The sequence below is a fragment of the Panicum hallii genome, chromosome 4 (genome assembly GCF_002211085.1).
Source record: "Panicum hallii strain FIL2 chromosome 4, PHallii_v3.1, whole genome shotgun sequence".
NCBI classification, from domain to species: Eukaryota; Viridiplantae; Streptophyta; class Magnoliopsida; order Poales; family Poaceae; genus Panicum; species Panicum hallii.
Window position 1 is genome coordinate 27,216,011 of NC_038045.1, and position 72,089 is coordinate 27,288,099.

The window sequence follows — 72,089 nt, forward strand, 5'->3', positions numbered from 1 at the left end:
ATTAATTACATAAACATCACTTTTTTTTTCCATAACATTGCATACATAAAACACACATTTGCCATACTTTGGACATAAAAGTATTCCAAAACTCTAGGGTGTGACTAAGCTAATTACCTGAGTGTCACAGCCTGGAGGCGACATCAATTGTCAATTAGGTTGTCCACGGGTAAGGATCAATTTAAGTGGGGTAGAATTTCTAGCAGACTTGGTAGTACTTAAGCCTGGGGGAATAGACGTGATCCTTGAAATGGACTGGTTAAGCCGACATAATGGTCTCATAGGCTGTACCGACAAAGTGGTACACCTAACAAACCCCGAAGGAGTACAAGTGATCTGCCATACCCGGGATAGTAAGTTTGACCAGATGGTGTTTAGCGTGGAAGCCAAGCCCTTAGAAGGAGTTCCAGTAGTAAACGAATACCCAGATATCTTCCCCGAAGAACTTCCCGGTATGCCACCGGACAGGGATATAGAGTTCGTCATTGACATTATCCCTGGAACCTCCCCTATAGCCAAGAGACCCTATAGGATGGCGGCCTCTGAATTGACAGAATTAAAGAAACAACTAGAAGAATTGCAACGAATTGGCTTCATCAGACCAAGCTCGTCGCCATGGGGAGCCCCAGTTCTATTTGTCAAGAAGAAAGATGGGAGTATGAGGTTGTGTGTAGATTACCGAGCACTGAACGAGGTCACCATTAAGAATAAGTACCCCCTCCCCAGGATTGATGACCTTTTCGATCAGCTAAAAGGAGCCAAGTACTTTTCCAAGATCGATCTAAGGTCAGGATATTTTCAGCTCAAGATTAGAGAAAGTGACATCCCTAAGACAGCTTTTGTCACCCGCTATGGGCAGTTTGAGTTCACCGTAATGTCCTTCGGACTAACCAATGCCCCTGCCTATTTTATGAACCTCATGAACAAAGTATTTATGGACGAGCTGGATAAGTTTGTCGTAGTCTTTATCGACGACATACTTATCTACTCCAAGAGTATTCAGGAACATGAGCAACATCTGCGGGTAGTATTGGAAAAGTTGAGGACACATAGGCTATATGCCAAGTTTAGCAAGTGCGAATTCTGGCTGGAGAGAGTAGCCTTCCTTGGTCACATTCTCACCGCGGAAGGCGTAGCAGTGGACCCAAAAAAGGTCGAAACAGTTACCAACTGGCAGCGACCGACTAATGTTAGTGAAATCAGAAGTTTTCTTGGATTAGCCGGGTACTATCGGAGATTTATTGAGGGATTCTCTAAGATAGCCCGACCCATGATGGAACTTCTTAAGAAGGAGAAGAAGTTTGCCTGGAGAGAATCTTGTGAAAGAAGTTTTCAAGAATTAAAGCAGAGGCTGACAACCTCCCCGGTGCTGACCCTACCGGACATTCATCGGAATTTTGTCATTTATTGTGACGCATCCCGACAAGGATTAGAGTGTGTTCTGATGCAAGACGGGAAAGTCGTTGCATATGCTTCCCGCCAACTCAGGACTCATGAGCAGAATTATCCAACCCATGATTTGGAATTGGCAGCCGTAGTGCACGCCCTTAAGATTTGGAGACATTACCTGATTGGAAATAAGTGTGAGGTTTACACCGACCATAAGAGTCTGAAGTATATTTTTACCCAGCCGGATTTAAACTTAAGGCAAAGAAGATGGTTGGAGTTGGTCAAGGACTACAATTTGGAAATTCACTATCACCCCGGGAAAGCAAACGTAGTAGCTGATGCCTTAAGTCGGAAATCCTATGGGCCCAAAGATGATCATCTGCGCGAGGAGATGGCACGATTAAATGTGCACATTGTCCTGCGAGGTTCCAGCCAGGTGCTAAACGTCCAATCGACAATAGAGGATAGGATTAGAGAGTCCCAAAGCTCGGATCAGGAATTAATGAAGATCTGCAAACAAACTGGAGAAAACAAAGCACCGGGCTTCAGAGTAGACGATAAGGGAACGTTATGGTACGAGGATAGGATTTGTATACCCCAGAATGGAGACTTCCGGCAGATAATCATGGACGAAGCCCATAACTCAGCCTACTCCATCCACCCAGGATCCACCAAAATGTATATGGACATAAAGCAAAAATATTGGTGGAATGGAATGAAGGCGGATATTGCACGATTTGTGGCTCATTGTGATACCTGCCAAAGGATCAAGGCCGAACATCAAAGGCCGGCCGGATTAGTGCAACCCTTGCCTATCCCGGTCTGGAAATGAGATGAGATAGGAATGGACTTTGTAGTGGGTCTACCCCGAACATAGAAGGGACACGATTCCATATGGGTAATAGTGGACCGACTCACTAAATCGGCTCATTTCATACCCGTACGAACTAATTACGGTGGAGAAAAGTTGGCAAAGCTTTATGTGGAAAACATAGTAAGGTTACACGGAGTGCCTAGCAGAATTGTCTCAGATAGAGGAACCCAATTTACCTCTAGGTTTTGGAGAAGCCTGCATAAAGCCATGGGCACTAAGTTAGATTTCAGCTCCGCATATCACCCGCAGACGAATGGTCAAACCGAGAGGGTAAATCAGATTATGGAAGATATGCTGAGAGCATGTGTCCTGACCTACGGAAAGGACTGGGAGCAGAGTCTACCTTATGCAGAATTCTCGTACAACAATAGTTACCAAGCCAGTTTGGGTATGTCACCGTTCGAAGCCCTCTACGGAAGAAAGTGCAAAACTCCCCTAATGTGGTCGGAAGTTGGGAAACGTACCCTAGTTGGACCCGCACTCATAAAAGAAGCAGAAGAAAAAGTAGTGGAAATCCGCGAGAAGTTGAAAGCAGCTCAGTCTCGACAAAAGAGCTACGCAGACAGAAAGAGGTGGGAAGTAAGTTTCAACCCAGGAGATTTTGCTTACCTTAAAGTCTCACCTATTCGAGGGACCCGAAGGTTTCAAGTACAAGGAAAATTGGCCCCTCGATACGTTGGATCGTATCGGGTTCTGAAGAGAGTCGGAGCAGTAGCATACCGACTGGAGTTACCAGAAGAAATATCGGATATACATCCAGTGTTTCATGTCTCGCAATTAAGGAGATGTTTGAGAGTACCCGAGGGTGAACACGTGCCGGTGGAAACAATAGACCTGCAACCGGATCTGCGATACCAGGAAGTGCCGGTCAAAATTCTAGACACTGTCACTAGAAGGACAAGAAACTCCGAAGTACGGATATGCAGGGTTCAATGGAGCAGACACGGAGTAGAGGAAGCAACCTGGGAACGCGAGGAGGCTCTAAAGAAGGAATTTCCCCATCTGTTTAGAAGCCAGTCAAATCTCGAGGACGAGATTCATTTAAGTGGGGTAGGTTTGTGACGCCTTGAAAATTTACCGAATTGAATCACACGCTAGAGTGCTTCGTTTAAAAACTGTTAGTCATCAAAACCCTAGCCCGACCCCTTTTCCAATGTCTGTACCCTCTTTTTCTTCGCCGCTGTCCCATCCCGCACCGCTCGGCGGTCCGACGACCGCGCGCGACCGCTTTCCGCAATCAGCGCCGGCGCAATCCCTTTCCCCTCGCGTAGCGCACGAATGTCGCGCGCGTGGCCGACCGGCCGCGGTCGCCGCCGCGATCGACGCCGACGCGATCTCTCTCTCTCCCTCTTCTTTTTCCCTTTTCCTCCCTCTTCTATTTCTTCCCTTTTTTTCCCTTTTCTTTTCCTCTCCTTCTTTCCTTTCTTCCTTCTCTTTCTTCCTTTCCACTTTTCCCTCCTGCTTGGCTTCCGAGCCACGGCCACCTCTTTCCCCTCGCGCGCACGCACGGCCCACGCACGCACGCCCAGCGCGTGCATCGCGTGACCACGCCGCCCGCCGTGTCGCCCGTCGCTCGCCACGCCATCCGGCCTCCGGCCCCAGCCACGTCGCCCCGTTCCCCGGCCGCGCACGCCGCCGTACGCGCGCGCACCGCCGAGTCGCGCACGCGCACGCGTCCGGCCCACGCGCACGCGCACGGCCATACCGCGGCGCGCACGCGCTGCACGGCTCGCCGCCCCGCCGCCGCTGGCGCCCCGCCTCACCGCTCGCGCCGTCGCCCTGTGCCGCACAGCACCCAGCCCCCTCCCCCACGTGCTCGACGCCGCCCTCGGCGCTTGCGCCTTGCCGCACGCCGAGCGCCATTAATGGCCGCCCCGGAGCCGCCCCGCCGGCCACCAGCCGCCCGCCCGCTCCTCCACCACGGCCGCCTATAAATAGGCCCCCCCCCGCACCCCGGCACCCCCACAACCCGCGCCGCCGCCCCCCCAGCTCCCTTCCCAGGCCCCCCTCACCGCCCGCCGGCCCGCACTGCCCGCCGCCGCCCGCCAGTCGGCCGGCTGCCTCGCGCCACCCCCGCCCGAAGTAAGGCCCGGAATGGGACCCCCTCCTCCCCCTCTCCCTTTCCCCCCAACCCCGAGCCGCTATCGGGCCCCGGGCCGCCGAGATTGGCCGGCGCCGGACCTCCCCCTCCCCTCCTCTGTTTCCTGCTAGCAAGAGGAGGAAGAAAGGGGCAATTTTGCCCTTAAGCCCCTCCCATTTCCCCCTATCCGGTTAAGGGCCCCCACCCTTTGTACACTTTTGCAGGAAGGCCCCCCTCTTTACTATTTTTCCAAACAAGACCCTTCCACTATGTAGGTTTATTTTCAAAGAGACCCCTCATACTTTCTGTTGTACCCCCAATGTTTCTAGGATTCACAAACAAGCCCCTCTCTTTTCAGAAAACTTACAAATGAGCCCCTGGGCCCCTGTTTAACCCCTGAACCCCTCTTTACCTCGTCATTTTATGTGCGAAACGATCTCCGATCGACCCGAAACTTTACCACGCCCTTTCTAGTATAGTTCTAGCCATGCCATTAAGAAACCACCCAAAAATATTACCCCTAACTCCGTAACTAAATTATTTCCGATTCAAGCTCAACGATGAAAGCTTTAAGTTCTTTCGCTTGATTGTGTGTCTGTTTGTTTGCGCCTTAGGACACGGAGTGAACGAGGAAGGTCCTGACTGTGACCAGGCGAACGAGGACTAGTTCTGCGATCCCGAGCCCGAGGGACAATGCTTCGATCAGGACCTTCCGCAGGGGTTTGATGATGCAAGTTCAATCCCGCCCTTTGATGCATGTTTCTGTCCTAGTTTTTATAAACGCAACCCAGTGGCCTGTTTTCTAAAATTGCATGGCTTTGCTTGCTGAAAACATGGTAGGATAGCCACCCTATTTGTGATAACCATACCTTGATCACCTGGTTTCATAAGGAAAGTGTGTGTGTGTGTGGGAAGGGATAAAATGTGGTTTGAAAGACGAGTCAGATGGGATGGATGGCATTTCTGTGTGAATTGCCGAGGGTGTGCTCGTACCTGTGTGGTAGAGCGAGGAAGGGAGTTATCCATCTTGTCACCCCTAAGGACCGAGTTGATGTGTCATCTCACCTAGCTTCCTGTCGTGCAAACCACTTGACCGTTGTATGGGCAACGGCTTAGCCCAAATCCCACTAGTTGGTCTGATAGCCATCAGGAGAGCTGAGAGCAGCGGGTGATCAAGGAGAAGGGATAAGCTCTGTGTGACTTATGCCCCGGTTAAACCTCGGAGATAGGTCGAATGACCCCTTGACAGATCCCGTGGTGGCTAGTCAGGTCTAGCTAGGATGGGTAATGGCTTTGATGGGATCTGCACCGGCACTAAGGTGTTCGTGCTGTGGTACCCCACCTGTGGGTAAAGTTGCACACCTCTGCAGAGTTAAAATCTATTCGAATAGCCGTGCCCACGGCATTGGGCAAGTTATGGTGTGGTCACATAAACTAGTGTTTCTCTCTGGGAATGGTTGGGCTAGTATGGGATGTTTGGGGAACGTCCGGCAGTTGTGCCGTGCGCTACGGCGGATGGGGAGTCCGGTAGCAGCTTTGAACTTGGATCTTGTGTGTACCAACACTAAGTGCTCCTTGATACTTAAAAGCTTGTTTTGAAAATTGTTTTAAACGAACCTTTGCATATAACTGCATTTTCTGTAAATAAACCCTAACCCTATCCTTGAACTGTCCTGTGCATTGATTTCTGAAATACCCCTCCGTGGGTGTGGTTGTACTTGCTGAGTACGTTTGTACTCACCCCATTCTTACTTCTTACAACAGAAGATCCGACTACATCCCCGAAGACGTTGATTAGGGTTTCGTCCTGCACCCAGTCTTGCCTATGGTTAGGGCCACCGCTGGAGTTCCGCATGGCACAAGACTCGGATGACCCTCTTTTCGTAGCCAGTGTAGTAGTGTGGGTTTTAGTTGTAATTCTCGCGATAGTGGCGCTTCACTGCCCATTACCGCGTAGAGTTGTACGGTGATGTACCATCTGATGTAATAAAAGTGTTATCAGCCTCCTGGGACTGATAAAGTAACACTTTTAGTCTTCCCTGATGGGGGGACGCTTCACACCGCCTGTGGCTCGTCCCCCGCTCCACGGAGGTGAAGATGACCGAGCTTGTCGGCCACAAACTCCAGGCTTCCGAAGCAGATGATCTGGTCAGGGATGAAGTGGGGGCGTACCTTTGCTCACCGGCGCCGCCGACGGCGAACTCCAGGCTCCCGAAGCGGACGGAGCCTCCGATGGCTCTGGCCACCATGTTGATGTCGAGGGCCGCCATTGAGCCATCACGTGGCGGTGAGAGTGCGCGATTTCCCCTACCTGGCGCGCCAACTGTCGGTGTTTCGTTCACCGGCTAGTAAATTTAGCATCGCGCTTCTCCATGGCTCGGTGGCTAACAATCGAAGGCAAAGATTTAGACTGGTTCGGGCAATCGCCCTACGTCCAGTATGTGGTGGCCTTCTTCGTATTCCTTACGTTCGAATGCTGGGTACTTACAACGGGGCGCTCGCAAGCGGTGTGCATGTGTGTTCTTGCATGTCGTCCCCTGGAGAGAAGGCCCAGCTCCGTCTTATATACGTGGTGGGCTGGGCTACATTGTGTGAGAGAGAGGGGTCCTGAGCCCCAGGGTCGACACCCTCGGAGTGAGGTCGGCTGATCTACACGTGATCCGCGAGAAGGGAATGACTGTTTTGTGGTAGAATGTGTTGCACTGCTAGATAGAATGTGCAAGAAATTGCGGTTACCAGCTCAATCTAGCCTATCCACTAGATATATGTTAGATTTTCTTTCTCAACCTCAAAGCCCTAGACTAAGGATGACAATTGGACATATGAGAAGGGTACCTACAGGTTCTGTCTTCAATGGACGTGGGTTTAGCTACAAATTTCTACCTGCAGATACGGTTGGCTTGGTACCGGTATAGGTATAAGTCGGGTCAGAGATGGGTAAAAAACTTCACCCATGGGTAAAAAATTAGCTTAGCTAATGTAAGGATCGGGCTAAAAAGGACCGGATTAATATTTTTTAAGTTTTGAGCTAACAATATTTAAAGGCTAAATTGAATTATGAAGTTAGCATTAGGATCGAATTGTGAAGTGAGCATTAGATCTGATCCATCACTACTCTTACCATAGGTAACCGTTGGTTACTCAAAATATAATCCAGCCTCCTCTACACAAACACAACGCAGTAAGCCCACAGCCCCACATGAGACCCAGCTCAAACCTAGACACGCGCGGCCCCTCTGTTCGTTGTTCTTTCCCATCGGCCTCTCGCGACCTCGCGCGGCCTCTCGTCCGACCTCCGCACCCAGGCCCAATCTAGCCCATTTGCTAGAGAGAGATTTTTCCTCAACCCCAAAGCCCGCCCACCCAACTGCGCTCCGCCTGACCGCGCTCCTCGGTCCTCATCAGCCTTCCTTTCGGACCACTTCGCAATCCACTTCCACCTCGGCCCCTAAAACCCTAGCTAAACCACCGCCGAAACCAATGGCTCTCCTCGCCTGAGCCCCCCCCCCCCCCCCCGCGCCACGCCGGCCGCCCCGCTGGCCATGGCGCTCCAGCTCCGCCGCCTCCTCCCGCACGGCTACGCCCAGCGCCACCGCGCCGTCACCCACGCTCTCTTGCCGCCGCCGCTCCCCACAATGGTAAGCGACTCCCACCCCGCCGATAATAATTCATTAAAAGCGCAAGTTTATGTGGCGCGTAGTGCTGTGGCGTTGGGGGGGAGGTCTGAACGCCACCTGTTCGTTGTATTGCCCGTCAGGCACAGGCGAGGCTTTCTCATTTTTCCCCCTTTTATTATGGGGTAGCTCTGTCAAGCTGCAGAAATCTGCAGGGAACTAGTCACTGTGCACACTTTTTTTTTAATCCTGTGTGTACAGATAGACATCTCTGTTGTACAGCCAAACGTGCAAAATCCTGACAGGCAAGAAATAGAGATGCGGCGCAATTTTTTCAGTCACCGATTTTTCTTTTGCTTGCATCAATTCATCGTTGCGGGATTAACTCAACCAAGAACATGGCCGAAGATGGGAGGGAATGATATCTCAATAGCTCTACAGTGTTATACTTTGTTTCTAGTGTTTAATATGGACTTTGCTTGCTTAAAAAAATGACACATTGCTTCAAAAAATATTTGGGCTTTGCTTGTTCCTTATGTGTTGTCCATTTGTTGCCTTTACAGCTTCAGTTCGGGACATTTCAGAGATATTCTTCCACCCCTTGGGCCTTTTTGCCTTTCCATCCTTGTGAAATGTGCGGGGTTGCATTCAGATGCAATTCAGCAAGGCAAATATCTTCAAGAAAAAGTTCTGGGGTTGCCCTACGGCCCAAAAGTAGTGCCTTTTTTACTACTGGGCTTCTTGGCAAGCATAGTCCCATATGTTTCAAAGCCACAGACAACTGTGGAATTGCTTTAAAGGCTAATAATATTGGTAATTCACGACCATTCTCAACTGCATGCAGTAAAAAGCTAAGGTTCCTCTCTAAAAATAATTGTTCGTTCGGAAACCTAAATATGAGAAGGGAAGATGGAAGTGCTGCACATGGTTTGTTTCACAGATCTGAGAAACGACAAAGCACATTAGCTGCATGTAGTACTGTTGCTGACGAGGCTTCAGCATCTACTAGTAATAGCAGCAAGAGTGTTACCAGTGCTAAGACTGGCACTGCCAAGAGGAAGAGTTCTAGAGGAAGCAAAAAGGAAGTTGATGGAGATATGAATGAAAAGAAAGTACCTACCAAGAAAAAGAGGATATTTAGTAGAACCCGTAAAGCTGCAACAAAAACGACCGGGAGTATTAGTGAGAACCAAGAAGACAAGAAGGCTGATAATTCTAAATCCAAAAAGGGTGCTGATAGTTCTAAAGAGAACAAAGTGAATAATAGGTCAAAATCAAAAGCAAAGGTTTCTGCTGCTTCTACTGTGCCTGATGAAGCTGAGATTTGCATGAAAACCTCTAATGGTGGTTCTCATAGTGAGACAAAGCCACTTGTGCCACTGTATCCTCCCACAGCCAAATCAGTTGTGGTTGTGGAATCAGCCACGAAAGCAAAAGTTATCCAGAATTATCTTGGGGACATGTATGAAGTGCTACCAAGCTATGGTCACGTGAGAGATTTAGCAGGTAGGTCAAAATCCGTCCGCCCTGATGATGACTTCAGCATGGTCTGGGAGGTGCCTGCTGCTGCCTGGACACACCTTAAGAGCATTAAAGTAGCACTGAAAGGGTATGTTTCTTAAAGTGTGTAGTATGGATCTATGGATGCATTTTTCACATGTTTTCTGTTTACATATACATAAAACATAAATCCTCTTTGGTTATTAGATATTCACTCCATCTCTCTAACACTGCCACATTTTTTTTTCTCAAAGCTTTATACACATTAGTTGCTGTGTTTCCAATTATAGAGAGTTAAGAGACAAAAACAAAATCACATAGGCCTTTCATAGAAGTTTTCTGTAGTGCTTGATAGGTTCTGGTTCGCATGGATGTTTGTCTCCAAAATCATTTATTGTATTTGACGCCTCATTGACTCCAATGTCCAATCCTCGTATTTCTGCAAGTTCAATTGACTGACAAAGAATAACCTTTGGCATTGTGTAGTTCTTAACTTATTGAATTAAAGTTACTGTTTTTTAAAAGTATTATTTATAACACTGTCGGCCTAGACCCTGCAGGACATTATTTTACCTTTGAGCATCAACTAGATTTGCAAATTACAAATGCCGTATATATTTTTGTGGACAAACAGTTAATTTTTAGTAAATCTCCTGCTTTTTATGCTGCATCCAAACTTTTGGACTTTTCGATGGCAGCTGCTAGAAAATATTAAAACTATCAGTAGTTTGTTCATTTGGAGCTTCTATAGCTAAGCAGTCCCTGCAAATAGTTTGTGTTCATGTTCTTATTTTTATGTTCTTATATGTAAGTATCACTATAGCCAGTTGTGTATGCTGACATTATTCTTGTTATTGGAGTATCACTATCATCAGTTGTGTATGTTGATGGAATATACTTGAGTATTACTTGTTGGTTTGATTTTTTTGTAACTTTGGTACATGTCGTGAAAGTAAATCACATTCTAATTGCTTTAATAACGATCTGTTGTTGCCCATATGTAAAAATTTTCTGTGATGGTGGTTCATCTAGTTGTGTTTGTTTAAATATTTTACTTATATTTTTCATTAAGATGGTAAAAATTGGCTATGTAATTTGACCCTTTTCCTTAATTGGACTTCTGCTTATACTAATGATAGGTTATTAATTTGAATTCAACTATGTTAGTAGTATAAAAGCTAAATATTTCTGCACACATATTGTTGATTTGATTTTACCCCTTGGGTTGTGAGTCAATAATTCCTAACTGTTTTTTTTTTACCGATGCCCTTCTCTTTTCTTCAGAGCAGAAAATTTAATTCTTGCATCTGATCCTGATCGTGAAGGTGAAGCTATTGCTTGGCACATCAAAGAAATGCTTGAACAGCAAGGCGCATTGGCCTGTGATGTGACTGTTGCAAGAGTTGCTTTCCATGAAATAACTGAGTATGCAATAAAAAAGGCTTTAACCTCCCCGAGATATATTGACATGGACTTAGTTAATGCTTATCTTGCACGACGTTCTCTTGATTATCTGATTGGGTTTGGCATATCGCCACTTCTGTGGAGGAAGTTGCCTGGTTGCCAGTCAGCTGGACGGGTCCAATCTGCAGCTTTGGCCCTTGTATGTGATCGGGAAGCTGAAATAGAACAGTTTAAGCCACAAGAATATTGGACAGTACAGACAGACTTCAAAACCCAATTTGCAGATCCATCGAATCACACATTCATTTCATCCCGTATAAAGCTTCTGAATTCAAAAAAGTTGGATCAACTTTCCATATGTTCTCAAGAAGAAGCGCAAGCTATAGAAAAGAGGATTCATTCTTCTCAGTTTGAAGTTATAGGTGTCAAAAGAAGTAAAATTCAAAAGAATCCTCCGATGCCATATATTACATCCAGTCTTCAGCAGGATGCAGCAAACAAACTACATTTTACTGCAGGGCATACCATGAAGGTTGTTTCTGCTAGACTCATTATATAGTGCATTTATTATGTTGTAATCTGTTGGCTCACGCAACTCATTATATGACTGCAGGTTGCCCAAAAGCTTTATGAGGGTATGAACCTTTCATCGGAAGAGGCGACTGGGTTGATAACATATATGAGAACTGATGGGTTCCATGTAAGTAACACCCAACATTTTCATGACTCAAGTAGTTTTACCTTGTTTGTTGGTGTGTGTGTGTGTGTATGGTCCACAGGTCTTTGTTCCCTCTGCTTTATTTCTATTTGAAAATTTCAAATTGATCATGTACTTTGGGTCGTAGTCTAAAGTTGGTGCAGTTACTTTAAATTGTTTAAAATTATGCTGCAGCATTCGGGTGCATGCATAAGCCTTCTGATGGCAGTAGGAACTTTAAATGATGCATTCAATTGAGCAAAACTGCACTTCTTTTGCATGATTACTGCATAACCACACATTTGTTAGCACTTTGTTGAGGTGTTATTAATAGGTTTCAAATAGTTTAAGCCTGCAAAGTAGATGGTTTAGGAGTTCATAGTCAAAGCTAGACTGCTTAAAGAGTTCATGTTACTAGTATGCACCTTTTCTAATATATACTGGTCAAATTTATGTTATGGAGATTGGAGAACATGTAGATTTCTAAAATGCCACTTATCTGTGACTGGAGGGAGTAAAAGATGATAACTGCACTGAAACTTTAATTCACTAAAGTTCTTTTTATGAAACATTTAATGACTGGCATGCGAAATTAACTGAAGTTAGATAACTAAAGTCTAAATGTATGATGCAATGATAAATGATGGATGCTTCTGGATATCCTTTGATGTGAGAATTTCCAGAAATTTGTCAATAAGATATTATTGAGGATCCAATATATTTGATGTTTACTTGTTTGACTAGCGTGTTGACTTATTTGTTCTCCTTTTACCCCTTGAAGATTTCTGATGGAGCTGCAGAAGACATCCGTTCATTAGTCAAAGAAAGGTACACAATTCTCTCTAAAGTAGCTGCTAAGTCTCTTTCTGATTTTATAATGGTGCTAATTTCTCTTGTTCCATTTTAACTTGTAATCAGTGCTTAGTCCAATAATTTAGTTTAGTTAGTTCCTATGGGGTTTAGTTATATACTAGTGGAAATTTGACATCCACTCGTAGTTATTCAAAACTTATTAGATGAACCTACAACTGTAAGACACATTATTCAAAATATAACTGAGTAATGTAAAATTAAACTGGTCTGAACTCTGAAGATACTTTGACGACATGGTAAGAGGGTTCAAGTTGTTGATCGATTCATCTCAAGTTGTTGATTGATGGTATTGCATTCTAGTTTGATATGCACTTGATGTAATGACGTGTATCTGGGTATGGTTTCTGGCCAGCATTTCTTCTTGTTAATTAGAATTTTCTTCAGATATGGTGAGGAGTATGCTGCAGAGGACATCAGGAAGTATTTAAAGAAGGTGAAAAATGCTCAAGAAGCCCATGAAGCCATTAGGCCCACCAGTATAAGGAGGCTGCCATGTAATGAGTTACCCTGTGTTTTTGTTGATTTATTGCATTTTCTCAATTACAGCTGCTAACCCTCTCCTAGCAAATGATTTTGAGTAAGCTTTAGTACATGCATATTGTCCCCATGGAGGTTATAATTCTATTATTCATATTCAAGAATCATCACCAAAATGTTGCTAGTATTGTACAGGATATGCTATGGATTGGTTAGTTTCTTGAGATCCACATTTCATACTGAGCAAAATGTTGTACAATTCATGCCTCGTGATTCTGCCCCATACACTGCTTTATTATTTTGCAGAGATTCGAGCAACACTTCTATGAATACTGCACTTAGGAATGTGTTTGCATTATTGACGATACTGTGTTTTGCAATCTGTAGTGAACATGCTCTATAGATGACCATTTCTACTTGATAATGACAATATCTGTGATCCAATCAGCATCTTCTATTGGATTGCATGAGCACCTTATATATGTGTAGTTTTTTTAATTTATTTCTATAGACATTGATGAAGATGTTAGACATAGAATTTTAGCCGGTTGGTTGAAGTGGCGGCAGGCTTCGGGCATCCTCTGTGACAAGAAGGTGCCACAGAGGCTAAAAGGTAAGTTCTATAGGACGGCGATTCGCCCGGCGATGCTATACGGTGCTGAATGTTGGCCTACAAAAAGGCGACATGTCCAGCAACTGAGCGTAGCAGAGATGCGTATGCTGCGTTGGTTCTGCGGGCATACAAGAAGGGATAGAGTCCGGAACGAAGAGATTCGAGATAGGGTAGGGTGGCACCTATCGAGGAGAAGGTGATTCAACATCGGTTGAGATGGTTTGGACATGTACAACGGAGGCCTCCCGAGGCGCCGGTGCGTAGTGGAGTTTTAAAGCGGGGCGATAATGTAAAGAGAGGTAGAGGTAGACCTAGACTAACTTGGGACGAGACGGTTAAGAGAGACCTTAAAGAGTGGAATATCGCTAAGGAATTAGCTATGGATAGGAGCGCTTGGAGATTAGCAATTAACGTACCTGAACTGTGACCTTTGTTACTTTTTGTTTAACCCCTAACTCTTCCTTTGGCTTGTGCCCTTTTTGTGTTTCTTATTCTTGTTTTCTGTGGGTTTCATCTCTAGCCTACCCCAACTTGCTTGGGACAAAAGGCTAAGTTGTTGTTGTTGTTGTAAAGTGATATCACTCAGTATTGTGTCTGATTTTTGATATATAGTTGCAACACTATCTCTTGTAGCATCTTTGGTTGGAGTACTTGATGATGATTCTCTAAAACTGTACACTCTAATATGGAAAAGGACAATGGCTTGCCAAATGGAAGCTTCCAGAATTGATCTGGTTGGTTATTCTTGCTCCTCATTTTTCCCTATGGTTGATTTTGTTCTTTATGATGGTTATAAGTTATATGGGAAACAAAGTTCTATTGGTTAAGGAAAGCTTAATAAGTTGAAACATACGAGAAATTTGCAGCAGCCAGCAAGTGCTTCTAACCGAGGAAACATTTTTCAGTTTTTAGGATGTTTAATCCTTTTTCTTTTTCTTAATTTCTGGTAGATTAGTGAGGCACCTCTATATCTCATGTTGCCTACATTTCCAATATCATCAGCATTAGGCTGTTGGTTGAACTTGATGTATAAAATTCAGTGTTGTTTTAAAGCCAACTAGTCAAGGGGTCCTACCGGCACATTGATAAGATAGTAAGAAAAGCAATTGCAGCCCAGTATGTGTCCTTCTCAAAGACCTACTTGAGGCTACATGCTGAAGATTTCACCCTGAGCTTTTGGCTAACTGGTTGGTTTGTGAAACTTATTTAGCCATGTTTCTTTGTATAGTTTATGTGTTTTGTGCATAGCTCAGGAACATAATTTCAGCTGTTGTCTTCAATAAAAACATTTGCTTAAACACATATGTAGTAGATAGTAAATGTGACATCCTCATTCTCTAGCATGGAAAACATGTTAAAATTCTTAGTACTTCGTTTTTCTGTAAATTTCAAGTTTTTTAAATGTTCCATCAAATACATGCTTGCTCTTTAGATTCAAGTGGATATTGGAACTCCAAAAGGTGACATGAGTTTTCATTCGTCTGCATCTAGACTGGACTTCAAGGGATACCAAGCTGTCTATGAGGTAAGTTGAAAAATTATAATTTTTTTATACTTGCTTCTTACATCGTCTATGGATTTTATACTTGCTTCTTACATTGTCTATTGTTGTGCTTGAATTTCTTAAGAAAATATGTTGGTTGACTCCTAAGGTGGCCTTCCAACCTTAGCTTGTGTGACTTTATTCAGCCTATGAATGCCTGATGATTGAGAAAGTTTGATGGTTCAGCCGTTCAGGGGCTAATTTCTTTTCTGGTATAGCTTTTATCATCTATATATCTTCATTTGCTTGCGATTTATTTCAGGGTACAAGTACAACCGGTTCAGATACTATCTGCCTGCTCTGCTGCTAGTTTTGCCCAGGCATTTATATGATATGGAAAATCATATTATTTGATTCTGATTGGATGTGGAGATCAGTATGTCTAGGCCAATGTGACATTGGATATTGGACTAGCCCATCCATTTTTTTTCTTTCTTTCTGATTTTTCTTTTGCTATAAGGGTTAGGGAATGAGATTCTCTTTGTTGATATTTGAAACAATACTACCTCTATCTTTCAAAGAACACTTTTCGCTAAGAATCAAAGTTTTCATTGTTGGAGAACTGTATACCCAGAGGGTGGTTCATGTTTGCTGGCACTTTGGATGGTGTCTCAATATTTTGTTCTTTCTTTAAAAGAATGGGTTTTTTTTTGTAGTTTAAAACCTGGTTCCAGCACTCAAGGAAAAAGCATGTTTCTACCCATAAGAGGGAATAGTGTGTGCTTAATGGTATGACCAGCCTTGTTTTGAAGGGTTTCCTGCTAGTTTGAGCCGGTTTTCCATGACGTGTTTAGGTTCTTGTACAAAGTAAAAGAAAAAAAAAATAAGCACACATGTTCTAGAAAGCAACTTTTTGTCATTGGCATTCACATCATGAATTTGTGATGTATGATATGCACTATTGCAAATGTATCACCAGACATGGCCATTTATTTTTCTACGCCCCTATTTGGTTGATGCTTTGTTTGATGAACTTATCTACCTGTAATCTATTAGCACTCGATCTGTATCAATACATTGTTTCTTAATGTGGGTTAGGACATGGAGACAAATTTTAGGTCACTTGATCACCTCTGACGTGCACTAGAATACATATCTATAATGACTTGTTGTGTGGTACATAATTTGTATTATAGCGTACCATCTAAGTTTTTTGTTGAATCCTTGTGTGAAGTTTACATTCTTTATCCTTAGACTCTTTCAAAATGTGTGAGTTTGTTCTGATTCATCAGTATCTTTGTTTTTTTTTTTTATGTTCTTGATTGAGCTCCTTTTGGTGCTGGTGGGTAGGAGTAGGACTTGGCTTGATTTATCAGTTGCACTTTATTAAGAACTGTGTGTCAACTTTTCAGTTTACGAATTTAAAACTCAATAACAACTTTGCTACTTATAGGACAGTGAGGCAAGTCCATCCAGCGACAGCTCCGTGGGAGATTCTGTGCATGAGGGTAACTTTGATGCTTTGTCCAAATTAAAGGTTAGCAGCTGCTGAATCGTCGCTTGACTATTCCATTCCTTTACTTCTCAAGCCACTGCAGATTATTGGCTACCATTCGACTATCCAGTATGTTATTAACACATCTCCTTTCTTCTAGGTTAAGGACTTGGTGTCTCCAGTTAATGTGCATCTTGGGCAACACTTTACTAAGCCACCATCACGTTATTCTGAGGGTGCATTGGTAAGCAATAACCTATTATGTTTCCTTTTTCACCTGTTTACTCTGAGGATTGTCCATTTCTGCAATGAAACAATGTTTCTTTTTACTGGGTTCTACTACTTCAGATTTTCATATTATGCGTTGTTAACTCCAGATTAAGAAGCTAGAAGAACTTGGAATCGGAAGGCCTTCTACTTATGCATCTATACTGAAAGTGTTACAGGTAACATAACTATATTTACCATGGTATCGGAAGGCTATTTAGGTATGCCTAAATTATATCTGATAGCCTTTCTTAATTTAGACATATTCTGTTGATTTTTGTGCGGGATATTTAATCACTAATATGTACCCAACGCCAAATTTGGGCTGGGTAGCTCTTGTAGCTGCCTTCAGAGTGTTGTACTATCATTGGCTTGGACTTTGTGGAAAGAAAGGGGTGAATATAGATTGAGGCATGACTTATGGTTCTATTTTAAGAGGTAGTGAAGGGCTATCTTGCCTTCTTGCTCACAGTGCTGTTCCTTCCTGGACACAGCAGAGGCTCTGCATACATCTCTTTCAGCGAAGGCTTATGCATTGATGCCAAACTGATTGCAGTAGTACTTATTGAGCTCGAATCCTAATATCAACTTAGTAGAATTATATACCTTACTTCCCTAACTTAAGAAAAATACCCTGATATCTTCAGCTAATTGCACTGAGACATGCCCCGAGCTGATATCAACAATGGCTGCATGATTGCTTTTGCACCTGTAGGTGTGCTCTAGGAAAGACTACACGCATATGCCTCAAAATGTAGCACACACCATGCTGTCTCATAGTCATAGTGTACTGTCAAGGGCACATGTCACTGTCACCCTTGACATTTCGGTTGCAGTGGAAGTTGAATGATGTTGGTCTGCATAGGGGTCTGCGTGTAGAGTAAGAGCCTAGCTCAGTTGGTAGGATTTGTGGGTGTACACTACCACCAGTGTTCAGGTCGTCTTCAACTCGAATTTGGGTGCCTATTTCTTCTTATTACAATGCCACCTAGTTCCTACAAGGTTGATTGAGTTCTTTTTTAGGGTATGCTGAATCGAGCATTGTTGTAAAGTTGCTAGGCGCTATGCACTAGGCTGGGGTTGTGCCTAGTGTGTGATTTCTTTATAGGTGTACTAGACTGGAGAGTGGTTCGTAGTGGCGTAGTGGGGTGGGAGGGTGGTGCTATTGTCTAGTGTCAATGAACAGTGGTCAAGTTGGTATGTAAGTTAGTTAAGGTTGATGTTGAGTTATGATAAGCATAGGCCTTGGTTCCATTCATCGTAGACCAGGGTATGGACTGGCGATCTGGTAGTAGAGCCCTTTTCAGTGATTATAGAAAGGACAGATCCGAATTCTCCCTTTGTTAATATTATCCTCTTATCACATTCCGTTACGCTCTTGCTTTTCTACACCCCTGATCACAACCAGTTTCTTAAAGCTGAAGTTTCTATAAGTTTAAACCACTGATTCTAGGGCATTTCACTGGCATTAGGAGCTAATAGCATGACAGGACAAGCATGAAAGCAATAAAAAAGGCACGCTTATGTTTCCCCCAAATGATGTAGTGCAGCACGATCACTTCTTTTTAGCAATGCCAAAAATGTCACATTTAGAACTAGGGCGCACTTACTTTTAATTGGAATATTGGATCAAGCATGTTTTATACATATTTGTTAGTACACATAAATGCCTTTTGAGTTTGAATAGAAACAACATATGGGTGAAAAACAGTTGCCAAGTTTTAGACATTTAATATGCACTTCTTAGTTCTCATCTTTGTTCATTGTCATTAGCACTGACTTGTTCCACAAGGATAATAGTTTTTACTTGTTTTGTTTAGGACCGGAAATATGTGACAATAAAAGGTCGAGTTCTGCACCCTGAATTCCGCGGTCGAATGGTTTGTTCCTTATTTCATGTCCTTCCTTTGGAATGATCCTCTATGATCAAAATATCTTTAGCTCTACTATCATCTCAAATTTTAGTACATTTATTCGAAGGCAGATAATACTTCTACCTAAATGCTTGGTTTTGTACTAGAATAATCTCTTCTTCCTATGCATATCTTTTTTTGTAATGTGTTTGAGTCTTTCATGTGTCTCTTATTATTATTTGAATACAATTCAAATTTTCCTCCAAAATATCTAAAGTTTACCTTTATCTCTAATGATCCCAGAGTGTATATTTTATTGTTTTGCTAGCTAAATGGTTGATCACAACTTGCCATTACATTCTCGTACGTTTTGTGGTGTTTACATTTGCTGAAATCTTTCACTGATTTTAAGGTCTGGGGAATGGAACTTCTAGGCAGCCTTACCATTGCCAAATTTCCCTAGAACTAGTGAGTTTTAGCATGGTGCACCCCCTCACCCCGTCCCCCCCCCCCCCCAACCCACCCACACACACCCTCCCCTTTCCCTTTTGCAGCTCAATGCCATGTTTCCCAGATCAATGCCATTTATTGTAGGCCTCATCATCTCAGCCCTGTTTCAATTTATGTAGCTGAGGTTGCTTGTTATAAATTAAATTTCAATGTGTCTAATTTTGGTTTTTGTTCAATGGCATCTCATTTTTCAGGTTTCGGCATTCCTTTTGCACCATTTTTCTGAGGTTGCTGATTACAGCTTTACAGCTAACATGGAGACAGAGGTAGTAAACATTTCTCAATTTATATTGTTATGTGTGCATCTTCATTTCATCTTATACCATAGTTCTAAAAACCTTGCTTAAGCTGGCTGGTTGGTGGTTACTGCTATGGATTAAACCACTATGAGAATTCATGAAATCAGCACATCCTATGGACATTGGACCAATGTTTTCTAGTCGTCCGACTAATCGCGATTAGTCACGATTAGTCGGGCTTATCGCTCCCTTGCCACCGATAAGGACCAGCAACTAGGTATGAGCGACTAGAAACCTATTTGTCCGGTTAGTCGTCGACTAACCGTGATTAGTCGTCCTATTAGGCTTGAAAACGATCAGATTTGAGATGATGGGCCTCGGTCAGTGGATGGTGGGCTACTAGGCTAGCAATTAGGCCCATTAGGTTTTGGGTATATATCTCTCAGCTGCAGGTGCTGCCAAGCCACCTCACCCCAAAACGCCTGCTAGAACACACGCGGACGCGACACCATCCGCCTGCCAAAATATGCACCGCCGCCCACCCAAAGGCACGTCCGCCGGCGCATCCAGCAACCCAGGAGCACGCCGCTGCCGAGGAAACGCCCAGGGGCTCCATGCCTCCCCGCTGCCCAGGAGCTCCATGCCTCCCCGCTGCCAGGAGATACCCGCTGCCCAGGAGCTCACGCCAAAATTGTGGTGTTGATGCTTGCTATATACTATGTACTGTACAGTATACATATCATCTCGGTCCTGGATGTACAGGACGACTATATAGACGACTAGGCTCGACTAATCGGCCTTATTGATGACTAATCTCGACTAATCACCTTATCGGTGCCATGGCGACTAGGTTCGATTAGATGACTGTAAAACATTGCATTGGACCGCTTCTAATTCATATTCATGTATTCAAGACATTAGCAAGATTGTTATCTATAATTCTGGAAATGATTCAGGACATAATTGTCATCATGGTGCTCTGCCCGGCAACCCTGGGATGCCAGGAATGCATAGAAGTCAGTTAGATGAGATGAAGCTATACGGACATATCATGGTTCTATATGCCTCATATATCATAATTCGATAATAAATCTAGAATGGAAGCATATTAAAAGTTACATAAGAATAATGTTATTTTTGCAAATTAAGCTAATGTTCCAAGATGAAGAGGACTATTACCATATGTCTAATTGTTTTGATAACAATTAACAAGGCTCTCAGAGTGATAATAGAAGCGAAATAAATATTGTAGTAGCTTGGCTTGGCAACCCAATACAGTTAAAGTGTGCACAGCAGTTGAGAAGGGCAGATGCAGAGAGCCAAGGGTGTGCGGAGAATCCAAAGCACTGTTTAGCACAAGTGCAGCAACTGGAAACTAGCCCTAGACTGTCAATTTTGCAGTACACACTGTTATTAACGTATGGTTTTCATGTGCCATGCCTATTTCTCTCGCCTTCATTTTCTGTGCTTCCATGCATGCTACATCTGAATTAAATATGGTAACTACCAAATTTAGTGAGTGTAATGAGGAAAAAAAACAATGCTTGTCACAAGTTCACAGAATAAACATATCTTGAAGATGGATCTCAATTTGAGCCTGTTTTGGAAGGGGAAAATCCCCTTAAGCTGCCTCCAGACTGCAGTGAGATATGCCTTGGTAAAAACAATATAGATGATGATTTCTTAGCATGTGTTTGGTTTGGAGATGGGTTGGGTCCATCCCTATTTTTTGGGTTGGGTTCAACCTGGATTCAATCCACCTAGTGTTTGGTTGAGAGGTTGGGTCCAACCCAATTTTTTGTTTGGTTCAAGGAACATGAATCTGGGTTGTGACGTTAACCAGTCTTACATGTGGGACCCGCATGTCAATGTCTCGTGTAGTCATTTTCATATTCTTCCTCTGCTCTTCCTCGCCCCGCCCGCTCGCAGCCGGCCGCTGCTCCCCCCGTGCCCCTGCTCGTGCCGCCTGCCGCTGCTCGCCGCATCGCGCTGCCTGCTGCTGCTCGCCACATCGCACAGCGCCACCGCGGGCCTTGTGCAGCGGCCACGTGGTTGGGCTCCCTGCACCGCCGTGCGCGGCCTCGCGCTGCTCCGCCACCGCACGCCGCGGACCCTGCTCTGCCTCGCTCCTCCGCCGTGCCGCGCTGCTGCTCCGCGGGCTCCGTTTTACCCTTCCGTTTTGTCTCTGCATTCAACAGAATCGATCTGAGCAAGGCAAAGCAGCGGCAGCTTCATTTTACACCATCAGGAGCCGAAGATCTTGCCGTTGAGTATTGATTTTGTGCTGCAGGAGCTTTGATTTGCACTGCAGTGTCGATTCCACCTCGGAGGATTGATGTGCGCCGCCGAGCCTTCGAGCTTCGGCAGTGTTCCTGCCACTGGTGCTCACCGCCCCACCGCTTGGAGGACCGCCGCCCACCATGCTCGCTGGATGGCCGCACTCCCGCAGGCCCGCGCTCCTGCTGCGCGCCGTCCGCCCTGACACTGCTCGCCCGCCAGTCCCTGTCCACTCGCAGTCCGCTGGCCACCCGCCCTGCTGCTAACGCCATCGCTGGCCTATGCTCGCGTTCGTCCACCCACCTCAGCCCGCCTGCCTCGGGTCGCACAGAAGGAGACGGCGCTCAACGGGGAACGAAGTGGGTTCATTTGATCCCCTCGTTTTGGAGGGATCAATCCAACCCGCATCTAGAGGGTATATTCTCTTTTGAGGTTGAACCCAACCCTCTAGTCTCCAAACCAAACACCTAGAAAAATGGGTTCAACCCAACCCAACCCACTTGAACCCTTCAACCAAACACATGCTTACACACTTCTGTAATGAGCTAATTATGAGAAGCCATAAAAGGCATGGGACTAAAGCAAGGCAATCTGCTTACCTCATGATTATATATTTGTGAAGATTTTTCTATTAGCTCTGATATCTGCAGATCTGTTGCAATCAGAAAATGAACTTTATATTGCTATCAATAGCATTTAATTTATCCTTTACAAGAACATCTTTCAGTAATATGCTAAATAAATTGGTTGCTAAAATTGTATTGAAGTTCCTTTTCTTTTACATTAATAGCTCGACAATGTATCTGCTGGGTCAACCGAATGGAAGGGTCTTCTGAAAGATTACTGGGAACGATTCAGTAAATATTGTGCAGATGCTAGTAAACTGGATGGCAGAAAGGTAAGATTTATTTAATTTCTGGATATGCTGGTTCTTTGGTGATGCAAGTGTCTTAATTTTTGCTTTGGGTGAGAATCACATCAAGCTTTTTTAATGACACAGCAACTGAAGTCAAATATTTCAGATTCATTTCTCAAGTATGAACTACTAGTGGTTTATGATTATAGCTTTTACTTCAGTAGGATTTCATCCGTAGCCGTGTTGCCTGAAACTTGTCAAGTTGCATTGGCATGAAGGAAATGACATGAGAAATGGCGAGCTCTAATATTTTTCTGTCTCTGCTGATGCTTCTTTGTTTTAAGTGGATATTTTGCTATCACTGGATTAAAAAAAAATTGTCTACTTGTATCACCCAACACAACACAGTTTTGGTTGAACCCCTACATTTGTGCAAACAGAGCTCCAAAATATTCTTGTGGGACGACTGAAGCTCCAAAATAGCAAGGAATCCTTGAGCTAACATACACAAGAATGCTATAAATGGATTACTATGCATATTTAATGCTATTGACGTACCTTAATGTATTGTATTGCCCTGCAAGCACTAAAATTTTGAAACCAAATTTGACAATATTGCAGGTAGAGAGAATGCTTGAAGAAAAATTTGGTCCTATCCTCTTTCCTGATGTTGACAAGGATAGTAGGATTTGCCCTAGGTAATGCATGTCACATATGTACTTTTTAAGTTATCTTCCGTACAATGTACATGTTTTAATTGAAATCAAAGATATGTGATTGAAATTATGTCATCATACTATGTGTTTATCTGTTATGGCTGACCTACAATTTCATCACACTCTGTGATGCTTTCACATTTGTAATTCCCAACATCTTTTTTGTGTGTGTGTGTTTGCGATGCCTGCAGTTGTTCTGAAGGAACCCTGAGATTTAAAGTTAGTAGGTATGGTGAAGGCTACTTTATAGGCTGTGATCGACATCCGAAATGCAAGTATGACCCTTTGAATAGCTTGAAGAGTTTAACCTTTGCTATATTGTTCCTTATCACTCGCTATATATTATGAGTTGATGATTATCGTCATACCTAATCACTAATCTAATTACTGTAGGTACATTGCTCGCTCATTGTCACAGCAAGAAGATGAAACTGAACCCACAGATGAAGGTCCTAAGTCTTTTGAACCCAGGTTACTTGGTGTCATGCCTGATTCCAATGAAAAGGTATATTCAGTTTACAACATTCAGATTTGTTATTTGCAAATCAGTAATGTGTAATAAGTGTATAAATACTTAATTGCTCAATCTACAGGTGTTTTTGAAACAAGGTCCATATGGTCATTATGTTCAGGTTGGGGAGGACAAAAAGGGACTGTTTCCGAAAAGGGCTTCCCTTTCTGAGGTAACTATTCCCTAATTCTTTTTCTAAATGAAAACTCATAATCAATGATTCCCGAACGTTTTCAGGAACTCAAAACAACTAAACCTTGTTTCAGGTCAAAGATATAGACACTGTCACTCTAGATGATGCAATTGAGCTGCTGCAATATCCCAAAATTCTGGTACACATTTCTCTGAGCTGTAGCTGTTGGTGCTATTTGTTTGAGTTGGGTCTCATGACGTTCTATTTTCCTACAGGGAAAACATCCTGATGATGATCATCCGGTACTTATAACACATTCTAAAGTTGGATATAACATCAAACATAGGAGATCTCTTGCTGCATTGCCAAAGGTACATGCTATCATCATAATATTTTACGTTTTTTTTCATTTCAGAAACCAAACTAACATTAATATATAACACATCAGCTATAATTTTCCAATTTCGTGTGTTGGAACAATATATAAGATGTTTACATCTCAAAGATCGATAGCTTCAGATCAGTCCATGTGCATTCGTTAGCATGTTCGGTGAATTTGGAGATTTTCCTTGCAAGATTGATAATATCTTCAAAATGTCTGATGACAGAATATGGACCCGAAGAAGATCACGCTTGAGCGTGCACTGAAACTTCTGAGTGGTAAAAGTGTCAGACAGATTGGTCGGCCAAAGGGGAAATCTAAAACGAAGGAACCCATTGAATGGCATTAGTGGAGGCCTGAACTCGTTGCAAAATCCGAAACATGTGATTGATAGTTGGTCAGAGTTATATCCATACAGAAAATTCAATGACTGGTCGTTACAAAGCATAAATTGGTTTGGCCTTCAGCACGGCGGGCACAAAGCTCTATGCGTGACAGAAGCTGGTCTACAAGAACATGAACTGTGCTTCACAAGCGGCCTTACATTCGATAACTAATACCGGGTTTTCTCTATACTAGCCAGGGGTGATACACAACACTAGTCAAATTCAGGTCATCTTTTCCATTTCATTTTTTGCCCTTTGTCATCACCAGAAGTTGTATAGAAAGCACTACACAACCTACCAGATTATACACCCATAGGTTTTCTGCAACTTGCAGTTTAAATGAGCTGCACATGAGATCAGAGGGTGGTTTTATCACCTCTTTCATTCTTTTGCAGCATCCCTGATCCTTTTCAGGTGAATGCTGCATTTTTTTTTGAAAATGGATGTTTTTCTTGTTCTATTTGAAGAACTGTTACTATGATGGAAGGCCCTAGGCTGAATTTATGCACACTTTTTCCTAGTCCCAACTAACTACGCATTTTTTGTCCTGAAGATAACTGTATCTTGCCTAAGAAAACACACCCACTTGTGCTGTTGTTTTTTTGACGGTCTTGGTAGTGCTGAGTTGAGTGGGATGGATGTGAACTGTATTTTTTTTGAAATATTTAATGTGAACTGTATTGCGACTCAGAAACACAAACCTTCATCACTTCACAGCTGTAAAGTTGATTATCGTTGCATCCTTGTTTATTTTTAAATTTCTTTTTACTGTTAGATAGTTGCTGCGGTTAGCTTTTTTAACTGATTTAACCTGTCGAGTGCCGGTGGACAGCAATCGCATGTGAATTGCTGGAGAAAGTAGTCACGCTTTATTCAAAGAAACGTTAAATTAGTAATGAAGGCCCTAGAAAAAAGGAGGATGTATTTGATCACACATAGGTAGTGTTTGGTTCGTCCAATTTGCTCCGCTAATCGATTGCGGTGCAAACTGATAACGTTGTCGTTGTTTCGTGTTTGGTTTGAGTGCTCCGTAAATCAATACGGTGGAATCGGATCCCGTCCAGTTCAAAGGCGATAACATCCAAAATCGAGGTGAAACAGATCCCGTCCGGTTTCCTTTTTTCTCGCGCTTCTCTTCATCCGCGTCGCTTGCGCCCGCCGCGTTCATCGAGCATTTGAGGCGCGCCTACAACTTCATCCGCGACGCCGGCATCTCGCCTCCGCTGATGAGCCCCCCTCAAATCGATGCCTTACTCTTCTTCCTTGTTCCCCTCCTCCAATAATCGCCACCTTATCTGCTCATGGGTCATTTACCAGAACCACCCTACAATCGAGAAATGGCAGCAGCCGTGGAAAGCAGAGGGAGAGAGCCAAGCAGGAAGATGCAGCAGCCACGTGTGACTCTGACGGTACCGGCCCTGGCAGCGGCCACCTATTCTCAGCGATTGCTCGTGGACACGATTTCTCCGCTGAGCTGGTGGAGCGGAAGGGGTCTAAATGAGTTCAAGCCTTCAGGGATCCATTGGAGCAGTGGGGATCAGAAGGACGGAAGGAAGCGGCCGCATCCATAGAGAAATGCCCATTCGCAACAGAGCATCAGAGCGACGTAGCGAGGAGCCGAGGACGACGAGCGATCTGGAGTAGCGAGACAGTGTTTTCTCTTCCAGTTACCAGATTAGAATGATGTGCAAACCAAACAATCACAGTGATTCATTTCTGTTATCAGGTCACGGCGGTAACTAATTCCATTAACGTTTGCGTTTACATCGCGTGAACCAAACACCACCATAATTGTGGCATTCAATTGTTTCATCCATGGTCCAAATATGATGGACATATCGCTTTTCCACCGGCAGTCTGGAGAACCTTGAGATCTAAAATCTCAAATTTGGCGAACGGGTGCCTAGATGGATTGGTTAGGTAGCGTGGTACTGGATTCGACTCCCGGAAGTGAATTTTAGGCTAGGGTTAAAAAAATCGCTCGCCTACCTACACACTAAAGTACATGAAAAATTGGTTCCGGTCCGCTCTCGCACGGGTTACGGTATGGGGAACAGCACCCCTTTGTAAGAGTGGAGCAGAGGTTCGAATATTTTCTTTGACCTATACATGAGAGGTCTTCTCTTAGTCAATAACCGGGGGTCGTCGTACTACCCGCAGGTCAAGTTTTTTTAAAATCTCAAATTTGCTTGCATATCTAGCCCTAAACACCTTTTTTTTAGTCAAATTTTCAAGACTGACAAAATATATCCCAAACATTGGTGTCTATATCAAAATACGTAGAGAAACAGCCTTTTTAGAGCAACCTGAAGGAATAGGGAAAACAGGCCCATATAGAATCAAGAATTCGAGCAACCAAATTGTCACATTAAACACTACAGCCCGTTGGGTGGTTCACTTGGCATGTGGCTAAATGTAATCTTGTCACATACTCTTGGTGACCTTCGAACATTTTTCTTCTTTTGCGAAACAATTTTTCTCAATTTGTTGGGGACCATTTTTTTGGTTGAAACATTTATTTTTCTTTCACTTCTTGATGGAACTTCTTTTCCCAACTAGAGCAAATTTTTTATCATGGTCAAGCGGAGGAGAGGAGAGGTTTGGAATGTGGGACAAGTTAATGTACCTTCTCTGCAAAAATTGAGAGAATCAGCAGATGTACAATTCCACTAGGAGATGAACAAAACCTGTTCCCTTTCTAAGCTCGCCATAAACAGAATGAGCAATCTCAACTTCTATTGCTATGCCTTCACAGAATATGGCCCCAAACAGGCTTGCAACACTGTAGACACGCAACCATACTTCACAGCGAGTTAATGGAAGTACATCAATAACCCAAACGGTCATTCATCGCAGTGCGCCCATCACCAGTTTGACCTACATAAGACACAGTAACAGTATTAGTAAGGGACAAATCAATTCATATGCTATTGAGTAGCAACACATTAGTACAATTTCCTTACCTTCAGGTGGCACCCATGTTTCAGAATCTGGTCCTGCTTCAAGGAAATCTGGTCTCGCTGGACCCAATACCCGTTTTTGTTTTGACTTCTTCCCTTCTCTCTTGCTAGCATGTGGTTCGTCCTCATTCTCCATTTCTTCTGAAGTTTGTAGACCTCGTTTATGCTTAAGCAGAAGGGCCACAGCATCAGCAACTGATGCTTCACTTTCAACAGAAGATGAATTTGTCTCACTGGAAGCTGATTGGTCAGTGGACTTTCTCTTCCGTAAAATAAGCCCAGGAGCAGCCTCTTCAAGCTCCTTTCCACTGCCTGAATTAGAAAGAATTGCTTTCCTATCTTTGTAGTCCACAAAATTGTCAGGTTCCTCTACATCCGCCTTTTCTTCATTTATGAAGTTTTCTTCAGGTTCTATGATCCTCTTATCACCAAGCCACTGAGGTTTTGGCATGGAGAATGCAGGTTTGCTCACATTTTCTTGGTTTTTGGAGACATCAGTCTCTACTTTAGCAGGCTTATTCGTTGCTGTCTCATTAGAAGAATCCTTTGGCTTCTCAGCTGAAGTAGCCTTGACAACTTTATTTTGTTTCTTGGATTCTGGCCTTAGATTATCATTAGATGCTGGGGTTCTCGCTTCTCGAGGCTTTAGATCCCTCTTGTGGGCTGCTTCTCCCATAGGATCAGCTATTTTTAGTAGGTATACTATTCTGTCCAGCTCGGCCTGAAGATCAGATAGTTCCTTCTGAATTTGAGCAATCTTATCATGTACTGCAGGATGTCTCGAACCAGTCAGAAAATTCTAAGACAGTGAAATGCATCTGAACTGGTAAAGATGCTGGAATAATTGTGCATAAGTAAATGTGTAACCTCAAGGTTAGTTCATCGATGTTAAAGGCCAAACTATGATCAGATCTAAGAAAATGAGAAAATGTCCGCAACAGTATATACTTTAGTCACTTAATGCTATATAATTACCATTTTAATTGAAAATCAATGAATGTTAATATATCCTTTTTTTCAAATGCTATTGTGTGGGCATCTGCAGACCCTCTACAGTAACAAATTAATCCAAACACATGATTGTGCTCAAGCCTGAGTCAAGAATCCTAATGAATCAAACACTGGCTCACAACTGGATTAATGGAGCACAACTGGGTTATTTGCTTTTATGATGGAAAACAGATGTGTGTATTTCGCAAAATTGAAGGGAACTACTCTCATGTAGAAGCATAAGGAACCCTTCAATTAAAATTTTTAGTAGCATGGATAACCCCCTTCCAATGTTTTTCTTAACATAAAAAATTACTATACACTATCTTTCAATGATTCAGATGTCAGGCTTGCAATGAACATTAAAATGTCAGAATTGTAAGACACATGAATGATTAATCGTAGTAATTGGAGCATACTAGCATACCCAATTGAGATGATAAGCCACTCATGTAAGCATCAAGGTCATCCCCAAGATCCACAGTACTGCTCTGAGCCAGCTTATGCTTCTCTTCTTCGAGCAATTTCTTTTTATTTTCAATATCACTGGTGATGGAATCTTTTTTCTCAAGAAGACTATCAGCAGTCTCAACTGATTGTTGCTCATTGGACTTCTGACTAGATTTCTTCTTTGTCCGATCATAAAATTCATCATCATCGCTGAATTATTAAATAATTTATTAGTCAGCACATGAGATCAAGCATATAATGATCTACCATTAAGTGTACCAAGATCTCAACATATAAATACCATATTTGTTGCAAGCACAGGTCATATATATCAGGGTACATACCTAAGAGCGTCATCTTCTTCCTCAAGATTTGCTTTATGGCTACCACGATTTGACTTTCCAGAACGAGCACCAATACTTTCGCGTATGCTGTCATTTAAAGTTTCTTCTAGATTATCCAACTCCTCCATAATCTGAAGAAGAGTAGGTTTAGTTTTGCTCACCAAGTGAGCAATGGATGGTGATAGCGTATTAATAAATGTAATTCATGATGCACCACTAACCTGAGATATCCTTTGTTCATTTCGTGCTATCTGTGTTTGCTGACCTTGGGTTAGCCCACCTTGAGAAATGTCCTTTACTCTTATTGCGTCGATTTCTTTCTTCATGTTGGCAATCTGAAACAAGATAGCAGGTGTTCATGATGCGCAGAGATACAATCGCATGTATAAGGCGAACCTCACTATAGAAGACATATCACATCAGAAAATATAAATAGGTTTATTTTTCAAAAAAAATCAGACACTAATTTTGGGAAACATGTTGCTTGAAGCCCTTCACAGAAATGTAAAGGAGTGACTTAGACCTTTAAACTTGTCCATACAAAGAGTACGCACTTCCTGTTATATTTAATGGACAACTAGCAACATGACAACAACCACTATCTCAATGTTATTCTTGCTTTATTCAGTCTTGTACAAAAATAAAGCAGTAGGCGAATCTAACTTACAGTCCAGCTATCAAGCATAGTACTGACAAAACCACAATTAGCTTATAGTTTAGTCCCTAACATTAAACATCTGAATCATCAATTCCTGAAGCCTTTGGTTACCTTATGGCAAGGGGGTGTACATCTGGCATGAAGTGCAATGGCACTGTAGCGTGGGTACTTTTACAGCATCACTTGCTAGCCCTACTCGTTGCTTACTCTATCTACTAATTTGTTTCTTTCAACTTGCATCACTATGGTATTTTAAAGATAGGATTCATTTAATATCTTGTAGATTGGTTGATATCACTTTAAGTGGAGGGTTTCATTATGCAAGTCCTGTAGATGGGTTGAGTGCACTAAGGAGCGACCACAATCATATGAGACAGAGAAAGCATGGTTATTGTACCAACAAGAAAGGGAACAAACTAACTAATTAATGAGTCCAAGTGAAACAACAATTGGTGCCAACTGTAATTACATGTATTCCAACACCACATAGGGCTTACACCTGAACATATGTCATCTGGACCCATGTAATAAGTCCAAAATTAATTTCCACACTTTTGAAGAGCCTAGCACTACAGAATGCGAGCATAGCTCTAGTGATGATATTAAGTATTAATATACTCTACAGGCAGTTCAAAAAGACATTGCTGCTCCAATAGGCACATTTGTTTAATTGGAAAAAAATGGATGTAAGGCAAGAATATTCCCAACATCTGGTCATCAGTCATCACAATATCACCAAAGCACTTGAAAGAGTATCAGTGCAAAATATGAACTGGACACGGTTTCATATGAATCCTAACAAGTAATGCCAATTTCACATGAAATCAAATCAGATGTTTCATCCTAGTATAGTACAGGCTAAATGAGAACTTGCAACAATTCGTGGGTATATGGCATTTATGTGCAACAAATGCTTACCTTTTCCATTCGTTTTACTATCTTGCTACGTGTTTTCTCCTGTCTATCAGTAAGTTGACCTTTGTAGGTTTGCCAAGTGATTTCATCTGCATCATCCTAGGATACAAGAACATGATCAGTAAAAACACAAAGCTATTGAAGACCAATTAGGAAAGTGCTGCAAGATATGATATGATGTGGCCAGAACTTGAGAATAGCTCAATCAAAAGTTTTTATCTAGAACCACAAAATATGACCAGCCTTGTCAGAAACAAACAGCTAACCTCTGCAGACTCTTCAATTGCATCTTCTGCCATACCCCATGAGATTCCCTCAGCTAAAGCTGCTTGAGTTTTTGCACGTAGAATGGAAGCTTCGCGATCAAGCATATCTTGCCGAATCTTAGCATCCCAGAGCTTCTGCATGTCTTTTTCCTGCCATGAAAAGGAAACAAATGAATATAAGAAACTGAAACAATAGGATACACTGATGGAGCTTATGGGATTTTAAAATGTTCCTCACGAAACAATTGGTCTCAACACAATTAAGAGCATGAAGCTGACAGTTAAGGTAGGATAACTAAACTAGTTTGGATTACATATAAATGATGTTCCACCTTATGACAATTTATGTTTGCTTATCACTGAAATAAATCATTACAAAAGGAAGTATATAAAAATCCTTTGTACCTTGAACATTCCTGAAAGAACATCTAAAATATAAACAGGGCTAAAAAAAAAATCCAAAGGCACACAGATCATATACCCCAGCTGGCGCATAAGCAAGTGATTGGTCATTTTTCATAGCACACTTTGTTTGATTTTGTTTGATTCGCTATTTGATTCTAAGATTTTGTTTGATTCGCTATTTGATTCTAACTGATACAATGTCAGAAGAATGACAAAATCCGTACTGGGAAACAGATTCAATCAGGTTTTTCATGCCATTTCATCCGGAAGATAACCTCATTATTATTACTAATACCTTGGTACCTTCTTTTGCCTTTCTACCCTGTTATTTTTTTCTAGCGGCTAATGTGGGGTTTCATCTCTAGCCTACCCCAAGTCCCCAACTTGCTTGGGACTAAAATACTTTGTTGTTATTGTTGTTACCATAGCCGCATTAAGTGAAAATGGAGAACAGCAGGCTGCTTGTTGCATCAGCAATTTGCTTTGGTTAAAATGTGAATGAAGCCACAAGAAAGCAAAGAATTGAGAAAAATTGTTGGTGGTAAATGTGCCCGTTGAGTTTCAGAACCTTACCGGAGGCATCAGCTCAGATGGTCCTTGAAAAATGTACAGACGTGATGATCTAGTTAATGCATAGGAGGAAAGTTAAGTCCCAGTTAACCAAGTGTAAAATGAGACACTAGATCAATAGAGTGTGTAAACTGGTTGCCAAGAGACACAACAGTAAAAAGATCAAAGGAAGATAAAATTAACTTTGCACAAGAACAAGCAGGGACATGACTAGGAAGCCGAAATAGTGCCATTTCTATTTACCAGCTTTATTTTTTCTGCAACCTTTTTATCTATCTGTTACATTTGAAGGGACTTTGTCAAGCACATAATAAAGATCAAGTTTTATAGAATCTAACATGCATAGTGAGTCAATTAAAACCACTGTAAACCTTAGTAAAATCTAAAGTTCTGCTGAAGCCATTAAGAATTAGCCACAGAACACATATCACTGCATACCGTTCGACATTAATGTATCAAATTACCAATGTCCAGTATGTTATTAATTTGACCAGGGGGTATGCCTAACTCTGGAATAAGAAGGTTATGCAACAATATATGCCGACATAAGAAAGAAGCTGTAGAGAGATCATATAGAGAATATTTGAGCACCGCAATGCTGCAATTTATGAAGTAACTTTTGCGTACAAAATGGAAGATTAACATAAAAGGGAACAAGTTCCCTAGAATTAAACATAAAGAATGAGCAAATAGTTAGTAACAAGCTTACTTACTGCCCAAACCGAATTACATCTCCAACATGAATCTCTGTGTACAACTTCTTCTTGACCTGCAAATCCAGTACATATCATCAAAAACATAATAGGCAATAAACAGGGAAGTTCGAAAGAGATTGAGACAATGGAACAGACAGAAACACAGGCCATCCCATAAAGAGATGACAAGATTAACTTAAAGAAATTACAGCAGCAATGTGGCACACACTGATCAATACCCTAATGCATTCTTCGTATCTAAAGAAAGTTTACAAAAGCAAATGAACATGTGCCAATGAAGAGCGCGCCTGGCGCAGTGGTAGTCTCTCTCCACAGTGTCCTGATTTGAATTAACCTCCTTACAAAATAAACAAGGGCTGCTGCTGAGAAATCCCTTCCCAGACCCCAGCTTGTGTGGGAGCTTTCAGCAATGAGTATGCCCTTTTACCTTCCCGGGAAAAAAGGATGGTAACAAAAAGCTAATGATGCAAATCAAAGCTATTCGATGTCTGACTCGAACCTATATGACTGATCGATCAAATACTCCCAAAACTCCACCTTTGTCATATATTCCAAGGCTGCCTAGAAATCCCTTCCCCAGACCCCACCTTGTTTGGGAGCTTTCAGCCCTGGGTATGCCGTTTTACCTTTTAGGGAAAAAGTGGATGGAAACAAAAAGCTAGAGAACGCAATAGGTCAAAGGAGAAGCATTCAGATAACGCAAACTGGACTGTTTTACAGTGTAAATCAGCACTGCAACAACATAAAGAAACAAAAGTTCAACAGCAGAAGAATGACAGTATACAGCATCATTAAACACACTGTTTTCTAATTAAAAAGTCAGGTAAAGTAGCAGCATGCAGTCATGTAATTTGACGACATAATGATATTAAAAAAAACAGAAGATTTATCAGGAATTCATATTACCTGACTTTTGTTGATAAAAGATCCATGTGTGCTTCCAAGGTCATAAAGGAAAACCTTCCCATCATTCCTAAACTGCAGAACTAAAATAACATAAAAGCAGCTCATGAGTTACTGCCTTAGCACTAAAAAGGGAAATTCATTGTGATTATGTCAGAAATTTGGTATTCCAATATTAGTTGGCCAAGATAAGAAGGAACAATTGCTCGTAAAGAGAGCAGTTCATCTAATATTCCTAAGCACTCATTTAAACAAGGAAAATCAAATGCATAACTTAGCTAACCCAGCCCCTCAAGTCTCCCATATTATGTTCTTTCTGCTATATAGGGATAATGTCATTCATATGTTACCAGTCTCTCAAGTTTCCCATAATATGTTTTTTCTGCTACATAGCAATAGTGACATTCATATGTTACATTATGCTAAGTAAATGTTAGTTCCTCAACAAAATGGCATTGCTTTGTTCATGGCATATTAATATCATCAATGAATATTTTAATTACTCAACTGTATGTTATCCCTCAGCCATCACTGTTGAGGTTTTACCAATAGCATCTGCACAATAAACTTTACGTAGAATTCCTTAGCCAAGATTAATGATCAATGTATTGATTCAACTTCACTGATGGTTATGATGTCATCCACACAATTTAGGTTATAAATTACCCTCCCAATAGAAAGGTTTATTCAAAGCAAAGCTCATGCTTTCTTGATCCAATTCCATTTATAATATGTTCATGAATGCAGCTATGCTTACTGTTCTTCCCAAGGTTCATTAAGTGGTGATGTACCAGCTCTCAGTTTCTAGCCTGCTATTTCAGGAATCAGTAAGGATGTACCAAGTTTGTGGTCCAAACATATTTACAGTTTTTATGTTTGAAACTGGGAACCAACCATACATCTAGCATATGCAGACAGTTACAAGATAACAAGACGGATTCCTAAGAAAGTGTTTAAGAATCATTCTGCCATTCTGGATCAGAACATTTCACTGGCAGGTTAACATTACGGTTTTGAAACTAAACCTAAGTCTTAATTGACAAGAGTGTGGCTACAACATACCGGCATGAAATCGAGAAACAGTTGGATGCTCCAGCACAAAATCGCACATATCAATCCGACCAAACATGTAAGCTCCTTTCTTGGCCCTGCAATATGGAACACCGGTCATTCACCAGCCCTAGTTTTATAATATCAAAAACCAACATGATTTTAGAGCAGATACATAGTTCCAGTGCAATATGTCTCAGCAAGTCATATACAGTGCAGTGGATCAAATATAATAAGAAAACTTAGCTAAAGCTCGTTTGGGTACCGAGGATTACTGATTTCACACGACAAAAAAACAGTTAATCACGAGCTAAAAAGAAATACTACCAACAAACTGTAGCAGTACACAAAATATCCTTAATGAAGACATGAGCAGAGAAAACTAGCAAAAACCACAAACGCACCATAACTTAATTAACAAATGGAAATGCTGAGAGCATGTGGACTGAAGACTCACACGTCGAGCTGGTCGACGATGCTGCCGTCCTTGAGCACCTCGAGGAAGAAGGGGTGGTCCGGCGCGGCGCTCCACTCGGGGATGACATACGGCGCGCGCGGCCGCTGCTGCCTCTGCTGCTCCGCTGGCGGCGCGGCCGCTTCCTCCATCTCGGTGTCGCCGGAGGAGGCCCCGCTGGGGTTCGGCGCATCCCCCGCTGACGAGTCGCTCGCACTAGGGCTAGGGCCAGTGCTGCCCTCAGCCCCCGCCCCCGCCCCCGCCCCCGCCTCCACCTCCGGCTGCGGTGCAGTCGGGGCGGGTTTCGGGGGCGGAGGCGGCGGCATAGAGGAGGATGGAGTGGGGCCAGCGCGCCCCTCCACCTCCGCCGCGGATGATGCCGTCTGAGACTCCGCCTCCGGCTGCGTCGGTGGCGGCGAGGGCTTTGGAGGCGGAGGGGGCGGCATGGAGGCAGAGGTGGGGTTCGGGGGCGGTGGAGGAGGCATGGAGGTGGTCGAGGAGGAGGGGTTAGGGTTTCGCGGCGGAGGCGGCGGCATGGAAGGGTCCATGTCTGCGGCTGCGACGGGAGCGGAGGGAGGAGACGGAGACGGCGGCGAGATGGGAGAGCTGCGGGATCGGGCGGGGCAGGAGCAGGACCGGCCCCGGGCAACGGACGGGGTCAAGCCGTGATGAGCGGAGGCGGCGAACTTGTTTCGGCGTTACCGCGCACAATCTTGGCCGTCGGTCTTCAGTGCAACGGTCAAGATCGAAAGCTATCGACCTATCTTCCGTTTCTTTCCCTTTCTTTGCAGGTGCCACCTGTGAGTCTGTGACCTGCGTACTGGCCGAACTGGGACTTCAAAGTGCGGAAGTGCATATTTCAAATTGAAATACAAGGCAATCAAAATTTGTAATATTTCAAAGTCAGTACTTTGTAATGTGTATACATGTTTGATATTTTTGTGTTTAAAACGTTTATTAATAAAAAAATATTTTCATTCTATGTGATATTCAAATTTACACAATACCACTAGTTTGAAACAACAATAGGCACAATCATGAGTAACGTATTTGGTTCTTGACTAAAGCAATCTCGTGACAACGAGGTCTAACCAACGAGCCAACCGAAACATCTTTTCAACAAACCAACGAAGTTGAAGATGTTTTCCTATTTCGATCCTTTATTCAACCGCGGACTTCGTCACCCTCAGACGTGTATGCCCTCCTAAAAAGCTTATGACATCTTCTCGGTGTTGTGTGTGTTGGTAAGATACACATAATTTTGTATGGTAATAAAAATATAAAAATCAGACAAAAAAGAAATAGCAATCAGTAGGGCAATTATGTATAGTAAAAATACCAAAAATTAAGAAAAGGCGGTAGCAACCATAGGAGCTTGTGAAGTGTGCTATGCATGGAGCCTACGCCAGGGGACCATCCTCCAGTAATGGTAGTCATCACCCTCGCACCATCTAGAGAGCATGACCTTGGTGCCGTCTTGCACCCCGCTATGGTTTTTGTCGGGGTGGCCTTTGTCTATGTCCAAGTTGAGGTACATGTGATCGACCACGCGAATGTAATGGAAGTCATGCTCCAAATCGCCGGTCTTTGACCACAACACTGACTCGTCACGGTAGTGCGGGGCATATGGAACAAGTTGTACCTGTTAGTCTGTTACAATGAAACAAGAAACAAAAGCCAAAAAAATACCTGGTTAGTTTTGTTGAACAAAACATGGTTCATTGGGGCACGCCTCAGGTTTGCATTACAGAGTACGCCTAATGACATTAAAAGGAATGAAAATGAAAGAGCAGACGCTGGTCAGGGGCTGAAGAGAAAACTAAAGTTTCAAACAAATCCTTCAAGGTAGGGATGGCAATTTCCCTTCGATCACAAGGGGGGAGAGACCCATTAGGAAAATTCCAAAGGGGTCCATGGGAGGGATCTGACATTTGGGACCTGACATACGGGAATGGGACTACCAAGATGTTGCGAGCAAAGAGCTTGCAATAATGGCTTCTATTCGCAAGTGCCCATTAGTTACCATACTTATAATAATATGGAGTATATGGTTTATTACTTTATTATGAGCATCGCGTAGGTGTAATCCTAGTGCCACAACGTTTTAGTTGTGCCTATATATGGCCAAACGGGCCGTGCCTGATAGGCCGCACAGGACATGATACTAGAAAACACTGTACGAACATGGCCTGACACTGTGGACGCAGTGCCAGTGCCAGCACAGCACGGCTGTAGTGTCGTGCATGGGCCGAAGTCTTGGCAGGCAGTGCCAGCATAGACACGACACGACTAATGGGCTGGCTCGGTTCGGCCCATTAGGCCTATAAACCACTCATATAAATATATTCTCTTAAAACTGTAATCTGCATCACTCCTACCTCCAACCAGCCTCCACCCTTCTCCTCCCCCCGATCTCTCTCCTCTCGCACGCGAGTCTGAGCTCCGGCCTCCTTCTCTTGCACTCGATCTCTCTCATTCTGTCCCCCACGCCTGACCGTCTCCACCACCAACTCACTCAGCCTCCAGCATCCATGCCGCCGCCGCCGACTTCCCCCTCGCCTAAGCTCCGACAGCCTCCCTGTGCCTAACCATCGCCGTCGTCGCCTCGCCCGTCCTCTATGCATCCATGCCACCGCTGCCACCACCTTGCCCGGCCTCCGCTCATCGTCGACGTCTGGCTCGGGCCGGCACGGACATGCCAGGCCACCGTGCCCACCGTGCCGGCACAGCACGACCGCGCGTGCGTAGTGTCGTGCCTATGCGCGGCGGCCACACGGCATGCCGGCACGGCATGGCACGACTAGCTCGCCGTGCCTCGCCATGCCATGCTGGTGTCGGGCCGTACCGCCCATCTGGCCATCTATAATTGTGCCACAATACCACGATTGCCTAGAAGGGGCGTCAGGGCACGCTGGTGTCGGGCCGCTCATCTGGCCATCTATAATTGTGCCACAATACCACGATTGCCTAGAAGGGGCGTCAGGGGTGCCCCCCGAGCCACAGGATGCAATGGCGCCTTGAAACCCTTGACATGCATATTCTAGATCTAGCTCAAGTAGAATCGAACGTGACGGTGAAGTGCTTTGCTAATATGCAAAGTCAAGCTGCTACACTCGGAAGGTTAGTCTTCATTATACAACTAGGAACTCAACTTCTCTTCTCTTCTTGTTTATTTTCTACAGAGAAAAGTCCGGTTTACACCCTCAAACTATCACAAAAGTCCAATTTTTAACTTTCAACTATAAAACCGGATAACATAGACCATGCAACTGTCGAAACAGGCCAAATTTAACCCTTCAGGTGGTTTTCAGGTGGTTTCAAAGGTGGCCTTTTATTTTATGAAAATTAGAAAGATTCAAATTTAAACTAAAAAAATTATAAGTAAGTCATTTTAAATTTAAAAATATGAAATGGGTATAAATTTTTTTCTAAAAATATAACCTATCTATTGACACTACTTTTTCAGTTATTCGGATCCAATTTTTCTATGTTCATTGTATTTGGTTGCTTATAGTTATGCCTATTATTTTTGAATAAATAAGATTCCAATAGAGAAATAATATATATGTTACATTTTTAGAAAAAAAATTGATACTAGTTTAGTATTTTTTTATTTAAAATAAATTAGTTTTGATTTTTAGATCTATTAGAATTTTTAACTTTTTTTAAAAAAATACAAAACCACTTTTGAAACCACCCAAAAGGCTAAATTTGCACGGTTTCGATAGTTGGATGGCCTATGTTACCTGATTTTATAGTTGAAGGTTGAAAATCAGACTTTTACGATACTTTGAGGGTGTAAAGTTTTTCCTTTTCCAGGCGAAAGAACTCAACCTTGCTATCTAATGCTAAGCATTGCATTACAATTCAAAGATATCTTTTCACAATTGGAGCCGTGGGAAAAGTTTTTTATTACTCCTTTTGGAGACCCCTACTGTGGTATTTATATTGCATATAAAAAGAAGAAACAAATATGTACGAAGAAGGGCCATAAGAGACCAAAAAAGGAAGGAAAAAACTAACAAGCTAAAAAGAAACATGCGCGGTTAATGGGAAAGGGAAGAACTTAAGTGAGTTACAATCCAAGAAAGGCCCCTCTCCCGAGAACACAGGAGCAGAATATCACTAATTGGTGCTTGGGGGCATTTTAAGTATCCTACTTTACAAAGGTTGCTCGAGATGTCTTGCCTACTCCTGTGACAATAGTTGCATCAGACTCAAGTCTTGGGTACTGGTGGGAGAGTAATTAGCCAATGCCAAAGCAGACTCGCACTAAAAATGGCTAAGCACGGATGATCTTAGGTGTACTAGCTATCAAAGTATTTACATTTTTTTCATCTTATTTGATCCTTGTAACAGTTAACAGGTTATTAGATTTCAGTATTAAGGGATCGCAATCCTAACATGTCTGCATTATGAACTTGCCATGAGGATGCTGACGAAGCAATAGTATTATTTATAATTTTGATCTTTGCTACGTGATGTTTCCGTTTACAGTTAAGGATGCAAGTGGGTATTCAATAGTGTTTTTCTGTCAGCTAATTAATTATGATGGTATGTCACTCTAGTTCATTTTTCCTCCCAAATTATTTACGCGGAATGACATTCTAGTTCATTTTATCAACTTTTTAGATCGATCCAATAATTCAAAAAATATATAACTTACATCTCTACTTACAGCTGATGCCATTTTTCAGTGCAGAAAGTAAAAAAAAAAACCTTAATTCCTATCCTTTCAATATTCAATACGACAACGAGTCTACTGTCCACTGATTGTTAAGAAATGATTCAATTTGCATAGAAGAATCAAAAGTAGCAGCTGCTACTGCTACAACCACTTCTACTTCATATATCCTGTACGTTCTTGCGTTTAATTTGGACCTTATTTGCCATGGAAGTGGGCGTATTCTCAATCAGCTCATACAAAACGCAATAATCCATACATTTGAATATTTTTTATGAAAAGGATTGGACAAAGGGGGATAGATGCTTACAGGGCATTCCCTGGCTTCGGGTTTCTTGATGGCATCGCCGGTGGCCCTGTTGACGAGGGCGAAAGCTGGGTAGCCATCCTCGTCCGTGATACAGTTCCCGTACCTCGTGTCCTCGACCCAGTGCTGGTGCTCGTCGTGGGGGTCGGTAATGCGAGACAGACGGTGGCACCGCGAACGATGGTGCTGGAGCCCTCATCGGCCTTGCAGTAGAGGCACACGGCGTGCCCGCCCAGCACATAGGGCTCGTCGCTCCAGGGCAGGATCTTCCACTGGTGGCTGTCGCCGCCGTCGGCTGAATCCGAGAGCCTGATGGTGGCGCCAACGCCCTTGTCTCCCTGGAAGGCGGCCAGTTTGAGGGAGATGTCCTTCATGGTGCGGATGAATCCGAAGCCATCGTTGCCCAAGTTGCCGCACAGCGTCCACATCAGCGTGTTGTCGAAGGAGTCTTGATCGAACCGAACTAGCTTCACCTGAAACCCCCATGGTGAAATTATTCCAGATTTTCAGTCCCGGTATTCGGAGAACTAGAAGATGCTAGAAGATGCAAGAACCATTCACACGGAGGGGAGAATCAATCATATAGAAAGAGAATTGGGGGCCAAATTACCTGGTGGAATGGGCCACCGAAGCGCTGGACGGCGAGGCCGGTGGCCTTGTTGATGAGGGAGAAGGCAGGTTTTTCCTCCTCATCTTTCACGAATGTGCCGAAGCGCTTGTCTTTAAACCAGTGCTGGTGCTTGACGCAGGAGTCAGCCGGGGCGAGGACAGCGTCGCCGTCGCGGACGGCGAGGCATAAGTTCTCGTCGGCCTTGCATGCATAGGATCTTGAAGGTGGGCAGCACGCCGCTGCCGCCCGCGGTTGTAGCATGGAATACGTTTGAGAAGCCGAGCATTCTTTGGTGGGAGAAATCTATTTTTCTTTTAAAAAAATTTCTCTTTATACCGCTGTAAATTTAACTCATCAACTAAAAAAATTTAACTCATCCCTTATGTGTCATCAAAATTCATATGCCATCAAAATTTAAAATTTATATACCATCAAAATTTAGATCATCTCTTCAGTGCCACTGAAAATTTAACTCCATCCTCTATATACCATTACCATCACATAGTTACATACGTGTTAAATGAAAGTCAAAATGACAATATTACTCCTAGGGTGGCTTTTGGATGGCAGGTTGGAATGGGAAAAGAAAATGAGATAGGTTACACGGAGGCAGGAGAGTCACTGTAATCTCGTGTGTTGGCTCCTGTATGGCTTGGATTTGGAGTTCCGAGGGCCCCACGTGCTAATTAAAAAAAGGACGTCATTCACTTCATGTTAGGTTCTTCGCTCTGGACGACTGGACCAGCATAGGCCCCGTTTGGCTGTTTGTTTAATCTTTTGGCCGATTTTGAAGATTTAATTTTGGAAGATCAAAGTTACATGACTCACAGAATCGAGAATCCAGCTGATTATGAATTTTTATTCTAAATTTTAAAATTTATTTAACTTTTAAATTTTTTAAAATTAAGTTTTTAAAATCAGCTATAAACTTAAACAAACAAACAATAATGCGCCGTTCGCCGACCTCCCGAGGCACAAACAAGCGGCGTTGTGACTCCGGCCATCTGCACTTCTATGGGTGCAATTAGAGCTGCTGCTTCAGCCACCATGCGCAGCAGTACAGCGACGACTCCGGCTGCGGCGGCAGCAGCTCCGCTCACACCCGAGCGTCGGGGACGATGATGCCGGCAGCAGACGCAAACGAGGAGGCGGTTGCTGCACACGCGGAAAGCCGCGGCGCGCTCACCCGATGGGCGAAGCGATCGCCGATCTGGTACGCAGCGCTCGCCGGAAAGGTACGCGGCGCGAAGTGATCGCCGACGCGGTACGCAGCGATTGCCTGACACCCACGCGCAGGCCGTGACGCGAGGCGCTCGCGCGATAGGCCGCCCCGCTCGTCTGACAGAGTGCTAGGCACCCGCGCGGGGGCGTGGTGCGCTCGCCCGAGGGGTCGCCGCCTCTGGAGTCGCGGTAGCGGCGGGGAGGGTCGTGGCGTATAGCGCTCGCCTGACACACGCGCAGGTCGCGGCCGTGAGACGCTTGCGCAACAGGCCGCACCGCACACCCTCGTTCGATAGGGTGCGCTCCCCGCTTTGATGAAGCCGTCGATTTTAGAAAAAGGATAAATGAGCTTGGTGATTGTGGATAAGGGGAAGGGTAGAATCGCCATAATGGAAGAAGACTGACAGATTTTAATGATCTGCCAGTATGTTTCTAGGTAAAAAGTAACGATAAAAGGATGAAGTTAAATTTTGTTACCATCGAAGGAATGGTCTAAATTTTGATGGCATATAAGGGATAAATTAAATTTCTAATAGCATATAAAAAATTTTCTTTTTTCTTTTACCTACCGCCGTGGCGTGGCTCGCGTAGTTGGGATTGTCACCTTCAAGGCTTCAACGCTACAAAATAAAAGTGCCAATTTACCGTGCTCACTTTGATTACCTTGCATTGCCTCGTTTTTTTTTTCTCGTCGTGTAATTACCTCTGGCTGCTACATACATACATGACCAAAAGAGCAGACAAGACACATCGCCCGGCCGTGCCTATACTTAAACGGGCCGTGCCCGTGCCACCGACGGGCCCAGGTCCCGGCCGTCCAAACACGGCATTCTGGTAGAATGTACGACGACATAAAGTTTACTATTTGTGAGAGATGCGGTGCTTGACTGCTTGACTGCTTATCAACAACCTGCATATTAGATATTACCCATGAGGTAACTATAGGAGAGGGCCCTCCGATAACCTTCGGTCGAGACCCTCCCTCCCATACTATCATCCGTTGGACCACACACAAAAAAGAAAAATACACGCATCGCCGCACGTCTTCTTCCTCGTGCCCTCCTAGATCCCACCCCGCCGGCAGCCTCCACCTTGCCGGCATCGCCTTCGCCGTCGGCGACGACCGCCCTTCTCCCTCTTAAACAAGACTAATTCCTCCTTTTCTTATAATACAATACGAAGACTTTGTTACAGCCGGTCGTACCGTTGTCGAGTTGCGTAGCCTCATCCATGCACCGTCCACGCTCCATCCGACGACACGGGCTCCCGCGCTCTGACTGGGTGGTCCCACATTCCTGAAGGTGGGAGAGAGAGCGGTGGGGAAATTTGATACGCGCCTCATCATTTCGTTCCCTTCCTCTCTCTGGGTTACACTCCTCCAATTACCATCATCTTCAATTGCCATCATTAATTTGGCTTCTACGATGATGAGCCAATGACTAATAATATGTTAAGAAGACTTGTGCTGTTATTAGTGTGTGACAGATGGTCTTTCGCAAAGCAGGTCATGCCTTCAGTTTGGCGATATTAGCAGGAAGGAAGAATTATTTTCTGCTGTTGTCCTGCCGAAGCCAATTTGCACTGGTGCTGCACTTTCAAGAACGCAAGCCTGCAAAGTTCAGGGTCCACCATGCCATACTACGAGAAGCCGGGAGAGAAGCTAAAGGAAATAAAGGTTGGTTCCAGTAATAGTTTTGTCAATGGATGAATGCTTGAAGGCAGACTGCTAGTACGTAGTTTCTGCATGGCTGCCACATTATTCTACTACTATATTCATGCACGCACAGGTTTTATTAGAGTAGAGAGTCCTAGTTAATTAGTCCATGAGTTGGTTAGCTAGCCAGGTCGAGTTAGCTTTGTCCTTGTTGGAGTCGGACACTGCCGGAGAAAGGCACATCAGTGCCGGTCACAGGGAGACTTAGTGCCGGTACAGGGACCGGCACTAAATGGCCGGCACTAACGTGACAGCCGTTAGTGCCGGCTTTATTGACCGGCACTAACTGGCGCGTGTTAGTGCCGGTCTGTTACTCCAGCCGGCACTAACTTGCCCGACCCTGCCCGGCTCCTGGCAGCAAGGTTAGTGCCGGCTGGTATAACTGGCCGGCACTAAATCTTTTTTTATTTACCTTTTGTTTTTTGTTTTTATACGTATAGGGTTTAGGGTTGATGTTCTTACCTTTTGTTTTTCGTTTTTCGTTCCATTATACGTATGGCTATGCGTATTTGTACCGTATGCGACTACATAATCGTACTTTTTGCATTGCACAGTAATATTAGGACAGCATATTACACTAATATTATATATATATATTCATCATGTATGGAACACTTAGGAGTTTAAAAGTACTTGAGATATTACAAATTAGTAAGAACATCAACTATAGTAATTTATCAAATTCCCCGTCGTCGGATCTTTTTCGGCGACGCTTGTACGGACATCGCCATAAAATTCGCCCTTAGGATTTATGACTTCATCGAGCAGGAATCCGCATATAGCTTCTTGAATTGCCCTGATCCGAGCCATTTCAATGAGTTCTTCTTTCATCCGCCAATGCTGTCACATTTTTCGAAAAAACATGAGAATAAAAGATAATGAATTAAAATGATGAGCAGATGTGATTGTGCTCACGTACATTGAATGCCTCCACTGTCATTTGCCCTTTTTCACTTGCAAAAGTGTTGATCCACTCGCATACGTAGTATCCACATAAGTTGTTTCCTTGTCCTTATCTCCAACACTATGGACAAATGTGGGTTAAGATATAGAATTTTTCTGATGTTTATTACGAATGACATTAGTAGCGAGAGTATATTCATACCGGAAAATCAGTCACCCAACAAAGAGGCTCGATTTCACCTATGGGCAAGCCTATGTGTTTGCGGAGGTAGCGATGCCATGCAGTATTTACCACCTCGATGAGATCTTGGTACTTTGATTTATCTTGCCTTAACGAGTCGTACACCAAGACCTTGTGCTCCTCAATCCGAATACAAAGCAATATCCAATGAAAGCTGTGCATATACATACGCATAACCAATTAATGTTGATTAAAATAGTTATTAAATAGTATTATTAATACGAAGGGATTGAAAACAAGAGGCTAACAAAGAATGACTCACTGATGGTTGTATGGCAAGAGAATGAAGGGACACATGCTATTCTTACGCAACCCCCTGTATATAATATTGACTATTTCTTCAGGGTTTTGCTCTACCGTTTTCTCGTGTATAATATCGGGGTCGAAGAACCCGACGTTATGGAAGTTCTTTTTTCGGCAAATTTGAATTTTTGACCTACGGGACACAAGAAAAACGGAGATCAGTCAACACACAAGGCTAAAAATAATGAAACGAGAGACAATACTCACATGCACCATACACTCAGGAGGGACTTGTCAAGGGCATCTTGATGGTATAAATCGTAAAATGCTTCAAACTCGATATATACTTCACCTGCCCCCCGCCAGAAATGCTCATCTTTAATCCGGGCTGGGAACATCTCTAATTGATTAGCTTTAGATTGCACGGCATACCATTTGTGTAACTCGGCCATTCTCGTTGGTAGGAATGGTAATAACTCTGGCCATATCAAAGGTTCACCAAGTACAAACTTTTTCCTGCCGCGGGCATCCTGTAGGGCCTCCCCAAGCAATTGAGCCCTTGTTAGATCAGTTTGCAATATCATCCCAGCCATGGTCAACGGATCTCTTGATTCATCAGGACATTCTTCACGCGGCACTATCAACGAAGCGATCGATTGTTTGGACTGCTCTCCGAGCTGGGGAACGGTCTTTGCATTGATCCGTCGATTCTTGGGATTGTTGTAGCACTTTCTGATCTGCCGATCATAATCCGACTCCCTTTCTTTCTCCTTGGTGGGATCTTTAATGAAGTGTTTAACGAAGTGTGCCTTCGCAACCGGATCTATTTCTGGCTTCTTGTTCGCAGCCTCCCTCAGTAGCTTGCGCTTCAGCAAGAAGGTTTGAAACGATTCTTCTGCCTCTTTCTCTTCTGGAGCCTTCGCTTTCTTCTTTCTTTGCTGCTTATGAGATGGCTGGACCGAAGGTACCGTGTATGCCTTCTGTCGCTGACTCTGATTCTGTTGTGCGGCTGGTGATGATGCCGAAATTGGCTCGCTTTGTGCGGCTGGTGATGGCGGATCCATGCTGGGGTCCCGTGCAGGCGGTGGAGAAGGTGGGCCAACACTAGGATTCCTGTCATCAGGTGGCGTTGGTGATCTTTGCCTTGAGCACCGAGCGGAATCTGTGGCTGCTTGCACCAATCTTATGTCGCGCTTTGGCCACGCAATCCATGTGTGTACGGCATGTTGTAGTTCTGTTTCTTCAGGACTTATAGGGATCGGGAGGTCCAAGTCTTCCCAGCGTTCTTCAGTAATTCGGTCAACAAAGACTCTGGCGAATCCTTCAGGAATTGGCTGGCAATGTATTGTCCTGCCTTCTTCTTGGACTTCCGCATAACCCTCAGCACAAACTTTGAGCTTTTTCCCATAAAGAACCAGAAGCTCACACTGGGTCCTAACGGTAATGTCGTCGATGGGGTCCCTCATCCTGTCGGCACCCAAAGCAGGGTGCTCTGTGGAAGCAACACTGCTACGACGCTGGGAAGGGGTGCTGAACTCCACATTGGCAGCTGGTTGATCCGAGCGTTGCCCAACTGCTGCCTCAAGTGACATTATCCGGTTTTCTAGGCTACAGATCTTCTCTGCCACTACTGCCTTGCTTCTGCATCGGCTTCGGTAGGTTTCGAGATCTCTGGAAAAGCCATATTTCCACGGAACTACGCCCATGCCTCGGGTCCGTCCAGTGTGTTCCGCATTCCCAAGAGTGTAAGTCAGCTCGTCATTCTCTCTGTTGGGCTGGAAGGTTCCTTCTTCCGTACGCCTCATTGCCTCGTCAAGTCTTTGGGCAGCCTCTCTTAGTACGTCGCTAGTCACAAACATTCCAGTGTCGGGGTCCAGTGTGCCTCCATGAGCATAGAAGTAATACCTTGCTCGTTTGGGCCAACTCAAGGTCTGCGGTACGATTCCTTTTGCAATTAAATTATTTTCCATCTTTTCCCATTTTGGAACAGCAACCTTATAACCTCCAGGCCCAAGTCTATGGAAGTTTGTCTTTTTGCTAGCATTCATTTTGCCTTGAATCGAGGCTGCCATGCTGTCAGCACTGTGCTTGTAATTCACGAATTCATTCCACCACTCTCGTTGTTTCTTCCAGACTTTATCAAAATCTGGTGTGAGGCCCTTGTTGACAAAGTTTGCCACCAATTTTTTCTTGAACGAGCCGAACTGAATTGCCATCTTCTTAAATGCCCAACCCTTTACTTTGTCAGCTTTGCCCGAGGGAAAGTTGAAGTGCAACAACACCTCTTTCCATAACAAATCTTTCTCTGAATCTGGCACGATATCTTCAGGTCGATCAGAGACTTTATTTCTCTTCCAAAGCTTGTACTTTATGGGGACGTTCTCCCTAACAAGATATCCCAATTGATTTACAAAGGTCGTCTTAATTTGACCAGGGGCTAGTGGCTCGCCGGTTGCTTCGTTGATCTCCGTGATGGTCGTACATCCTACCATCTTCCTCTTGGAGCCACGTTTCCGTTTAGGCTTCGTCGATCCTGATGCCTGAAAGAATCACAAATTTATTAAGCGGGTTGCTAGCAACTAGTGGACGTCGCGGCAGGTATTGACAAAACGTTTATCCTGATGCCTGGAAGAATCACTAAATTTCATACCTCGGCTTCCTCGACATTTTCTTCTTCCTCCCCACTAATATCTTGCTCCTGGTCGCCATGATAATGCAAGTTTAAAAATTGGCTGCCATCGTTCTCATCCTCATGAAACTCTTGAGCTACTTGCCCAGTACTACCACAAATGAGCTCGTGCATTAACTCGTCTTGGTTGTCCGTAGGATCCATTTCCACTACCCGAAACAATAAAAAAACATTAAGTATTTTCTAGTACTAATAAAATGTATGTATTTGCAAGGTTTAAAATGTATGTATTTGCAAGGTTTAAAATGTTGGCGTGTAATCCAAGAAAGATTCTTTTGTGGATTTTCAGACTGTATAATATTCATGTGCTCATCAATATATGGAGCCACCTTGGATGAATTCTGAAGAACCGTGAAGTTTGCTTGGCTGAATTCACTACAAGGGATGTGCACATTACATTTCTTTCCTAGTGTGCCTTTTCCCTTTAGTCGCCCCTCATGGTGTGACACGGGGAGCCCAATCGGATTGAGATCAGGAAGATAGTCAACGCAAAACTCAATGACCTCCTCGGTTCCATAGCCCTTAGCAATGCATCCTTCTGGGCGAGAACGTTTACGCACGTACTTCTTCAATACTGCCATGAATCTCTCGAAAGGGAACATATTGTGTAGAAAAACAGGACCCAGAATAGTTATTTCTGTCACAATATGAACTAGAAGGTGTGTCATAATATTGAAGAAGGAAGGTGGGAAGACCATCTCAAAGCTGACAAGACATTCGACAATGTCTTTCTGCAGCTTTATTAGATTATTTGGATTAATTGCTTTCTGTGAAATTTCATTCATGAATGCACAAAGCTTTACAACTGCCAATCTCACATTTTCCGGTAGAACACCCCTCAGTATAACCGGAAGTAATTGTGTCATCAGAACGTGGCAGTCATGGGACTTCAAGTTTTGAATTTTCTTCTCTTTCACATTTATTATGCCCTGTATATTTGAGGAGTACCCAGACGGGACCTTGATACTGTTCAAGCAATCGAACATGATTTCCTTCTCCTCTTTACTCAGATTATAGCTGGCAGGTTTTAAATAGTGGCGTCCTTTGTCTCTCTTCTCGGGTTGCAAGCCTTGTCGCCCGGCTAGCATCCACATGTCGCGCCTTGCTTCCAATGTGTCTTTTGACTTACCATACACTCCCAGAAAGCCTAGTACGTTGACGCAAAGATTCTTCGATAGATGTATCACATCAATTGCGTTGCGAACCTGTAAGACTTGCCAATAAGGTAGGTTCCACAATATAGATTTCTTCTTCCACATTGGAACATGTCCCTGGTCATCCTTCGGAACAGGTTGGCTACCGGGACCCTTTCCAAATACTACCTTCACATCCTTGATCATCGAGAACACACGCTTTCCATTACGGAACACAAGCTTATGACGAGTTTCGGGCTCTCCTTTGAAATGCTTCCCTTCGGTTCTTAGGGGGTGATCGGTAGGAAGGAATCGGCGATGGCCCATGTATACGCACTTCTTACAGTGTTTCAAATAAATGCTATCGGTTTCATCATAACAGTGGGTGCAGGCCATGTATCCCATGTTCGACTGTCCCGAAAGTTTTGCAAGTGCAGGCCAATCATTGATGCATACAAAAAGCAAAGCTCGGAGGTTGAAAGACTCCTGTTTATACTCATCCCACACATGTACACCTTCTTCTTTCCAGAGCAGTAAGAGATCATCCATCAAGGGTTGCAGGAACACATCAATATCGTTGCCAGGTTCTTTTGGCCCTTCTATAAGCACCGGCATCATGATGAACTTGCGCTTCAGGCATAACCAAGGAGGAAGGTTGAACATACATAGGGTCACGGGCCATGTACTATGAGCGCTGCCAAACTCACCGTACGGATTCATTCCATCCGCACTTAGAGCAAATCTTATATTCCTTGGGTCGTTGTCAAATTGAGGATACTCTCGGTTAAGGTTTCTCCACTGGGACCCATCTGCTGGGTGTCTGATCATGTGATCCTCCTTACGGTCTTCTTTGTGCCACCGTATCAACTTAGCGTTGTCCTTGTTTTTGAAAAAGCGCTTCAGACGTGGTATTATAGGGAAGTACCACACCAACTTTGCGGGAACTCTCTTCTTTACCGGCTCCCCATCAACATCACCTGGATCATCTCGTCTGATCTTATACCGCAATGCGCTGCAAACAGGACAAGCTTCCAAGTTCTCGTATTCGCCGCGATACAGGATGCAGTCGTTAAGACATGCGTGAATCTTCTGCACGTCCAATCCAAGAGGGCAAACCATCTTTTTAGCTTCGTATGTTGTTGACGGCAGTTCATTACCCTCAGGAAGCATGTTCTTTACAATCTTTAGTAGCTCACCAAATCCCTTATCGGTGACACCATTAGTTGCCTTCCATTTCAGCATCTCTAGCGTGGTACCCAACTTCTTCTGCTCCGGTTTGCAATTAGGGAACAACGGCCTTTTGTGATCCTCCAACATCTTCTCAAACTTTAATGCCTCCTTCACAGTGTCACTGTCTTTCTGTGCATCAAGCAACGTCTGACCTAGCTCGTCAGGTGGCTCCTCTTGTGCAACATTTGCTTCACCCTCGTCCATTGGTTCATCTTGAAAGCCACCTGCTTCATGAACCCATGCCCAATCTGGAAGATTGTTATCACCATCGTCATCTTCTTTATTATCTTCCATCATAACTCCAACTTCGCCGTGCTTAGTCCAAAGGCTATAGTTACTCATGAAACCATTCAAGGCCAGGTGATTCCATAGAGTTTCTCTTTTCCGGAATTCCTTTTTATTTTCGCAAACACTGCATGGACAACACATTAAACCCTTTGGCGACCTATTGGCCATTGCTGCCTTGAGAAAAGAATCTAAACCCTGAATCCACGCCGAGGTGCTCCGGCTTCCGTGCATCCATTGCCGGTCCATCTGTACAAATTAAAAAAAATCATGCTCATCTGTACTATGAATTTAGAAAAGTCTAAACGACTGATAATTTAAAACGGAACGGAGGGAGTAGCTTTGAGAGTGAAACTGTGAGAAACTCTCCAGAGGCATATCCAAGGTTTGGAAATTCTAAAAAAAATCAGACATATACAATAGGAGCTTGCAAAATTTTATGATCAAACTCAATCTCATTTTTGAGATATGAAAATCAGCAGATGGCTACATGAGTAGTGATGAAATAGATACATATTGCTATCTGTCAACTTCATATCCCATGAGGTTAAACTCAATTTTAATATTTTGCAAGCTTATGTAAGATCACCTATTCTATATGTTTTTGGATGTCATTTTCGAAACCTCTAAATATGGTTTTGGTAAGGATTTTGATGATTCTTAAAAAATTTATACAGTGAATTGCCTCTGTAGTTTTACTCAAGATTTATTTGCAAAGCTTCGAATTATACATACATCGGGATATTTATAATTTGCAGAAATTTTTCTAGAGATTATTATATGGCTTGTGCATTTATTGTGTGCGGGTTGTCCAATAGATCACGACCCCCTTTTTGTACATCTTGCTGTGGTGCATTTGCTTTGTCGGGATTGATTTTAGTTTGTTGGGCTTGTGCATGTAATAACTAGTGGGTGCCCTGATTTGTTTCGTATTGTGGCCATGAACCCCACAACAACAAGTCTATTTGTCATGTTTTCATAATCAGATCCATTATTTTAATAATTAGCTCATTACCTAAATAAGCCAAATTTATCACTATAGAAGGAAATTTATCAATAATTAGCTCATTGTCCCTCATCCTTAAAATCTCTAAAATTTTGCATAGTAACATATACACATGCCCCCGTGAAATAATTCAAATAAATTACTCTAAATGTGTCATAGTCAAACTATCTAGAAAACCTTCTCTAAAAAGTAACAAATCGATTCTATTTTGCTCAAATTAATGAACAAATCGGAAAATGATGCTCCTTTTTTCCTCAACCTTAAAATCACTATTTTCTTTATATAGAAAGCATGAAACAAAAAATAAACACCGTGAAAGAAGAGTGGAAGAAGATACTCACCTTTGGTGCACTTGGATGGGTGAAATCCTCACAAATTTGGAGAAAAATGGGCAGCACCTCCCCTGTAACACGCCATGGGAGTGAGAAGAGCTCGGTTGAATGCTCGGGAAGGAGGAGTGCCAAATGAAATGGAGGGCTAGGGGTTTGGAGTGGCCGGTATATAAGGGGCAAGTTAGTGCCGGCTAGTGGCTTTAGCCGGCACTAAATGTGTACGTTTAGTGCCGGCTAAAGCCACTAGCCGGCACTAACTTGTAATTGACCAGGTTAGTGCCGGCTAGAAACGCGGACCGGCACTAACGTGCGTTTTGACCGTTGTGGCAGCTGTCTGACAGTTGGGGGGATCGCACGTTAGTGCCGGCTGGTAACTCTAGCCGGCACTAACGTGCCCGCCTTACACTGTTGAGGCACGTTAGTGCCGGCTCGTTATTGACCGGCACTAACGTGCTGGTACCGATAGACCGTGGGACTTGAGTCAGGTGCCTGCGTGCACTTTAAGTTGGGCCGCAGCCCATGTAAACTTCAGATTGGTTTTCATCGTGAGTTTTTTTGTCGAGGGTTTTCCTCCGAAGAACAGAGAGGTGACTCCCTGTCATCTACCTTGCCGATCCTTCCTCGGATTGTGTGGAGCGCGTGAGAGCACCTGCTGCTAGGGCACGCCTTGGATTCCTGTCAGGATCCCGTTCTTCTAATCCTGGTTCGTCGAGGCTGCGGGTGGAAGGTCTATCTAGGGTTTGGTCTGCAATTTTGTAAGCCGATCCCTATATCTATTTTGGGTAAATTCCCTCAATGCTATTAGAATTTGTATGGCTCCCTTCATTGTCATTAAAATTTTCAAATTCCCTTCACTGCCACTATTAGAATTTTCCTCTTCCTTGATTGCCATTCCCGTTAGGTTCTGTCAAATAACTTCCCACAAACAAAATGGGTCCAAAACTAAAGAGTAGATTCCGTCTGTTTGCAATACCTGTAATGCCCATCTTCCAATGACAACGTGGCCCCACAACCAGATCTTTCCCTATCTTCTTACCCAAGCGAGCACGGGTTCTCTTCCCCAAGACCCCCAAACCCTATCTCCCCAAATCGATTTGTTGGATTGAATCGCCGGTAGTAGGGCCAGCTTGCCGCTGAGGAGCAGAGGCGCGCAGATCGGCCGGAAGGAGCGTCGAGCGGGCCTGGACGGGCGGGGCCAGCGCGGCCTTGGGGGGCGCAGCCATCGCGCGCGGCCGGCGCGGCCAGCGTGGGCGCGGCCCTTGCGGTCGCGGCCAGCACGTCCTGTGGAGGCACGGGGGAGGTGCGGTGTGCTGCTACTGGATTGAATCGCCGGTAGCAGGGCCTTTTTGCCGTCGAGGAGCAGAGGCGCGCAGATCGGCCGGAAGGAGCGGCGAGCGGGCCTGGACGGGCGGGGCCAGCGCGGCCAGCACGGCCTTATGGAGGCACGGGGAAGTGCGGTGTGCTGCTTACTGGACGCTGCAAGGACGGCAAAACACGGCTTCTTCGGATGGTATAATCGTTAGAAGGGTATAATCGTCTTTTCCTATCAACATAACAGCAACTTAACAGTTAACTAACGGGAATGGCAATCATGGACTTGAAAATACGAATTTGAATGGCATTGAGAGAATTTACTCATCTATCTTTGCCGGTACTGATTATTGAGGGATATATTTGAGTTGTTTATTCCTACGGTGGTGAACTACTGCTATATCTCTGAACTACTACCGCTATCATGTTTGGGTCTGTACGTGAGGCTTGTTTGCTGTGATTGGTTGGCAAGACAAATTAATCTATACTATTATTACTCGTGACACGACAGGAAAATAGTATAATTTCGTCGGCTAGAAACCGACGAAAATAGTCCGAAAGCTGTCGAAGATAGCTATTTTCGTCGGTCGGCCGACGAAATTAGGCCGACGGAGACGAAAATAAGCGCTTTTTCGTCGGCAACCGACGAAATAAAGCTATTTTCGTCGGCCAGCGAAAATGATACAGCATATTTTCGTCGGCCCACCTGGCCGACGAAAATACTGAGCGCCTGCTAAAAAAACAGCTGCATAATATATGTAGAACTTCCACAAACAGAACAATTTTAGATGGAATTGTGGAAAGGGAATCAGCTAAATCCATTCAAAATATATGTTTACACATATTGTGCTCTGACACAGTTCAATTCGTAAAACCAGAGTTCAGAGAAGTTAATTCGTAAAACCATGTTTACAAACGATGTTTACAAACGATTAGACGATGCTATTCTAATCTCAACAGACGGAAACAGAAAAGCCATAACTTCTCGATTTATTTCCCAAGTCCTAACTACAAAATTATTACAAAAACTATAAACAACAAAGACAGCAAAGAACATTAGGTTCATGGGCATCAATCAACAAGCTCAGAAGTAAGGGGACAAAAGGATAGCACTATCATGCCATCAAAGTGCAAGTTTAAATCCGTTAGTAAAATAAGTGGAAAGCAGCCATTTCAGCTTTGGCCTAACTAGTCTTACAGGACCTCGTACCCCCGGCAGGTCGAGGTTTTTTTTTTTAGTCTTACAGGACTTGTAACTGATATGTAGGTTGTAAAGAATCAGTCAAACAGATTTTCAACATTAGCTGAAAAGTGAGGACTATGCTATACTGTATGGTCAAAATGCACAATAATTAGATATGTTAAAACCTTGGATCGGCTACTGCGCGATTAGATTAGAAGATGTCTTGTGCTACTGATAAAAATTGATCAACAGAGAGAGAGAGAGGGAGACAGGGGAGGGGCACGGGGTATACCTTCGTGCCCTTGCGTCGCGGCTGACGACGTCGTGCCCGCCATGGTGATGTAGCGCTGGAGCTCGCGGTGGCTGAGGCGAAGGTGTGCGTTGTCACACCCGATTTATAAGAACATAAATCGGGCAATCATATATGCGCCAGGATCAAGTCACGCATATATACAACAGATTATCAAGATATCACAACACATGTCACGAATAAAAGCGTATAAATTATAAAATAAATATCTTTATTACAACTGAATCAAGAATCAGTTCAAGGAAATGCGGAAGCATAAAATGAATACATGAAGAGCTGGGCGCCACAGGGACGTCAACTGGGAGACAAACGCCTAGAAGTCGTCGAAGCTGCTGACGTAGTCCTCCACGTTGCCGGGCACTGAGCAGCAGTCGAAGATATCCAAAATAGAACAGAAGAGTAGAGAGGCAAGTGTGAGTACAAACTCGTACTCAACAAGTATAACACAAACTATGAGGCTCTAGGCTAGCTGACTCAACTGCATTAGCTTTTAATCTTGGCAAATTTTATTAAAGCTAATTACTACAAGTGGATGAGTTACCATAACCCAAATTGCATAAGAAATTAATCAGTATTAATTAAGAACTACTGAGAACCACCCAACCAAAACCACCCGGGGAATCTCCCTAATCAAAGGTTGATAACCCCACTAATCAGACGGAGGATCTGGGCCGCTCATGACTGTGAGCACAGCTGATATATCAGTTTTACACTCTCGAGAGGTTGCACAACTTTACCCACAAGTCGTGAGCTACGCTAGTTGTTCATCACACTTTCTTAGGTGAGATGGCTAGCAAGCACACTACGAGACCGTTACAAAGGATCACGTTGGTAAGGCGTAACCGCTAAGGATTCTGGATCAGCAACGATGGGGCCCACCTCCGGGGGTACAAGACACACAGCACAGACCAAGCCGGAGGAGCAGGGACCATTGAAGCTTACCACCCCTCTTGCCCACGCAGGTAAGTTACTTCCGAACCAACACGACCTAATTAGTAAGTCAAGACCGTCCCATTCCAGTCTTGTGGTTGCGCGGTTGTCCCAGGTTGTCGCTCTATGAACCGGTCCTTATGGAGAGTGGCCAACCAAGCACTAAGCACCGTGCTGGCCCCATAAACCATGTTTCTAACAAAAACATCTTTTAAGGACGCACAAACCACTCAAGCACACAGCACAGAGGGTCGGCTCCAGAATCAAGTTGCATAAGACCATTAACAAATTAATTAAAAAGGACCAAGCTTTGTTATAGCGCAGCAACCTAGCACAACTAACCAAAATGCAACCCAAAGGATATATGTAAAGGATATAAAGGTGGCTAGGAAATCCTTATAGGTATACAGTATTAAAATGCAGTATGAAATTGTATTTAAAAAGTGATAGGAAGTTCATGCTATACTTGCCTTCCTCGTACTCTCCTGGCTGCTGCTCGAACTGCTCGGAAGATGGCTGCTCCTGGTACTGATCCAAAGGCTCCGCGTCTACTCACGATCATCAAGCATAGTCCACACATACACACATGCACAAACAATAGCAAACTATAAGAAAACATTACATAGAAATAGCACACAAAACTAGTCTAAAGCTATCCTATGCGTTACAACAATCGCGTGGATATAAAGAACACCTAAAACGGAGCTAAAATGCGAAAACTACGCTTAAAACAAGATCCAGGGACTTATTTGTGAGAAAAATAGAACTTCCAGGGGATTCTGCGCAAAAACCGAGGACTAAAACCTAATTAAAGGTTAGACACAGGGGCTAGCGCGTGAAAACCCGAGACTTGGCCTGCGGCCACAAATTCCAGGAAACTCAGGGGGTCAAACGTGAAGGAAAGGGCCTGCCTGTAAATACTTTTGAACTAGGGTTGGACGGCGGGTTTATTTCCCAAAAACCCGAGGTTTCTTTAGCAAAAAGACAAGGTTGAAACGGTATGTTTTAATCCGGGCCGCCGGATCTAGCATCTGCGGCTCAGATTAGATCCTAGCAGCGAAGGGGTACGCGGCTTCTAATCTGGGCGGTTGGATCTAAATCGAACGGTTCAGACGCACTCCGGTTCGGACGGTCCGATCTGAACAGCGGAGTTCGGACTGGTCCGATCTGGACAGTGCGGTTCGGACTGGTCCGATCAGACGGAACGCGGCCGGCGGCGAGGGGGGGTCGCCGGAGACACGCTATCTCGCGTTCCTGGGGATGATTCACGACGAGGTCAAGCCCAGGAGACTCAGCACGATACAGGGAACCTAGCTGGTCACTTGTGGGGGTGGATTCGAGCTCGGTTAGGGTGGAACGACGGCGAAGGCGGCTCGGGACGGCGGACAACGCCGGCGAGCGGCGTTCCGGGTGCTACGGGTAGCTAAAGGCTACGACATCTGGTGCAAAAGGACCAGGGAGAGGGGGCGAAACTCACCGAGGGGTTATGGAGGCTGGAGCTACGACGGAAGGTGGAAGTCGACGACGACCGGCGGCGAAGAAGGTCGGGCTCCCGCGGGGAGGGGTGATGCCGAGGTGGTCGGGGTCCTTGGCTGGCGTAGATCGGCTCCGGGAACTCCTGTGGAGGTGGTCAGAGGGTCAAGACGGGTCGGGATGCAACGACGGCGAGGAATTCCGACGGCGGAGCAGCTCACCGGAGAAGGTTTCCTCGGAAAATTCGGTCGATGCCGAGGCGTAAGGCTTCGATGCTGGCCTCTTGGCGCTTCGGGATGGCGAGGGGAAGCTTTTGCGAGTGATGTGGTGGTCCGGGGTGCAACGGAATGGCCGGTCGACGGGGAGACCGAGGCGACCGGAGCGGGAAAAGAAGGGGGCGGCGGTGCTGGAGATCTTCGGGTTGCAGGGCTGGGATTAGGGTTCTGGGGGCTCAGGAAGTTCCTTTTGTAGGGCGGTGGTGCTGCCTTGGCGTGCGGGCCCAGAGAGAGCGGCTCGCCGGGGATCTCGGGAAGGAGTTGCGCCGGAGAAGAAAGGGGAGAGAGAAGGGGCCGACAGGTGGGGTCGAGCTGGGGGAATGACCGAGAAAGAAGGAATAACCGAGGAAAGAACGAGAATGACTGAGAGAAAGGAAGGAATGACTGACCTACTTTCCTGTTTCCTCCCTTTTCTTTTTCAAATCAACTCGATACTATTTGAGTTCAACCCCTATGCACTCAACCAAATAAAACTTATGCACCAGCATGAATGCACAAACATGTTGAACCTAAAATAAATTTTAATTCTTTACGTTTTAAAATTACTTTAAATGCAAGGTAAATTAGAGAAAACTCTGGAAAATTTTATTTGAGCCTAAATAAATTCATTAAAATTTAAGGAAAATACCTTAGGGTGTTACATGCGTGCTCGCGGTGGCCGAGGTTCGGGTCGTGTCCACGGGCTCGGGGTCGAGGCAGAGGCGTAGACGATCGCCGGCGGTGGTGCTTCCCGCCGCTACCGCGCTTGACTTAGATCGGTTAGGGTTTGACTTGTTGGTGGGGTGGCGGCGGCCGGTGAATCTCGTGTTCCATGCCGCTGGTCCCCACCTGTCCTTTATAGCGCGGCGCGACGGGGGCCCACCAGCTAGGAAAGAGCTGGGGCGCCCCTGATCAGGGCGCAGAGGTGAGGAGGCCCATCGGGCCCGTTAGGGTCCGATGGCCTAGGGAGATCAAAACTAACAGTCTCCCCCTTAATCTCACCCTGTACTTTTCTTTTACTTTTACTTTTTCGCGTTTCGTCATAGACTTGTGTATAGAGCGTGCCTCATCATCACGATCATCCGCCGATAGATTTAGCAGCTACAATTCACGCTTCCATTCAGAGACGGATTCTTTAACCTTTTGGGCCCTTGTAGTCCGAAGATCACAGGCTATCCCTTAGCCCCATGCCGGCTACGTGTTCCTTAAACACGCTGGGTGGTAAGCCTTTCGTTAGCGGATCCGCAAGCATTTTCACTGTGCTTATATGCTCGAGATTTATAATCTGATCTCGGACTTTATCTTTCACAACATAATACTTTATATCTATGTGTTTGGCAGCACCACTTGTCTTGTTGTTGTGTGCATACATTACTGCGGGCTCATTATCGTAGTACAACTGTAATGGTTTAGATATATCATCAACCATTCTCAGACCGGGTATGAACTTCTTTAGCCAGTTCACCTGCCCTGTAGCCTCATAACATGCAACAAACTCGGCATACATTGTGGACGATATAGTGACGGTTTGTTTGCAACTTTTCCACGATATTGCTCCCCCGGCTAGGGTGAACTCATATTCTGACGTGGATTTTCTGTCATCTCCTGCATAATCGGAGTCTGAATATCCTACGATACGCAGAGATTCTGTTTTTCTGTATGTTAACATGAGGCCTTTGGTTCCTTACAAATAGCGCAGAACCTTCTTTACTAACTTCTAGTGTTCTGGTCCTAGATTACTCTGGAATCTGCCAAGCAACCCGGTAACGTAAGCTATATCAGGGCGTGTGCACACTTTTGCATACTGTAAGCTTCCCACAGTAGAAGCATATGGTACCATTTTCATTTGATCGATTTCATATTGAGTCTTGGGGCATTGAAATTCCCCATATCTGTCGCCCTTAACTATAGGTGCAGGTGAGGCACTGCATTTATACATGTTCAATTTCTTTAGGACCTTTTCTATATATGTCTTTTGAGACAGTCCTAATACCCCTTTCATTCTGTCTCGATAAATCTCGATTCCTAGAACGAATCTTGCTTCACCAAGATCTTTCATCTCGAAATGCGAGGATAAAAACTTTTTCATTTCTAGTAGCAGACTGACATCACTACTTGCTAGTAGAATATTGTCCACATACAGGATTAGGAAGACATACTTCCCATTCTTGAACTTTGCGTAAATGCAATTGTCCTCAACATTTTCTTTGAACCCGAATTCTTTTATTATTTTATCGAACTTCAAGTATCACTATCTTGAAGCTTGCTTTAGCCCATAAATTGATTTCTTCAGACGGCATCCCAATTTTTCTTTACCTTCCATGATAAAACCTTTCGTCTGTGCTATGTAGACGGTTTCATCTAGATCCCCGTTCAGGAATGCTGTCTTCACATCTATCTGATGTAATTCTAGATCATAATGAGCCACAAGAGCCATTATAATTCTGAAAGAATCTTTACATGAGACTGGTGAAAAGGTCTCATTGTAATCAATTCCTTCTCTTTGTGTGTATCCTTTTGCCACGAGTCGTGCTTTAAATTTGTCTATATTCCCTTGGGAGTCATATTTGGTTTTGTAGACCCATTTGCAGCCTACTGTTTTGGCTCCTTTAGGAATTTTCTCTAAGTCCCACACTTTGTTGGTAATCAGCGATTTTATTTCGTCTTTCATGGCATCAAGCCATTTTGATGAGTATTCACTTCTCATGGCTTCTTCAAATGAGGTGGGATCATCCTCCATTTGAATTTCTTCGCTATTATAGACTTCATAGTCGTTATAAATAGCGGGCTTTCTTGTTCTTTGAGGTCTCCCACGAGTCTGAGCTTGCGGTGCCTTATCTATTTGGGGCTGCTGTTGCTCCCCTTCTTGTGTGGCAATGGGCTCGTCAGGAGCCTGATGAATAGGTTCCAGTTCCTCATTCACCATTACCACAGGAGGAGCCACTACAGGTGTTGGCATCGCAGTGACTTGCACTGGCGGTGCAGATACAGCGGGCATCGAGAAGAAAGAATCCTGAATCACGGGATTGGGTGTATACACCCGCTTCTCTTCAAGATCAATCTTCCTAGCTGTGCCGCTCCCCCGGATCATTTGATCTTCAAGGAAGACTGCGTGTCTCGTTTCTACAAATTTTGTGGATCTGTCTGGGCAGTAGAAACGAAAACCCTTTGACCTTTCTGTATAGCCAATGAAATGGCAAGATACTGTTTTGGAATCTAATTTTGCAATGGTCGGGTTAAATACTTTTACCTCAGCAGGACTCCCCCACACCCGCAGATGATTCACTAAGGGTACTCTACCTGTCCACATCTCATACGGTGTTTTCGGCACCGATTTACTAGAGACTCTGTTGAGAATATGAATGGCGGTTTTCAAGGCCTCCATCCATAATCTCACTGGCAACGTAGAGTAGCTGATCATTCTTCGCACCATATCCATTAGGGTACGATTACGTCTCTCAGCCACTCCGTTCTGCTGAGGTTCGCCCGGCATCGAGTACTGGGCCACTATGCCTTACTCCATTAGGAACTTCGCAAAAGGTCCTGAAACTTGGCCATACGGGGTATGTCGATCCTAGTATTCCCCTCCACGATCAGATCTTACGATTTTAATCTTTAAATCGTGTTGATTTTCTACTTCGGCCTTGAATATTTTGAATTTATCCAAAGCCTCAGATCTCTCTCTAATTGGATAAATGTATCCATAACGGGAATAATCGTCTGTGAATGTTATGAACGAGTCATAACCATCCACACTCTTTACATTGAATGGACCACAGATATCTGTGTGAATTATTTCTAATACACCTGTGCTCCTCTTAGCATTTTTCTTTATTTTCTTAACGAATTTGCCTTTTATGCATTCAATGCATTGTTCTAAGTCAGAGAACTCTAATGGAGGAAGAATATCATTTTTAATTAATCTCTCTATTCTCCCCCTCGAAATATGGTCTAAACGACAGTGCCATAATTTCGACGACGCATCTTGAGTTCTTTTTCGTTTTCTATTCACAAGTGTAGACGAGAATACATTCGCATTGTTATCGCATACAGAATTCACACTTTCGCGTAACGATATCAAATAAAGATCATTTTTTCTGAATGCAATGGAAATAACTGTATCATTACATTCAATCAAACACCTGCCATCTCCAAATAGACAGGTATAACCATCTTTGTCCAGGCAAGACACACTAATTAAGTTTCTGTGTAAAGAAGGTACATATAAAACATCTCTAAGAATGATAACAAAGCCAGTGTTGAGTTCCAAATGAACGTCTCCCACTGCTTCAACGTCTGCCTGGGCTCCATTTGCCACTCTAACTTGCTTTTTGCTTTTTTGAGTGGTTCTCGTCGAATGGAATCCCTGCAATGAATTTGCAACATGAATAGTTGCTCCTGAATCAATCCACCAAGTGGTTTTTGAATATTCTATATACAAGGATTCATTTACGAATGAAATAATATTCTCACCTCTCTTTTTCATGATCATCTTTAAATATCGGTGACAGTTGTTCTTGTAGTGACCCCTTTCTTTGCAGTAGAGACATTGATCCTTCTCTACTATAGCCTGTCCTTCTTGCGGTCTGTGTTGATGAGAGCTTTTGCCTTTAGAGGAGGATGGAAAATTATCCTTGAAATTGGCATTTTTCTTCTTGTTCACATAATTTAAAGATCCGCCAGTGGTGGATCTTATCCTTTCCTCCTCCTGAACACACATCGCAATGGTCTTTTCTATGTCCCAAGTATATGGTTGGGTGTTGTAATTGACAACGAAAGTGTCAAATTCTTTTGGTAACGAAGCAAAAACCAAATGGACAATGTGATCCTCCTTGAAGGCAAGGTCCAATGACTTAAGCTTGTTATTCTGGTTGACCATGCGATGAATGTGTTCCCTTATGCCACCACCATTGTATCTTTTTGAAACCAGTTGTTTAATCAACTGGGTTGCATAAGTCTTTGAAGAACCGGTGTACTGGTTCTTTAATTTTTCAAGATACTCTGTGACAGTGGCACAGTCTGTGATTGAGCCCATAATTGCAGGCTCAATCGTGTTCTTTACCACTGCCAAGCACTTCTTGTTGGCAGGGAACCATTTTGCATAAAGCCTCTCATAGTCTGCTTTTGCTTTCTTATATGAAAGCTCTGTTTGCTTCCAAGAAGCATCTGTATCTGTGTCCTGTCTCACAGGAGGCACAGGCTCTGTAGGAGTCGGTGTAGTTAGGACCCAATCCAATTCACCCATGATGAAGTATAGATCCAGCTTTCTGTACCATTCATTGTAATTGTCTCCCTTTAATATAGGAATATCATTGATGGAAATCATCATTGATAATCCTCCTGAAAAATATTCATGAGTGGTGAAAACATTAAAATAAATTTAAATAAATTATTGCATATGTAAAAATACGACGTTGGTCGGAATTTAAAACATGCAATAATCTTGTGTATTAAATCTAAAACACCGTTGGGCAGAATTAGAGATAATACATGAAAATTACCTATTAAAAGATTAAGGCATAATCTCATTTTGTATTAAATCTAAAATACCGTTGGGCATAAATAGAAATAATACATGAAAAATTATCTATTAAAGATAAGACTATGATCATTGCAATATTGTTATTGTTAACGTTGGTCAAATAATAACAATATTACAAGTCAAAATTATCCATTTGCCTCGAAATTTAAATTATCCCGTTGGTTCAAATTTAAAGAACTAGGCAAGTATACATTAAAAAAAAGGATCTATTTAATCTTTGCAGCGAAAAAACTTTAATTCTATCAAATTTATGTCTAAATTTGCCTTTTATAAGCAGTGCATCAAAGTTCAATCAAGTTTGAATATGAAATGCATCAAATTCAATCAAATTCTATTGAAAAATGCTTCTGGAAATTGAAAGAAGCACAACTCTTTTCTGTTGGAATCAGCCCAGCCGGTCCATCCCCTCGCGGCGGCCCAGCGGCAACAGTGGCCCGCACCCTCACAGCAGGACCACGGCAACAGGCCCGTGCGCGCGCGCGCGGCCTGCTAAGGCCCAGCCCGAGCGATCCTGCTCACCCCCGCGCGCGCTAGCGGCTTCGGGTGAGACAACCTGGGCCCGGGCCGTGTTTTCCCTTCCCCGCCTGGGCCTAAAGTAGCCCAATGAGGCGGCTCGACCGTAGCCGTCCGATCAAGATCAACGGCTGCGCGTGGATTTCGGCCGATCAAAAACCCTCTCGCACTCGCCCACGCTAACCCTAGCTCATTTCTTTCTGCACCGATCCCCCGGCGCCTTCCTTTTCCCACCCGAGCACGCGAGTGAGTGGCGACCGGCGGCGACCGAGCGAGCGGCGCCACGGCGAGCCCCCTCGCCGGCGCGCGCGTTCACCGCCACGGTGAGCGCGCCGCCGTCGAGCGGCATCGCCGTGGTGCCCGGATCCGTGGCGCGGCGAGCGGCGCTGAGGCGGCTCGCGCGGTCTCTGTCCGCGCGGGGCCCAAGGCCTCGCGGGATCTGGTCGGCGCGCCGGCGTCCCAAGCATGCCGACGGTGGGCGACGCAAGGAGGACTAGGTAAGTGCTCCTTTGACCGCCGCCCCTCTTCTGTTTGTGAGCTAGGGTTAGGGTTAGGGTTAGGGTTCTGTTCTGGGCTTCTCTGGGTTCTTTTCTGGGGTTCTACTCTCTTGACCTTCCAAAACTAATCAACGCAAGTAGATAGGCGACTGATACCAATGTTAAAACCTTGGATCGGCTACTGCGTGATTAGATTAGAAGATGTCTTGTGCTACTGACAAAAATTGATCAACAGAGAGAGAGAGAGAGAGAGAGAGAGAGAGAGGGAGACAGGGGAGGGGCACGGGGTATACCTTCGTGCCCTTGCGTCGCGGCTGACAACGTCGTGCGTGCCATGGTGATGTAGCGCTGGAGCTCGCGGTGGCCGAGGCGAAGGTGTGCGTGCTCGCGGTGGCCGAGGTCCGGGTTGTGTCCACGGGCTTGGGGTCGAGGCAGAGGCGTAGACGATCGCCGGCGGTGGTGCTTCCTGCCGCTACCGCGCTTGACTTAGATCGGTTAGGGTTTGACTTGTTGGTGGGGTGGCGGCGGCCGGTGAATCTCGTGTTCCGTGCCGCTGGCCCCCCCTGTCCTTTATAGCGCGGCGCGACGGGGGCCCACCAGCTAGGAAAGAGCTGGGGCGCCCCCGATCAGGGCGCAGAGGTGAGGAGGCCCATCGGGCCCGTTAGGGTCCGATGGCCTAGGGAGATCAAAACTAACAAGATAAACTTGCTCGATATGTAAACCATACCTTTCGTAGAACAAAAGGTCTCTTCAGCTCGAGCTCTAAAGTGTGGAACTGGCCAATCTTCATTCAGGAAGAAAGAGGTCAGCTTAACTAGGTTTAATACAGTAGCATTATTAAGCCAAGAATCAGTAACCTTCACATGATCATTCTCGGTGATATTTTTTCCACGCACACGTAAAACAGATCCCTCCTTGTCATAGTCTACAGACTTCATTCCAAAACAAAGGACACACTCAATTATCAATCGATACAAATGGTTAAGGCTTGGTAGCACAAGGAAAGAATATCAAACAAAGCAAAGAAGAGCAAAGTAAACTCAAATCAATAGCAGGGACAAAAACAACAGATTTGTTTAACCAGATCATAAAAAGTATCTCCTGAAATTAGAGTCCATTTCAATCATGCTCGTTCTGTTACTTTCTTTCCAAATGCCACAAGTGACGTGGATAAAGTTGGCACTCTTGACAAACGAGGATGATGGCTCTCAATTCTGCATGTAAACACTAATTGACAGAAACTCCAGATGCAGACAGATAGATGATATATCACCTCTACTACAATTTTCAACTTAAGCTTCACCCGCTCGGCATCACGCCCTCCAGATGCCACCTCCCTCAGCACTTTCCTGGAAACCAGCAGAAGAACAACAATTTCTTATAACGAAATCCATAATTTCCATAACATGAAGACTGTAAAAATGTTTTAAACATGCACACATGCAAGAGAGAGCAGTGGATGGAGACTTCAACTACTATTCCCGAGAATTTGTAGTTATGATCAAAGGCTTTAAAGCAATATAGCACATCAGATGTTTTCCGTGACAAAAGTTTTTGTAATCATGAATGTGAACACTACATAATTATGAATGAGTAATAATCAGTGTGGAGCTGCAGCAAAGCACTTTGAATGAAAGGAGAATTGGTGAGCAATAGTCAAGCGGCGGCGGGGGGCCGCGCTGGGCGGCGACGGGGGCGCGCGGGGCCGGCGGTGGTGGCCGTGCTGGGCGGCGAGGGGGGCCGCGCGGGGCGGCGGCGGTGGCCGCGCTGGGCGGCGAGGGGTGAGGTGAGGGGCGGTGGCGGGGGCCCGCGGGGACAGCGGCGGGGGGCCGCGCGGGGCGGCGGCAAGGGGGGGGGTGGCGCGCGGCCGTGGTGGCGGCGATGGCGGTGGGGCGCTGGGGCGGGGGCGGGAGCGGCTCGTGTAGGCAAGACGTGGGGAGGCAGGTATATATATTTAGGGCACCGTTATTTTCGTCGGTCATATTTGAGCCGACGAAATTAGATGCATTTTCGTCGGCTTTGGACAGGCCGATGAAAATATGGACTTTATTTCGTCGGCCCGTTCTAGGCTGACGAAAATTTATGCTTTTCATCGTCAGCCCGTGCCAGGCCGACGAAAACACTTCTAATTTCGTCGGCTTGTGTAAGCCGATAAAATAATTTGAAAATTTTCGTCGGCCTGCATTGGGCTGATGAAATTAGATGTGGTCCACGAAATTAAGCTGCTTTGGTGTAGTGTGAGAACACACTGCAGGTTGGAGTTGGTAGCTATTGGCTGAGATTTTATTAGTCTTGTCCATATGCTATTTCTCAAGTAGGAAGTTGTTGCCCATATTGCTGTTGTAAGCACGGGAGGAAGGTTTTTCATCAGATATCACATATAGATATGTTGCTGCCTTTACAGAGAAAAAGACAGTTGTTTAGTACCGTGAAAGATTGGGACAAAACACGGACATTACTAGTGTGTTCTCATCGCAATTTTCATTTTTTTTCTCTTTCCACCATCCAACCTCTTCTTTTTCACAATGCACTCATTGTCATTTTCTTCGTTATCTTTCTCAGGTACAGAATAACCCCCCCCCCCCCCCCCAACACACACACACACATAATTGTCATTTTACTGCTACATCTGGTATGCTATCAGCATTTGTATGCACATCTGGAGTGATTTAAACTAAATTGTTGCCAACTGCAGGTACATTGTGTGCCCAAAACAGTTGAGTCTCGAAGTTTTTGGATCATGTTCATTGTCATTTACTGCTCTCTAGAAGGACAGGCTGATTGCAATAGGGAGGGTTGATATCTGAATCATCTAGAAAATCATAATCTAACTCGAGTGGAAGCTTGTTTAAATCTATTTTAATTTCCCTGCACATATCATCTTCAACAAGTCAAAAAACTGATTAGACAGCAGGAGCACCAGCACCAGAGCATTTTTACATGCAACAAAAGGCAACTAAATATGCATCTTCAGGTAATAATGTATTGTTAAAATATGTAGTTCAGCTATTTTTCCCAGGCAAATCTTGTATGTCTCTTTTCAATTTTTCTATTTTTGTTCCTGATTTTCACTCTTATAGGTGCGCATCTACAACAGTGGAATTTTTTTTTTGGGAAGCAATGAGGTGGATCAAGCACATTTATCCAGATACATCTGAAGTTTAGGTTTTGCACTTCTAGCAACTTTGTAACACAAATATGTATCTGCAGATGATGGGCACATATAAAATTCCCTTGGATCCGACCAGTGTGTCTGTTTTGCTTTTGTATGCGGCAAGCGGCAGTATTGGATTTTCAGTTTTTTCTGGGCAATTTAGCAGGAGGGGGGAGTGAGAACATGTTCATGGGGCCCACAGGTTTTCGCTTTTTCGGCTCGCGACCAGCGCTGGTTGACGCTAAAATTTGTGGGGAAAGGGAGGGGGATGGGGGTTGCCAAAACTAGAAAGCAAACAATATAGTATATTTTCTAAAAATAGACCGGCTGTACGGAGAGGTAATAAGCCGTAAGTTAGCCGGGTCCAAAGTTTTTTACTCGTACAAGAGTTCTATTTCACCTCTTGATACATGTAAGACCACATTAGACGCAGACTAGCCACGATAAATCCTTTTGTTTTTAGCGTGTTTTAGGCCTATATTTACTATATTAAAAATCATCTCTTTTGGTCTAGGCTACTACCTATTATGTCATGCTATCTGTCATATCACATGCATTAGCATGACAACATGCACCACACACTGGAGCACCTGGGAGGGGATATCATTTTATATATAGTCGGATGAAAATGATTGTTATATGGAAATATTAGCTCTCAGACTCTTAGTGAGATCTACAACTTTGTGCTTTCAATTTTTTTCTATCATTTGAAAGCATTAAGATGCTTAAATAGTTGATCTATATTTTAGGCTACATATTAACCACTCTGTCTTTAGGTGGTGTGACAAGCTTGCCACGTAAAACATCCGTTGGTAGACCTCTCCTGCACTCTCCTGCACACTTCAGCATGACAGGCGTGATAAAGTATTCTTTTGATGCCATATTAATAAAAAGGCTAATTTCAAAAATATAGTCTTGGACAAGCTAAAAGCAAAAAAAATGTTAGACGCGAGAGGGCATGTAGTCTAAGAGCCTTAGTAACATATGAGATCCTGGGTTCGACTCCCCATGGGAGTGAATTTTCTAGGATTTAATGGTACTGTGTTTTCAATAGTAGGCGATGTTCCCACCGATAACGAGACGCTTGTGGCGACTTTATCAATCTCGAGAATTTATCGGCTTAATCTTCGAAGATGCTCATAGGTGTAGGGTTTGCGTACGTGCGTTCATAGGAGTGAGTCTACGTGCGTCGTGAGTGTCTAAATTGTACTTAATCTCAAAATAATGTTAGATAGAAATAAGTTCAAGTGAAAAAATCACTACAATAGCCATCATAATGTCATTGCATACAGTAAACTTGCCTTGTACAGTGATGGTTTTTTCCTACAAGGATTTCCCGTTTTCCACCTTAAAATACATGTCCTTAAAATGCATGTCTCGTATCCAATCTAGTTTTGCCACGGAATTCCTAACATACAGTACATATGGTTTGACAGCATCTGTATGTATCTCTAGACTCTAGTAATCTATTTTGAGAATGGCAGCAGTAGCATAAGAGAAACAATCTAGTGTGTAGGTAGTTTATGAGAACCTTAAGGTGCAATCAGTTGATAATAGAGCATGTGAAAAAATAGAAAAGCATCAGCCTGTCGAAACATAGTAGTGAGGTGCCGAACATGGCCATTACTCAACATTTGTATTTGGCTGGTAGTTGAATGCAACAAAACTTGGATGACATCGCAGGCCATAATCTTCTAGGTAGGAAGCGCGCTTCGCCACACCCGTGAACGTGGGGCATTAATGCAGCGGTGTTTCCGCTTTGTGATGGGGTCGAAGGGGGCAGAACATGCATGATGCTCTTCCGCATACTCATGACATTAGTGTCTCTACTGTTGCAACATGGGAGAAGAAGCCAAGGCATCATGCTGCAGGATTATTTGTGTCATTATTCAAGATTTGTTGGCCGACACGGTGTGTCTGGTCTTCTTTTATAGGGTTGGACTGCTTTTCTAAGGGCTTCTTTGTGTGTTGGTTGTAATGTTTGCGGTAGTGTTCGTTTTATTTTTTTATAGTTTTTATATATGTCGTGTGGTTCTATTGCGTTCGGAAGTTCATGTATTGTTGTGAGGCATGCCTTTGTGTTGGTATTAATTTTATTATATGTAATATGAGGCCTACTGATTCTGTCATCTACGGGTGGTTTCAAGTAAAAGGCATGCCTTCGTGTTGGTATTAATTTGTTATTTATGTAATCTTGTGTTTAATGATTGTGTGCCTCACAAGGGTTGGGACTGATTTTCTTTGTTCTTGAAAAATATAGTTTTGTTGTATCATGTTCACGACGAATTTGTTGTATGCTTTTTTGATTTACGTTGGTGCGATCTGAGTGTTTGGGATAAATCCAAAGTAGTGTGGCTTTTAGTTGTGTCTTTTTTTTGGGCTTACAGTATGTTGGGTAGGCTAATTTTTGAGCTTTCGCCAGCTGAAGCCATGTTACTGTGCTTGCGCTGGTTAGCCACGTGGGCCAACATGTATATGTATATGTGCTCGTCATAATGACGCGGTGGACATTAGAGAGATAATTTCTCAGAGACATCGGGCATATCATTTCTCGGAGGCATCGGTGGCTGAGGCGATGTCGAGGGTGAAAGGCCTGCCGATTGGAATGCGTCGCCATGGCCAGCGAAGATGAGTTGTCATGTACATTTTGGTTTGGCCTGAATCGACGTAGCTGTTTGGCATGTGTGGTTATGTTGCACACGTCCTTTTCTATTTAGGGAAGTGGATCTTGTGATGTAGCTGATGCCGGGATATGATGTCGTCTGATTCGGATGGTGACGTAGAGGCCAACTATGAGCCTTGTGTTCTTTGATGCTTCACCACATGTTATGGTGTCGTTTGATTAGTCTAACCTGACTAGTGTGTTAAATTCAGAGCCGTTCGGGGGTCCACAACAGATCAATGATGAGAGGCGTCCGGATATATATGTGGTGCAGCAAAAATTCAACCGGAAGATATCCCTCGCGCACAACACACCGGCCTCGGAGATATGCTTATTAGCTCCAGTGTAGCTCCAGTGTAGGTCCATAGCTTTTTCAGGTTCGTAGCGTGCCAGTCAGTTTGACCATTCAACTGAAAAGGTACGTAACGACATCGTATCGGCCAATTAATAGAATCACAATGCTGAGCCGATACAACACTTGGATAAATAAAATATACGAAGATCTGCGGGCTAGATGATAGAATTGGAGTACACAGAGCCGACGATCAATGGCTGATGCGATAATTAAGCATGTATGCGCCTATTGGCCGTTAAATAGAATTAACAAACTAAGCAACCGCTGAACAAATAAATCATCATAAATAGAATTAACAAACTGAGCAACCGCCGAACAAATAAATCATCATAAATAGAACCAACAAACTGATGGCAATTAATCTAGCGTCACCACAAGTTGGATCGGACTTAATCGAGACAGCGCTAATAGCCGGGCAGTAGACTTAAAAGTCGCTAGCCGAGGAATCTAAATGCGACGAGATAAAAGTTCGGTAAAAGCTCAGTAAAGACTAAGAATAAAAAACTATCAGCTGATGAGAACTAATATGATGCTTTCATAATGAAACAAATTTTTTGCTAGCAGTTAAACAACGATTCAATACATATAAACCGGTAGATCTAAACAAGATCAAGATAAGTGTGATTCTACAAATCTAGCATGAGGTCGAACGATGCAGCCTTACAAGATATGATGATAATCGATAACTGGTAGGCGATTATACTAATTGAACCAGAGCAATCCAAGAGATCGAAACGATGCAGCCTTAAACAACACCAATATAGCCGATACAATTGCTAAGGCCGGCGGAACTTAGGACTTACCTCTTTGCCGGAGATCGAATCGATGCAGCTCCACGTCAGGTGCCAAGTTCTTCCGGTGAAAAAACCTTAGAAAAGAGGGTGGCGATGCGCCGAAAGTTATATTGATCGAGAGATAGGTTTACAATGGCCAGGAGGTACATATTTATACCCTGAACTAAAGACTCGTACAAGACTTACCTAACAAGAAAAATCTAAACTAAAAGGAAATAAGATACACGGACTCCAATTTCCTTATTTAGAGTCCTTGCTAATAAAACTTTCTTATCGCCTTCTTTTCATATACTTTATTGGCCATAAAATTACTAAATTTTGGTGGCAACAATATGTTCCTAGGTTAAGATCGTTAATTGCTTTCCTGTTTGTGCCTTTTTGGGTTATTCTCTGTTAACCGGTAAATTTAAATGTTATGAGAACCAGGTGTATTGACCTTCTTATTTTTTACTTTTTTGTTTTTCTTATTTTTATAAGCTGTGCGGCCAGTTGCTACGTCAAAGCAGCCTATTTAGAAGGAGCTAGTTCGCAACCTGCAGATTGAGGTGTATGGCTATGGTTTTGTGTTTAAATCAGCTTATGTCATGCGTGGCTGGATTGAAATGGAGGTCCCGTTCTCTGGATTGTTTTTCGGCTAGAGACATGAGAAGTTTTATAGTAATGAAACTTTTGGTAGATACGAGGCTATGGAAGGAGCCTGTCGTTTCTTATGCCCAGATAGAATGTGTATTCCGTAAGTGCATAGAATCACCACTGTAGCACTTCACTTTGGATTATTTCAGGGTATCGTAAATTTTCGCAGGGAAGCACTATGGTTGAAAGAGTACTGAAGAAGCGAATGATAAAATTTACCAGAGATATCGACCAAATAACTTAGTGGGGCAAGCCAGATATGATAACATAAGATAAAGGCCAGTGATGACCGTCTGACACAGGAGACTCTAAACCTTAGAACGGTAAGAAGCTTGGAGGACAACAAGCGAGAAAGACTCATAAAACACTTCTAAACTATCGAGCTAGTCTCAGTAGACTAAACCTTACTCTTAACTAGTTATCGGGAACCTAGAACTTATTTCGGCGGCTAGAGGGAGGAAGGATCGTAGAAATGGGTGAGAAGGGAGTCCGACGGCAAATAGCAACTACTACTATAAAAACATCTGAACGTGGTGGACTATAAGGAATGGATAGGGTGTCACCACCTGC

The 72,089-nt window shown here is 44.0% G+C and overlaps 2 protein-coding genes and 1 pseudogene across 2 annotated transcripts; 1 reads left to right on the top strand and 2 right to left on the bottom strand.

The window, feature by feature from the left end:
* The first annotated feature begins 7,823 nt into the window (after positions 1-7,823).
* Positions 7,824-25,323, top strand: LOC112888774 (DNA topoisomerase 1). Its single transcript, XM_025955096.1, has 21 exons — positions 7,824-7,981; positions 8,521-9,566; positions 10,742-11,393; positions 11,475-11,561; positions 12,340-12,386; positions 12,816-12,925; positions 14,155-14,255; positions 14,954-15,046; positions 16,458-16,541; positions 16,660-16,743; positions 16,877-16,945; positions 18,587-18,646; positions 19,324-19,395; positions 22,436-22,543; positions 23,123-23,199; positions 23,409-23,492; positions 23,611-23,722; positions 23,811-23,900; positions 23,995-24,060; positions 24,137-24,232; positions 24,470-25,323. Exons 1-21 carry the CDS (start codon positions 7,886-7,888, stop codon positions 24,590-24,592), a joined length of 3,357 nt encoding a protein of 1,118 aa, XP_025810881.1. The 5' UTR covers positions 7,824-7,885; the 3' UTR covers positions 24,593-25,323.
* Positions 25,324-27,126: 1,803 nt separating this feature from the next.
* LOC112889539 (kanadaptin) lies at positions 27,127-35,962 on the bottom strand. Its single transcript, XM_025956237.1, has 12 exons — positions 35,314-35,962; positions 34,869-34,954; positions 33,810-33,889; positions 32,901-32,956; positions 32,191-32,239; positions 31,213-31,362; positions 30,950-31,045; positions 29,595-29,708; positions 29,374-29,504; positions 29,007-29,239; positions 27,593-28,357; positions 27,127-27,506 (listed from the first exon to the last, which is right to left on the bottom strand). Exons 1-12 carry the CDS (start codon positions 35,856-35,858, stop codon positions 27,457-27,459), a joined length of 2,355 nt encoding a protein of 784 aa, XP_025812022.1. The 5' UTR covers positions 35,859-35,962; the 3' UTR covers positions 27,127-27,456.
* A 735-nt stretch (positions 35,963-36,697) lies between these two features.
* On the bottom strand, positions 36,698-41,172 carry LOC112890420 (annotated as a pseudogene).
* Between the last annotated feature and the right edge of the window lie 30,917 nt (positions 41,173-72,089).

Excerpts from the sequence above, each read along its gene's own strand:
- LOC112888774 (XM_025955096.1), top strand. The coding sequence starts at position 7,886 with ATGGCGCTCCAGCTCCGCCGCCTCCTCCCGCACGGCTACGCCCAGCGC. Across the intron at positions 15,047-16,457 it reads GATACCAAGCTGTCTATGAG|GACAGTGAGGCAAGTCCATC; the intron begins GTAAGTTGAAAA and ends TGCTACTTATAG. Across the intron at positions 23,723-23,810 it reads TGCCTGATTCCAATGAAAAG|GTGTTTTTGAAACAAGGTCC; the intron begins GTATATTCAGTT and ends CTCAATCTACAG.
- LOC112889539 (XM_025956237.1), bottom strand. The coding sequence starts at position 35,858 with ATGGACCCTTCCATGCCGCCGCCTCCGCCGCGAAACCCTAACCCCTCC. Across the intron at positions 31,363-32,190 it reads CATCTGAGCTGATGCCTCCG|GAAAAAGACATGCAGAAGCT; the intron begins GTAAGGTTCTGA and ends TTTTCATGGCAG. Across the intron at positions 29,240-29,373 it reads GAAGAAGATGACGCTCTTAG|CGATGATGATGAATTTTATG; the intron begins GTATGTACCCTG and ends TTAATAATTCAG.